We start from the raw sequence: 72089 nt of genomic DNA on the forward strand, positions 1-72089 counted from the left end.
TTCAGAGTCTCTATTAACTCACACCCGCTTATTTATGGAGTCTGGGATTTCTTTTGCAAGGCTATTCATTAGTAAACCAAAACAAAGGAAGATCTCAGTTGAGTCCAGCACTCTTTTCACTGCTCTGGTTTACTGGGGCTTCATTTGGCTGAGAGATATTAATAGATTCAGTACTGAAAGAATATTTGACAACATTTTTAATTTTTTAGGAACATTTTCTTCACCCTGTGGAAAGTATTTCTCAAAAACTCATGATTTGTTCTTACAGATGGTATTCATTCCCAAATGCAACTTTTTTGTTATCTACTATTAGTGTGTGTGTGGGAGGCATGTGTGCTATACATACATGTGTGGAGGTCAGAGGACAATGCTAAATGGATTTCAGGAGGTATTGGACACCTTTACCCACTCACTGGCTCCCAAATGCACTTTCATATCAAATTTTGAAATTTTGATTCATTTTAAGATCTAACATTTAAGATTATGTATCCTTCTGTTTACTGGTGTCTGTTTTCTCTATTGTTGTCAAATTCAACCTTTTTCCCCCTCTTTTAAATTTAAATTAGAAACAAGCTTGCTTTACATGTCAATCCCAGTTCCCTCTCCCTCCCCTCCTCCCCTGCTCCCCAAATTCTACTTTTTGTTATAGTATTTGAAACAAAACAAGGCATGTGAGAAGTAGGCAAAAGGTATTTTTAACAATGTTATTTTGTTAGTGTAAATACAATTAAAGTAAATACAATTTAGTAGGTACAGTAATATTAAAACTACTCTGTGTTTGTGGAACATACTGGTTTGAACTGCTTTTAAGAAGTAAATGAATGTGTTTGTAATTAGCCTTTCACATTATATTTTAAAACCATACCTGAATTTAAAGAAGTATATGTTATAAACTGCAAATATATCAAGTAGAATGTAAACAGATATGATTTTGATGTTGACAAATTATTCAAATGTAGAGCTGATTCTTTTAACCAAAAATCTACCTTTAGCTTCTACTGATTGCTTGAATTGGCTCTCTCTCAACTTTAATTTTGCCATTCTACTCTGTATAGAAGACAAAAAGTGATACATTGTTGACTTTCTTGCAGCTAAAGCAATGAGGATTAGATTAGTCAACTGATGAACTTTCATGGTATCTGAAAGATAAAAGGACATTGGGTTCATCTCTCATCAGAGTGCAGATAGATAACTAGGGTCCAATAAAATGTATTTTCAGCAATGACTAGATTACACATGCCACTCTGGTCATAGCGACCAGAGTGACCACATTGGCTTTGTGTTTTGAAGTGGTTTTTAAAGTGACCAAAACAGTGATGGCTGCAATAACTGCTCAACTCTGTATTGTCTTTGCAGTGGAGGAAAGCTCCCTCAACTCTTAAATCAGTTTTGTGAGCATTCAGTCTTCTCTTCTATCCAAGAAATGTCCTTTTCGCTGATGGGCAAACAAAAAATCATACGCTCATCACAAGTACAATTGGGTGCTCTGTCCTTCATTCATTGCTCCTACCCCATGATCTAACATGGATGGGACTTAGCCAGTCATTTAAAATATAGTGAAGGGTTAATAAAGGTGTTGCTTATGGAGTTCATTGGCCATGCCCTACTATCTGCCTGTGTGGACTGATAAGACCCAGACCTTTAACCTGTTATTTTACTCACTTTGCACAAACTTCCTCAGTGCTTTATACCTTATTGGTGTTATTCAAAAGTTGATAATAAAGTGGTGAAAGGTAACATCCTTTGGCTTCATAAATCTTTTACTCTCATAGCAGGACATGGTGAGTGAATACTGCAACTGACTGAGAATAAGAATGATGACGACAAGAACCCTCAGGAGATTCTGATGCAGATGGTTTATACAGCGCTTAACACATATCCAAGTTCCCACGTAATTAATTAGCTCCGTATGATCACCAATCTGCTGGCCAGAGTAGATATAGGACAAGAAGACACTAACAAGCATCCTCCACGCTAAGATCTGCAGTTGAGAAATAGCATATGGCTGGGGCTTTTGCTGGAGGTCAAGGATTTTTTTTTGAGACAGAGTTTCTCTGTGTAACAGCCGTGGCTATCTTGGAACTCACTTTGTAGACCAGGCTGGTCTTGAACTCACAGAGAGCCACATGCCTCTGCCTCCCTGAGTGCTGGGATCAAAGGTGTGTACTATCATGCCTGGCAAGGAATTTCTTTTAATTATAACATTTTCTAGTATGTGTTTCAAAATACTGTGTCCTTAGACCCCTTGGTGCAAGTTTGTTGTAACAGTTTTCAAGGAATCATTTCATAGTATTAAAAAATATCCAACTTTTAGTTTGAAGCATAGTTAGAGAATAGTATGTTTCATGTCTAACAATTTTGATGTTTATATTTAATAACAACAGTCGATAAATGGGGTTAAAAAAGAAAAAAATTGTGGGGTAATCAAAGTAAAATGTATACCTGATTCTCATACTAAATACTAACAAAGGTTGATATGTTCTTGCTTGTTATTTATTTTTTATTTGTTTGTTTTTGCTTTACTGATGATTAAACATGTTGTCTCATGGATACTAAGCAAGTACTCTGCCATTGAGCATAGCTCTTCTTTCTACTTTTTTTCAAGACAGGGTCCAATTGAGCTGTTAAGGTTAGCTTTGAACTCACATTATAATGTAGGCTTGTGATATTCCCATCTCAGGTTCCTGAGTAATTAGTATTATAAGCCTGTACCAACAAGCTTGGCTGTGTGTCTTATATCTCAATATAAAATATATAAGTGGAGGTTCTGAGTTTTTAAACTTAAAATTGTTTCATGCATACCTTTAGTATCCCCTATTTTTAGAAACCCATGTCTTAAAGTAAGACTTTGATGACCTGTCAACTGACCCTGTACATAATAATTTACAACTTTAAGTCACTTTGAATATTCCAGTTAGGTACTATACACATACTATTTCACATATTTATTCATTTAATAAATAAATATTGATAACAACAGTTGAAGGTTTGAAGGTTTCATGACTAAAGGTGACAAAGCTAATTCAGGTCTCAGAGTTTGCACACTAGTCCTTTGGGAATAGACGGCAGTTGAATACACAGAAGGGCTGTGGCATCAGGCAAGTGCTACGCGAAAAATGCTACAGGACTGAAAGAAGTGCTAGGTATCCGGTCAGCTGAGGCCTTTGCACTGTGCTTTGGAGACAAATGTGCACCCCTCTTTCTGTCTGCAAAAATGATGCCATATTGGTCACATAGCAGGTTGAGCCTGGCCATAGTGAAGACCCTTTACAGTGCGAAAATGAACAAATGCCATAAACGGGAATATATTTCATTCAAGAAAGCCAATACTTAAACATCTACCAGCATGTTTCTGGGTGAGAGTGAGCCGTTCTATGTTGGGGAAGCCTCATTTTGAGAACTATGAAAAAAGTAACAGTGTGAACCACATGGACACCAAAGATCAGGAGTAGCATCCTTCAAAGTGGATACAAGACTCTTGACAGTGTAATCAAAGAGGAACACAGCGTAACAGAAGCAGTGTGGAACAGGAAAACTGTAGGGAGGAAGTGGAGGAGGTTGGTAGGGGGCATTGCAGGCAATGAGGAGGAATCTGATGCTTTGTCTCAACCACTGCAGAAGGCTGAGTAGCAAGATCTGCTTTCAGAAGGGGACCATTTTGCAGTGGTCTTCATAATGTCTCACTAAGCCCATCTTCCTTCACTGTGAAGTTTCCCATTTGCCTCTTAGGGATTAGAGTCACCTTATTCAATAGCAATTTGCTTCAGCCTTGTGTAGTGGACTCTGTCCTCTGTCTCTGTGTTTCTTTGAATCAGTGCGACCTATTTACTAACTAAAATAAGATATAAAAATTACCTTTTAAAATGTCTCTTTGGTGGAGTACACTTGGCAAATAAATATTGGGGGTATGGCATGCTACTTTGCATATATTATAAAGTGATTACCACTATCAGGCCCATAGTTGTTAGGGGAGGGGCTGGGATTGGGAGGCAGACAACTTTGGGACACTTGAACCAGTCAGTCACAATCAAGCAGTATGGAAGCATCTCAATATTTGAGGAACCCACGTGACCATACCCCTGAGTCCTGGGCCTGGCCATTACTCTGATGATTATTCTGGCAGACAAGCGTTCTTCTGGAGGCAAGAATTTGCTTATCACATTAGATAAGTTCCTTATGCTGACGATACAAATTTATATCTGCAGGCGCCTTCTGCTCCACTGCTTTCTCAACATCTCCACTTGCATCTCTGACTGGCGTACTGAGATGAACACCTCCAACGCAGAATTCCTGATATCTTCCCTGAGGCCCTGTCCTTCTGGTCCTAGCGGTTCAGATGCATATGGCATATTGCTTTCTCTCTGGATGAGCGGGCCGTGAAAGGTAATAGTTGATATGTGGTGCCTCACCACAAACGTAGCATCGGATACAGCCTTCTGGGGCCTACTGTCACTTTCTGGAAGTGGCCTTGAGTAGGTCATCGGAATTTCACGGCCATGTCACTTCCCTGTTTGATGCAAATATCACAGATGACTGTATACACTCAAAGTGGTATTCAGGAAGGAGTCAGCACACAGTAGGCACACAAATGGCATTCTCGCATTTGTTGGAACTATGTTGTTAGAGTTACTTAGATTTAAAAAGCCAGACAACTGTAGGATGGGCCAGGGAGCCAGAAATAAGAACTCTCCTGTGTTTTCTTCTTCAGAAACGCATCTTCTCTAGTTTGACTGGCTCACATAGCCCTTAATTGTGCTCATAGCATCCCTCCTCCTGTGTCCTCAGAATTGCTTCTAGTGTCTTAATTTACTCACCTTCATATAGAAGCAGATAATGTTTTTTTTATTTATAAGGCTTAAATATTTGGAGAGTTAGCAGGAAAAAAAGGATCCCAAACTTGAAAATAGACTAAAGAAAATACTGGACTGTTTTTATCTCCCTCAAATCTTTCTGTTGCATTCTTAAGCCTCAGTATGATGGTATTTAGAGATGGGGCCTTTGGGAGGTAATCAAGACTAGATGAGGTCATAGATTTCTCACGATGGCCTTTGTGACTTAGAGGGAGAGACCCCCATGAGGTTGTCTGGCACACAGAGATATGGCTGCTGCCTATAGACTAAGAGAAGAGACCTCAGGGTGATCTGTCCCCTAGATCTTGGACTTACCGCCACTCAGAACATTGAATAATGCATTTTTATAATGTGAGCCACCCATTCTCTGTATGTGGTAGTCCACATGAACAAGGACACAGTACAGGTGTCATCTTATGCAGATGCAGTGTTATATGCTTCCAGAGGCCCTGCCATCCCGAGGCTATCCTATTTTTCTGAGGGTTAAATTATCTCCCTACTAACAAATGATTTACGAGTTTCATGACTCTGAAAAAGAAGGAGTCAGAATTTGAGAAAGCTGACAGTGGGCCAGAGAGATGGCTCAGTGGCTAAAAGCTCCTGACACACAAGCCTAATGACCTGAGTTGCACACCCAGTAACTCATGTGAAAAAGAAACTGCTGTGGTGACATTATCTGGAACAGCAGCACTCCAGTGTCAAGATGGGATTCGGGAATGGTCTAAAAGTTCCTTGGTCAAGTTATCCTGGACCTGTGCAGTATGGCTCAGGAGAAACAAGAGAGACATCTTACCTCTGTGGGGTGTATGGGGGAGAAAGAGTTCCTGAAAGTTGTCCTGACTTCCATATGCACATGGTGGTATGTGCTCCACCACACACACACACACACACACACACACACACACACACACACACACACACACACGCACACACACTCACAAGTGATGATGGTGATGGTGATGGTGATGACAAGCACAATTTAAAAAGAAAGCTGCTGGCAATGTGTGTTACACTTGTCCGTTTGGACAGATCATCCTCAAAGTCACAATCACTGCCTAGTAGGGCAGTCACCAATACCATAGCTATTAATAAGCTTAGTCCAGCCTCCTATTGCTTGTCTATGTCAATTATTCTTTGAACCAGTAATAATATTTTACTGGTTCCCACATTGATCAAGAAGAGAATTTGACTATTTCCACGTGTTTGATTTGCATTTATTTATCTGAGAATTGTGCTTTAAACTTTTTGGAAGTCCTATTTTAATGGGAGTACTAAAGAGTGTTTGGAGAACAAGAAGTCCATGTTTACAGTATGGTTGTCTAGTGTTAAGAGAGAATTTGTCACTTTCAAGATGGGAGATGGAGATAGAAGAATTTCTCAGAAGTTCCTGGTCAATTATTTGGGATATGCATGGCACCCCTCCTAATTAGTCTCCCCCTTTCAGGTTGTACTCTTGTTGTCATTGACATTTCTAACCACTCTGGATGTGTTTTCTTTTCTTTTCTTTTTTTTTTTTTTGAGTAGTATCACATGAAAATCTGACTGACTGATGTATATTTTTCAGCAAGCAATGATATGGATCAGTTGGTTCTCGACTTCTGTAAAGTAACTTTTCCTTCAATCCCTGAGTAAATGAACTGATGAGTACTGGAATGGGATGTGCTCTTCACTGCAATATGCTCAAATGTGTAAAGACAGATGAAATGTCACCAGAGTCATTTGTGGCTGTGACATTTCTAATTTCTCTGTCCCGAAAATTAATGGAAACAAATCAGATGTCGGTTACCCATAAAACATTCATTCCAGCCTAACCAAGCCATGGGTGAAAGTCAGGCTGCAATAGCTTCTTTGCTCTTATGATAATTTTAGTGTTTTGTCCTCATTCTTATCTCAAGACTGGACTGACTTACCCATTTCTCCTAAGGGTCAAAGAAGAAACAAATTCACCAATTTAAACGGAATCATCCCAAGTCCCTAGTGCTGAGTTTTAGGTCAGGGTCACTAAAAGCCTCTGGAGCAGAACTGTTGACAGAGGGCAATTTATTAACCCCGCACAAACAACCATCCTGATCTTTGGAATTTAAAGCAGACAAAGTCCATTTAATATCCAAGAATGTCTACAGCTAGGGGGAATTTTCAAATAACCAGGAGGAAATAAGGCTATTTCCTTAGTAGATCAAAGAGCACAGACTGGAAGTGATGTATGATAAGCCTAGAGATCTATATCAATACCAGGGAAATGATAGTGTATATTGTAAGCTTTCCATGAGAGAATAAATCTGATGTGCTTTAAACACACACACACACACACACACACACACACCCCCCCCACAAATATGGATGATAGTGAATAGGTTAAATCATCAGTATTAGGCCTATAAACATGCCCATATACAACGAAAATCTTGTTGTATGCCTCAAGTTTATGAATAATTAAAAGCCCTTAAAGGACCAAATACAGAGGTATATACTGGCTAAAGAACTCAGTCAAAGGAGTGTGTTACTTATACATTAGACTGGGGAGAACCATGGTGTGCTGAAGGTAGGTCATGAACCAGGCAGGGTGAGATGGAGAGAGGGAAGTTATTAGCTGTCATCCAGTGGTAGAGTTATATGTAGTTAACAAATGCTTCTAGAATGCTTGTAATACACTGAGAGAAGTTCTGAGAGCTTTAGAAATGCAACTCTTTTAATACTTATAGCAATGCCATGAGGTTGATACTAGCATCATTACGTTCATTTCTACAGGAGCACATAGAAGGCTGAGCAACCTGTTGAGATTCCAAAGTGTCAGGAAGTTGTGAACCACAACTTACCCTGGGCTGACACCTCTGTAAGAAACCACAGTGCTTTCAACCACTTCCAAGGCTGCTGCCCTTAGCATCATCTAAGGCAAGGCACTGGAAAAGGACCAGAGCTATAGGGAGTCAGCTAGTGTGCATGGCACATCAGAGCGGCCAAGCAGACAACCTCTGGAGCGAGTGTGGAGAACTGTGGCTGAAGACACCAACTTACAAGGCAGTGATATTCTGAGAAGCACAGATGAAACCAGGGATGTTTTCGTAAAGAGCAAACCAGAACTGTTCCCAAACTGGGATGCAATCCTTACACAGAAAGGAATATTTTCATTGTCTCCCAATAGTATGTCACAAAGTAAGAGAATGTAAGGCTGAGATTAGAACATGCAAACATATGTGCAACATGCCAGTCCCTACTGTCTCCCTGAGCCCAAAGTCACTAACAGGAACTGGAAAGGGGGAAAGGCTCCCAGGATGTCTGGAAGTTGCTGGTTTCCTTTAGAGACTGGAGACTGAAGTTATGGAAGGAACTCCTCTCAACTTTCAGATGATTTTCTTTCCTCATTTTTTTCCAAACTCATTGCAAATCAAACTGAATGGCCAAAGAGAGCTTCAACTGCCATGATTCTTCTGATTAACAATTCAAAGCCAGAGTTTGAATTATTCATGGTATTTAAATAACATCAATGTGAGTAAAAGTGATGGGAAGCTGTTGCAATTAGAAAAGCTCACTTAAAGTCCGTAGACAAATACCCCTAATTAAGTAATATTGCCCACTGGAGACAGAATTTCTGGGAACCAAAGAAGAATTGGAGAAATGGAGTCCAGGAGTGACAGGAAAACAAAAGGATACAAAGCTTATGATTGAGTGGGCCCTTTATGTACACAGATGTCATTAAATCCCCTGAGAAGTCATTAAGCAGGGATCCTCAGAGGTCTGAGAAAAGTCTAGAAAATAAATGTTTTAAAGGAAAAAAAGACGAATGTTGGGGGGGGCCACTGGGAGGAGTGGGGGAGGGTAAAGTGTGGTCGGGATGTAATGTATGAGAGAAGAATAAATAAATAAAATAGATGGATGTGATGACATCAACTTTTAATACCTTTCTTGAAGAAAGAAAGGGTCAATACTTATACATAAGTAATCAAAGTAGCAAAAAAAAAAGTCACCTAGAATCAGTAAAGCTCACCAAGGAGTCCCAGGCCTTTTTGAACATGTGGTCTCTGAGTACCTGGCAAGTAGTGACTGTGTTACTCCCTGGTTTTCTTTGAGCACTGGCCCTTTTTCTCAAGATTATGAAGATTTAAAAAAAGAAAATGTTATGGACAGATGTGGTACTGAAGCTGGCTCTGAAACCAAGGCAAAAAAATAAAAATAAAAAACCTAGTTGCTACTTCTTGTATAGAGGTGCAGTAGAGGCATCTTGGGGTCTGGAAGCAGGGCAGAGGACCCTTGCTCTTTAAGATGCAGGTAGAATCCAAGTCTGAAGAGACTCAAGGTCACTGGGATTAGGGGCTCACAAGATCCAAATGAAAAAAAACCATACAATTCCAATACCATTCTTGAGTTCAAACAGAAAATGAAACCCTGATAAGTAAGCAGCAGTCAGTGGAAGGGGCTGTCAGACCATTGAGGACTAGAGACGTGGGTTTCAAAATATGTAGAAGTAGGGAGCTTGGAGGAGAAGATCAAGGCAGGCTCACCAAGCCATCTAGCTGATGTGGATAGTAGACATTTTTCAGACACTTGTTACGATGCCACTGCATTCTTCACTCTTTTTGATAACCTCTACCTGTCTATGTTATATTCAAACCCTCTGCAAGATGTAGAGTTTGGTGTGAGAGTGTCTGATTGGCTGGGCCTCAGTCATACACCACAAGCTCAAGTTTGAGAAATGCTTCATTCTCTTTGTTTTACAAAGTGTAGGTAGTTGGCACATAACTCTGTACCCATGGATTAGTACGTCTCTCAGTCCTTGACTTAGGGTTTCTACTGATGCAATGAAATGCCATAAAGTAGAGGGCTTATTTGGTTTATACTTCCATAACACTGTTTGCCATCAAAGGAAGTCAGAACAGGAATTCAAACAGGACAGGAATCAAGAGGCAGGATCTGATGCAGAGAGCATAGCGTGGTGCTGTCTTGCTCTTCATGACTTGCTCAGCCTGCTTTCTTATAGAACCCAGGACCACCTTCCCAGTGGTAGCACCACCCACAATGGGCTGGGCCTTCCCCCATCAATCACTAATTAAGAAAATGCCTCACAGGTCTGCTTCTAACCCAATCTTAGGAGGCATTTTGACTGAGGTTACCTTTTCTCAGATAGCTTGTATCAAAGCGACATAAAACTATCAAGCACAGGCCTCATCATAGAGGCTCCTTTCCACGGTGGATAGTGATTAATGCTGGCACTCACAACTCATCAAAGAGAATAAACATTTGTGGAGTTCTCGGCCATGCATGAGACATCTAGACCACACCACTGTCCCAAGGCTTAGGGAACAATGCAGACGATGGGGCAAGAAGATTGTAAGGGCCAGGGCTTGGGGAAGATGGATGAAATGGTGTCTTCTGAATGTGACAAGACCTTTGCACTTATGAATTCACAGCAGCTGTGGTTGCCTGCACAAGTCCTGCATCGGATCAAGCCAATCAGCATTCTAGCATGGAGTGGAGAGGGGAGTCACAAGCCTCCACTTTATAACTGAGTACCTGTTGTCAGCTGATGACTTCTGGAGGAGGAGTGGGTGGCCCCATACCCGTGAATATATGACCAACATCAACTGGACTTGGTGGGTTATAAAAAATAAAGATTAATTGAAGTTAGAAAAGGTATGAGGGGGTGAATGAGGGAGTCACAAGGATGAATGGAAGACAAGTAGTATGATCAAATATACTGTATGGAAGAATGAAATCATCAAAGAATTAATAAAAATGTTATATTAAGGAAACAATCAATGAACAAAAAAGTGTAGCTTTTTTCCCAAGTTTGCATCTCAAAGTAAGGGTGGATATTTGGTTGCTATGGCATGTCTCTTCACTAGCCCCTATCTCTAGTTCCTTTAGCTCATTTAGGGAGATAGGCTCTCACATACTTCAGGTGAACTTCCTGATCCTTCTATCTCTGCTTTAAGCAACTTGGATAAACTCACAGAGACATAATGAATGGATAAAATACAGGTAATATCACACTGGGCAGAGCAGTACCTGACCTTGGGAGGTGAAGGCAAGAGGATCAGAAGTTCAAGTTCATTTTATTCTACATGGCTACGTAGCAAGTACTGGACAGCAGACAGCTGCCACTACATTTAGTGTAGTGTAAGAATATAGAAATAATGAAATTGCTATTATTTTTAAGTATTATAACTATACACATAAAACAACCCAACAAGTACATCATTTAAACTATTCAGATTAATCAAGTGTTCAGTGTTTAAGGTTTTAGGCTTGAACTCCAGTGACAGCAGAGTTTTTAGATCAGTTTTAGACCAGCAAGTATAATGAAGTTAAGATATCATCCACAATAGAAACAAAATCCATAAGGTAATTAGGAATTAATTTATGCAAAAGGCATAAATTTTCAAGCCTTAATTAAGAACATTTAAAATTCTATAAATAAATGAAGAGGCACTTATGTTAATGTTGATGACTTAATATTGTAAAGATATCAATTCTCAGGAAATTAATCGTTAAATGCAATGGAATGTTGTTCATCACCCTAGTGTGTTTTAAACAGAGCTTCTAAACCTCTGTAAGGTTGGTTTAGCAAGAAAGAAGACCCAAGAAGCCTAAGTTTATCTTAAAAGCATTCAGTACACACTTTTTTTGATGGAAATTGATGCATATTATAAAAACCATTATAATAAAAACATGACTTGTGTTCAAGGAACAGATAGATTATCTAGAATAGGAACTAGCAATAGGGAGACTGGTGATAACCCATGAATGTACAGAACTCTGCATCCAATAGATGTGGCACCAGAAGCAACCAGGAAGTTGACAGCCTAGTAGTTGGGATAAGAAAACCTAATTAGTCTATGGATTTCTACAATTGCTACTACTACTACTACTGCAATGGTGGGTTTGAAAAGGATTATTAAGAAATACAGACTCTCACTCTGGATCATGATGGTATATGCCTTTAATCCCAGCACTTGAGAGGCAGAGGCAGGAGAATCTCTGAGTTTGGTCTACAGAGTTCCAGGGTGACAGGGCTACATGGAGAAACCCTGTCTCAAAAACAACAACATCAACAAGAAGTAGATTTTCTTCTTGCACAGGAATATGGGAAATACTTTTACACAAAACTTTCAGTGAATACTTTAGTATAAAAAGGATAAATATAGCATGTAAATGAAACATTTCTTGCAAAGATAGTATACATGAAATTGATAGGTGGCATAATGAGATAAAATAAGTTCAATTTTTAGAACTGACATGGGGTCGCTGGTTCTACAATACTCAAGTAGCAAACATAAGATAACAAAAGGTGAAGGGAATAAATAAGACAAATTACCTGGAGTAGGAAGCTCAAACCTATGGAGAGTTTTTGAGATGCATTAGTAATCAAACAGATGCAGATTCAAATAACAAAACATCACTTTACATGTTTAAGTTTGACAAAAGGTAGGAGGTTGGAAAATGCCACCAGTTGGCAAGAATGGGGATTTGAGAAAGAACACTTGAGAGCTTCTGGGGAACAGTTTGGCACTTAGAAAGGCAGGAATGTGTGCAGATATCAGGGAGTCTGCAGAGATGCTTCTGCAACACTGAAGAGATGCAAGGCTGAGATCAGCTGTTGAGTCTGTCACTGGACGAGTAGCTCAGTGAGGTCTGCAGTATTCACACCATTCCATGCAAATCTGATCCACATTATACAACTTGGGTAAACCACAGGGACATAATGTTGACTGGACAAAGCACAGGGAATGTGACACTGAACAATGCAGCAAATGTCTTTAATGCCAGCACTAGGGAGGTAGAGGTAGGAGAATCAGAAATTCAAATTTATTCTTGCGAACCTGGGATGCATGAGGCCCTGTCTTAAATAAAGGAGAAAACAAAACATGGAAGGGAAATTTATCATAACAAGATTAGGTAAATTAAAAATGTGTATTAGGAAACAATGAAGTCCATTTTACAAGACTATGAGCAAAATATGCAGGTTAAATTAAGTATGCTTGCCTATCAGTGGTGGTTAAGTAGTAAAATAGGGCTATGAAGCAATTTTTATAAACTTGCCTTCCAGGAGAAGCAAGCAACTTAATTGGATTTGGAGGAAAGAATATTTGATATGATTCTCTCAGTCTGTCAATTAGGAAACACCAGGCGAGGTGTTTGGATGCGTCACCTCCTGGAGCTCAGCATCAGCATCCCTGAGGCTAGAAATAGAATCCAGGAGCACCAGAGACTGCCGCCCACTGATGGGGTCAGAGGTGCTGGATGCTGGGTTTCTAATTGGATATGCTGTGTCAGAGTGCAGGGCAGGGCTTCTTGCACAACACAGGAAGTATGTTTAGCCTCTATGACGCATTTTAAAGGTTATAAGAAAAGGAACAATGACACACATGAATCTTATGATTAAGCCTTGGGAGTAGCCAGGAGACTGTTACTCTACAGCTTGGACTACACCAACCATCAATGGGATTACACTCCTAACTGCCCTTGAGGTTTGGTGGATACATTTCCTGAAGAAGGAAAAAGCTTAAGAGTTTTCTAAGAACACAGAGGTCTCCTTTCACACAAATATTTGTAGCCCTGGCTACTATTTGTGACTTCCTCTTTCGAAAGAAGCACTATAATTTCTTTGTTTCTTAAAGATTTGTTTTCTTTTTAATTGTGCGTGCGTGTGTGTGTGTGTGTGTGTGTGTGTGTGTGTGTGTGTGTGTGTGTGTGTGTGTGTGGTTGGTGGCAGTATGTACACCCAAGTGCAGATTCGCTTGAAGGCCAGAAGAGGGTGTCAGATATACTGAAGTTGGAGTTAAAAGCTGTTGTGAGCTGTGTGATGTGGGTGCTGGGAAACAAATTTGGTACTTTGGAAGAGCAGCAAGTTGTCTTAGGCCCATGGAACTCTTCTTTCTTTCTTTTTTCTCAATATTATGTTTTTATTTAAATTAGAAACGTGAATGTTTCACATGTCAGTCCCAGCTCCCTCTCCCACCCCTCCTACCTTGTTCCTCCACCAGTCCCCCAGCCCGCCACCCAATCCCCACGGAGGGTGAGACCCTCCTTGGGGGCATCTCTAAAGTCTGTCATTTCATCCTGGGCAGGACCTAGGGCCTTCACCATGTGTCCAGGCTGCGAGAGCATTCCTCTATGTGGAATGGGCCCCCAAAGCTCATTCATAAACCATGGTTAACACTGATCTATTACCCAAGGCCCCAGTGATTACTGTGGCCTCCTCCCTGGCACTACATTCATAGAGTCTGGATCAGTCCCCTGTTGACCTCTCAGCCATCAGTCTGGGATTTAAGAGCTCCCCCTTATCCAGTCAGGTGTCTTTGTGGGTTTCACCAGCATGGTCTTGACCCCTTTGCTCATCACTCCTCCATCTCTGTCACTAGGGAACTCTTATTTCTTTCAGATCCTTTCTGAATCAGGTATCATTTCAGCATTTCCATTTTAGCCATGTTAGTAAAGATGTACAGATACAATGAATGGCCTGTTGAGGCTTCCTTCCTCAAGGTGAGGCATACTAAAATGCTGGTTCATTCCCTGGCTAGAGCAGCCACATTTCCTCAAGTTCCCCAGACCTGTCAACTAGTCATGGTTGCTCTTTACCTGCAAGTGAATTGTGTGGGCTTCTCCTTGGGATGAGGGTGTATAGTTCAGAACTGGATTCCCTAGCCATCCTTTTCCATCTTTGAGGTATAGTGGATCCCTACTCACTTATTAAGCCCTTATACACACACATTTCCAATCCACCACAGTGGGGTTCTTGGTGTGATACATTTAGTCCTTCTTGTGGGACCAGGCATGTTTATTCTTTGGTAGAGCATCTCACACACGCTACACAATAGGATAAGAAGGTTGGCATAGGCAGGCATGGAAACTTCTCCCAGGAAACTTCCAGTCTACTTAAGGAGACATAGAATCAAATCATGGGAATGACTAAGAAAAGTCTTATGAGAGCGAATGGGTGAAAATGTGCCCCAGCCTTATTTTAGTCAGTATGGTAAGAGTGTGAAGAACAAGAAATGGCAGATGTGAAGAAGTTTCTATGTGGGGGCCTCAATGTCTGTGAGTGCTGACATGTTCCTCATGGATGCAACTAGGCACCTAGTCAGTCTTAGGGGAAAGAATCCTATCTGAGCTAGCATGTGCAAACAGAATCTCTGCTCACTATTCCATAAGCGGTACAGTGTAAAGACTATTTATACAACTTTTACATTGCATTTGCTGTTATAAGTCACTAGAGATGATTTGTAGTATAAGGGGGCAGGGATTGTATATGTTATATACAACACTAAAAACTTTCATTTTATTACATTTTAATTAATTTGTGTGTGGGGTGGGCGGGTTTGACAACTCTGGAAGTCACTTCTTTCTTCTACCATGTGGGATTGAACCCAGGACTTCAGGCTTGTTAGGAGGTACCTTCACCTTGGCTCCCTCTCACCAGCTCTATGTTGTTTTATATAAGATACTCGAGAATCCTCATATTTTGAACTACTTGCAGTGGGTTCTGGAATCAATAATCCCAAGTATTGAGAGATGGTGTTCTTACAGGTCTCTTGAAATGGGAGGTATAGCACAGCATGCAGAGTCACATACAGAAGTCCCAGAATTGGCCAGGAAGTAGGGAATAGGAGAGAGCAGAGAAGACCCAGAACCTTTATTGGGGGTTATAAAAAGAAAGAATGGTCAAGACAGGGTAGATACAAGGAGTGAGTTTAGGATTGGGTAGTCACTAATTCTGGTGATCTCTAGCCTATTGAAATGCTCTATAGTAGCCTGGGATTTGGCCCTTGGATATTTAGATGAAGGGAATATGGACTGATTCACATGTGTTTGATAAAAAAGAGATGTAGGCTCTGGATCAGTTGTTCGTGGAGTCATTTCCTATCTGTAAGAATTAACTGTTTTTTTGGGGGGGCATCTAGGCTCTGTATTTAGAGCACCAAGCACATCAAAAAAGAAAATGTAGCAAATCTAGTAAGAAAGTGGGTCAAAAGTCCATGAAAAAGGAACCTGCTTTAACCTGGAAAGTCAGGGATGGCTATCTTTAGGAGTTCATGAATAAGAAGAGGACTAGGGGCTGTACATAGAAGCTAAGGAGGGGTGTGGTGCTATCTTCCATGTAGAGGACATAGCATATGAAAGGTCCTAGAACAGCAGGAAGCCTTGAACACACGAGGAACACAGAGCAAAGACTCCAGTGGAAAGAGGTTAGGAGGGATACACTTCTGTGGACTGGCAGGCAGTGCAGAGGACTGGGGCATTTATCGGAGAACTGTGGTCATTCCTTAAAAAGTTTTAAACTATAGCCGTTCAAGGCTCACCAGGTTGGGTTTTCCCACCTGATCTGGCTGTGAACAGTCCCCTCTGGGGAGCTGTGAGCTGTTGTTATTTCTCTAGCCACTAGGGCCACTAGCAATTTGCCAGATTTCTGAGATTTCATGCCACTAGGCGCACTGCTTCTCAGTCATGCTGGCGCTTGCTTCTCTGGCTAACTCTGTGGCGCAGCTTGAGCCAGGGCTTCCCATGATCCCCTCTCCTTTGGCTCTTTCCCTTCCATCTCAGCTCCTGTGACTGTTGTCTCATCTAAGGTAGTGCGGACTGTGGTTCTTGAAGCCTCACATACACTGAACTCTTCCTTCCTTCCTTCCTTCCTTCCTTCCTTCCTTCCTTCCTTCCTTCCTTCCTTCCTTCCTTCCTTCCTTCCTCTGTCTCTCTTTCTGCCTATAGTTTGACAGTTTCATACATGTATATAATAAACCAGTTGTTTCCATACACCTTTCCCCTCTCTCATCCTCTTCTCTCTCTGTCTCCTGAAACCTTCCTTCCCACTACCTTAGGGTTTCTATTGCTGTGAAAAGATACCATGGCCACGGCAACTCTTATAAAAGAAAACATTTAATTGTGAGTACTTACAGTTTCAGAGGTTTGGTCCATTATCATCTCCATGGGAAGCATGACTGCAGGCAGGCAGACATGGTTCTAGAGAAGTAGCTGAGAATTCTACATCTTGATCCTAAGGCAACAGAAAGTGAACTGACATTGGACATAGCTTGAATGTAAAAGACCTCAAAGGCCTATCCCATAGTGACACATCCTCCAACAAGGCCACACCTACTTCAACAAAGCCACACCTCCGAAGTGTCACTACCTGTGAGCTTATGGGGGCCAATTACATTCAAACAATTGCTCACTGAGTTTAGTTATTTTCTTGCCCAAGCATGGGTGGAAGGTGATTTACTGAAACAAGAACAACTTATCAGTGGCTACACCACTAAAGAAATTGACTTCCTTAACTGTAAAATGACAATAATCCCTACACTGAACATTTTATAGAGGCTCGTTGACTTGATTAGAACTCAGGAATTGTGGGAAGATTGGAATATTGTAGGTCTAGAGCCAAATATCTTAGCCTAACTTATCCCTGTAAATAGTCATTTGTCATTCACCTCTGTTTTGTGTCTTAATGTCTGTGGCTATTAGATAAATCCTTGGAATGTATAAACAGACTCCTCACTTCCAACACCACAGAATCTAAGAATGTCATCAGAGAGGGTCAGAGGTCCGAAGCAGAGACTGGCCCACTTTGTTGCAACCCCTTTGCTTGATGTTTCCATTAATGTATTCAAAAAGTGTCTTCATTAATTTTCTTTTTTTGGTTACAAAAAACCCCTTCTTGAAACTGTTTCCATGTTGGAGTAAGGTATTTGGGGTGATCTAAATCTAGACCATGGTCACTCATATTTTCTGCAGGATAAAACTCCCATATTCCTTTTGAAGTGAGACCTGTGGTTCTCTTTTTACGTCAGCAGGCAGATTCTCCTGGGGTTTCCAAATTGTCCAAACTTGCAGGAAGTTGAATGATTTGCAGAGAAGCAGTTGGAGGGAGGGAGGGCTCTGTCCTCAGGGGACCAACCAGCTCAGAAATGAGGTTTGCTATGCAAAGGAGTCTGACACTCAAATGAGGCAGACTTTCCCCCATTAAAAATGCATAGATAACAAGTCAGCAAGGCTTTAATGCAATTAGAGGCAAACCCTAATCTGGAACAATTAGATATAAGGCAAATAGCTCCATGTGACTAATTGTGAAGCTGGAGGAGCCAAAGTTCCATCCTCATCCTGGAGTCCCGTGCTTAAGGCCAGAGAAAGAACGTGACCTTCTGCCCATGCTCCTGGGGCCTTCCCAACCTGAACTGTTTCATTTAACTCTCTTCTGGGTAACTCCAGGTTATTTAATCTGAGCTTTGAGTGAAAGCAGAGAACAAGGTTGCGGGGAAGGGAGCTACAGGGGGGTAAGGGTTGTGTTAGAGTGCTCTTCTTGGTAGCTGGAACCTCCCTTCTGCACATCTCTCCCCACTGCTGTTTGCCCTGGTCAGAAGTCTAGTTGCAGATGGAAGTCAGCAGCCTGGGAATGTGCTTCTGCTGTGTTAAATATCAGACTAAAGATGTAGCTGGGGTGTGCTTGCCTAACATGTATGATGCCCAGGGTTTGATTTCCAGCATTGTATAAACCAGGCATGGACCAAGGTTGGGGCTAGGGGGTTACACATATAATCTTAGCATTGAAGAAGCAGGGGGATCAGAGAGAGAGACAGAGACAGAGACAGACAGAGAGACAGACAGAGAGAGAGAATGAGAAATTGGGATTTAGTAGTGTTGGGTGTATAGGAGATAAATTGGATTGGAAGGAATGCATTTGGACTTGACTTAAATACATTATATGAGCACACACATACATTAAGCTCTTAGGCAATAAAAATTTTCTGGGATTTTATAAAAAGAAGCAGCAAGATCAGAATTTCAAGGTCATCTTTGGCTATATAAGGAGTTGGAGACTGGCTTGAAGTTAGAACAAGACCCTGTCTTTAAAAGACAATGGAAAAACACACCCCATCAAATGTCTCCTGAGCTATAGAGGGACAGGGATCCAGAATTGGCTAGAGCATGGACACTGTGTCTCTCTTCTCTGACACACCACCCTGGGACTTCAGGCCAAACATCTGACATATCTTTTGTTATCGGTAGAGATAGGGATTCATTTGGAAGGACTGGAGAAGATCCCTTTCCAGCTGTCTTCCCTAGGAGGTTGGTCATGAAGCTGATGTCATCCCACCCAACTTGATCTCATATCTCTAATGTTTCAAGCTGCTTGAAAGTCTGAACTTACAGCTTAGTTAAAAGTTCTGGCTTGAGGCATTAAATGTTCTCATTAAAATGCAAATTCATTCTGCACACAGCTGCCCCAGTTGTTTTCCTCTTGTTGTCATTTATTTCCTTTCTCTCCTCAGAATGTTTGACAATAATGAAGCCTGCTCTACTCCATGATGCATACTCAGCCCTCTGGTATGTACCGACACTCCAGCCTCTGCCCTTTTATCACCCACTGAATATATCCACTCAGTCCCAGCCACTTGGTGAAATCTTAACAGATAGACACGTAGCATGGCGTCTTCCTGAATAATTTAAACAGCAGGCAAATGGATGAACGAGAGCATGCGTGAGTGGAAGGTCACCTAAATGGCCTGTCTCGTCACTCTTACAATGTAAGCTTCCATGTAGTTGGTACTGAAGGTGGCTGAAGTCTGAGGTCTAAGATGCAAGCATAGATGAACTAGCCCACATGGGTCAAGATAGGTGTAGCCCCTGTCTCCCAGCACACACACACACACACACACACACACACACACACACACACACACACACACAGAGCGACCTGTAGTCTTGGTTGGAGTTGATAGCACAATTAAATGAGAAATGGTAGTCCCCAAACAATGCAAATCTGATTGTAGCAAAGCCAGTGGCTGTCTTGTCGTATTTTGTATCCACTCTCAGTAATGGGGCTTAAAGAGAGAAGTGTTTCTTGCAGAGATTCCTGGGGTGTGTGGGAAAGTTGTAGGGATAATATTCATCACATAGGTTATATAAAACCCACTGGTATGGAAGTGTGGCCCAGCAATCTCTAGTTAGATATAGGTTTATTCCTTGAGAATCCACTTATTTAAAACATGACCACCAAATTCTCAAGGTTAATGTCACCAATCAATCACATTTTCAAGTTGAATAAAATAATGACACTGGAGGTTAGTGACATAATTTCAACAGTGCTAAGGTTTCCTGTTGATGTCCAGTACAAATAACATGATGCTCAATTCTCTGCAGCTGGAGCAGGGCATTCAAGAGAAGACAGTACCAGAGCAATGTCTTGGAAAACAACCCTATCTCCATGCCTTCTGGGAAATAGCTGTCAGTGACCCATGAGCTGCTCTTGACATTAGTTTTTACTTGCTGTTTTTCTTGTCCTTTGTGTTGGAGATTTTTGTCAACTTCTCAGTGGTCACTTTCAGCAAACCCGACAGGCTTGCTCCAGATGTGTAGAAAGCCAACAAGGAATCCCATGGGCTTGGTGGCGTAGACCTTTTATGCTTCCTCATGAGATAGAAGAATCTTGGGTTTGGCGTCAGTCTGGGCTGTGTAGCAAGAATGGGGGTGGTGGGATGGAGGGAGAAAAGCAGTAACTGAGGGAAAGCATGCTCTGTCCTGTAACTCAGTGTCCCTCCCTCCCAGCTTCTTCTTTTCATGGACTCCTGGTTTGCACAGTCTGTTCATCTAGATTCTTGCTCAGCCTCTCCCTCCTGTCCACCTCCCTGAGCAATCATGACTGATTTAGGTTGACTCTCTTGGCTCCAATCTTGCTTTTTGCTGAATTGCTACTGAAGATGCTTCCTTGTTTCTAACTTTTGGGAAAGAGCCAGATCTGGTGTTCTGCCTGGGATACCTACCATGAGGCCCAGTTCCTGGTTCTCCAACCCCTTGATTACCTAGAAGGAGGGATCAGCTTGATTATTCTATTTTCCATCTCTAGGAGCTAGTTGCTACAGACAAAAGAACATTGTAACCTCCTAAGGTGCGGGGCTCCAATACCCTTATAGGTATAGGAAATATCAAGTGATATTTCCAAAAATAAAAACCAGATAATTTAACCCTCGATTGTCTCTGTTTGTTCACGACCCACTTTGACGTCAGTTACCTCATCAGCACGGTTATACTGGCATTTGTATGAGTTACGGAAAACTGTCAATCAATTTTAAGTCTCAAAATGGTAAGTTAATATAACTTATTACATAATATCCCCAATAGAATATCTGTAAAAATATAGTAATCACAAAAGAGGTAGTACTTATTAAAATTAACAAACATGTGCTGTAATTACAGCACACATTTCACTTCTCTCATCTAAGAATTTCTGAGAAGCAGTATCTCATTATGGCTACTTGGCAAAAACTCTAGAAGAAAATTCTGAGGCCCAGTCACTGGGATATATTTACAAAATATGGTGTGTTGGGGAAGTCTCTTTGAAATGGTGGCCCCTCTGTCAAAGTCTAGTCACTTAAAAAAAACTCTGGCTTGATATGTTTGGGCTCAGGGAACCAGGTTGCTCTTGGAACATGCAATGTCAGTGGAGGAGCAAAGGTGTAGACCCCAGAGGAGGCTTCGGAATTCCTATGTACTGAGGGGGCCCAGACCCAGGCTGGTGAGGGAAGCTGAGATGAAATGCACAGTTCTATCCTCCAGGGAGCTTCTGGCTAGCTTTGACAGCTGGAGTCAAAGGTTCCCTGGCATCTCCATCCCTCCTAGGTAACACCAATCCTGGTGTCCCTCTACTCAGTGCTTCTGTATACACGTTTGCCCTAGACCCCTGTGTTTAACAGCCTTGCATTCTTCCCACCTTGTATCCTAACACGAGGCAGAGAAGATCGTCATTAACCGTGCTTCTGTAATAATCATGCTGTATTTACCAAATGCTTGCTGTGCTGTTGAAGCCATACAAAACCCCACGAACTCCTATTCTGATGATTACTGTTTCATAGAAAAGGGAACAGAGGTACGGAGAGCATTATGAAATAGCTCAGGGCTCCTCACTGCTTAAAAGATTGAAGCAGGGTTCCAACCCAGGCAGGCTGGCACCGAAGTCTGCCCATAAACTGTTTCGTTCCTTCGATTAGATGGATTGTTCTTGGCTTCTGGAAAAGATGGAGATTAATGAAGCAGAGTCCAGGGAGAAGAACTTCACTGCTCCAATAGGAAAATAGGACTTTATCTCTGGCTTTGGGTTGCTATTTCGAAAAGACCTGTCTCCACGTTCAACGATGGATACTAGCCAGCCAGACACAGGTAATTTGGAGATTGTATTTCTAGGGTCAGGAAACAGACACCAAACAAAAAAGGGGGGTACTTTGAAGGGACTCATCCACCCAGACCCCTTTAATTGGCTGAGCAGTCAACATGGCTGGCAGTCTTTGATATGGCTGTCATCCCCATGGTGGTGTGCAAGGTCTCTTCCCGGTTACCTAGCATGTCTGCGTCATCAGCATCCTGTATCTCTCCCTTCAGAAAAAGATGCATAAGCGTCATGACATTTAAGCCTTGCTCCGGAGCCTCATTAGGACAGAGCCAGGGGAGAAATGTAATGAATGGCTGTGTCTCTGTGAATGTGTAATGAGCAAATTGCTTCCACCCAGCCAGGCTATACAGAGACCGATGATTAAAGTCGTGAACCCAGCCTTGAGCTGAGGGGTCTGAATGAGGGGCTCGCTTTCATTCATATCTGCCTCGGATTCCTCAGAGCTGCACAGCCCCAGCGGAGCGTGACTCACTTAGCCTTCCGTTTTCACTTAAAATCCACCCTTCTGACGCCAAACCTGGCTGAACTCAAGGCACATTGTACCCTCAGCAGCCTTCCCAAGACACACCACCTCCGCTTGCCTTCAGCAATCATGCAGACATCTCTCTCTTTCCTCCTTGTAATTGAGGAGAAGTTGCCGATGGCTCGCCTGGCAACGAGTCCGGAAATCGATTCTAATCACATCAGTACCGAGGAAATGATTTTTTAGGTTGGTTACAGTTTTAACATTCAGGTACAGCAGGCCCCGTTTCAGTGAATTTTCTGCGACTGGGGGGTGAATGATAATCAGGCGGGAAGCAGAGTGCCTGGAACTTTCTTTCCAAAGCCTCCCTACCTTGCTTGCATAATTGAATCTTTTAACTGTCCTCTGAGGCCCTTAGTCTTGCTAGCACTTCCTTCGTTTGGGAAATGAAGAAAGCAGCGAGGCCCAGGGAGGTTGAGGAAGGAGCTTAAGAACACACAGCTAGACAGAAATCCAGAATTCTACCTCCAGTCCTGTAAATCTGGCACATAATAAATTTGTTTCCAGTTTGCTGTTCTTTTGAAGATTTGTTTTTGAGCCATGGAACATAAACACCCTTGGATACAAGAAGAAGAATGAAGGGACAATACACAATTGATATATTTAAATACAAAATGGACTTTTAACTGGATCCAAGGTTAAGCTACCATAGAAGATAATTTTCCACAAAATCAGACACTTGAAACATTACTTTATATCTGAGCACTTTCTGCACTGTTAACATTTTTCCATGTCAAACGTGTTGTGAAACCTAAATAAAAGGTTTCTGTCAATGCCTTAACCTCACACCGGCTCAAACCATAAAGCCAACACAATGTAAAAGAGCTAATAAATGTCTGGTTAGATCCTGTAAGCTGTGGGAAATTCAGAGCCCAGGGCCAAGATAGCGGATTTTCAAGCATCAAAAGATGCTGAAGATGTACTAACCCCCAACTGAGTTTCTCTATATACATCCAAGAGGATTGTATAAGGAAATAGTTACAGATTGAATAAACTGATGTTTCTTAATGCAATGTCTACACCAGGCAAAAAGTTGTTTGCAATAGCTCTGTGGATGTGATGTCTATCCTCTGGAAACCATTAAGGTACCCTAGAATATCAGAACCTCCATGAGAAAGCAAAGTAAGAGCCTGGCTTCTCTGTGCTGCTCTGAGTGAGACTGGGCCTCGAGGAGGGAGCCATAGTGTTACAGTCAGGAAAGACTAGATGATATGCAGTGAAAAACAATCCATGGAGATTAACTGCTTAAACAGTTGTATTTCTTATTCACTTTCTGGAAGGCATCTATCCCTGGCAAACTCAGGGACCAAGTCATGTGAACTAGTCAGCACTTCAAACCTTGCCTACCTCTATGGTGAAGGAAAGTGAGTGTTGTGATATGTCATTCTACACTAAGTTCATTGGCTAGAACTTGATCCCAGAGGGTAAGAAGAGAGAGTTGATCAAATACCTCTAAGCAAGGAGAAACACAAATGTCTGGTGGTCAGTACTGAGAGCTACAGCATCTTTAATCCTAAAACTGACATAAACATCTCTTTGTATGTCTTTGAAGCTGTTCCTGTGGGGGGCGTTCTGGGGAAGAATACTGTCATATTCACATAAACATGGGGAATTATATGCTTGGGTTGGATACTAATTAAGGAAGATTTCTTTAAGGAGATGAACCAGGAAAAACATTTTAAATGAATCAAAATAAGAGAGAAGAGGAGGTAGAATGTATTCCGGGAAAAGGATAAAGAGAAGGTGAATGTGAGGAAATGGAGAGGATGAAGAACCAGAAAGACATGGGAAGCAAAAACCCACAGACAAAACCCCCATAAACAAAACAAAAATGAAACAAAATAGAAAAAAAAAACAAACAGACAACAACAACAAAATAGTGGAAGACTTTGAATTGTGGGAAGTTATCCCAGTAAATGCCAGTAAAGCAGGTGAGACTCATGATGGAAAAATATTAAATATAATTTGCTGTTATGTGTTTAGGAATTGACTCCCTTTCTTGTATGTAACAGTCAACTGGTATAAACTGCATTATTGATTTTTAAAATATTATTATTGAACATCTCAGTCACCTATTCAATAGCACTTGAGTCCTGATTCAGGTTAGAAGTAGATATTACTTCTCTTAAAGTATCAACATCTAATTTCCTGGACTAAAAGACATGCATGAAAGGAGATAAGAGAAAGACACTGAAGAGGCAGAGAAGAAAATGTTGAACTGAATATAAGGATATATAAAAGAATGGATATATCAGAAATGTGCAGCTGGGAAGAATTAGCAAAAATTGAGGACTAAGTCATTTGTGAGAGAGTAGAAAGAGTGGGAAGGGATACAGGAATGTTCTGGGAGATAATGATCTCATGGTTGAAACTGAGGGTCAGCTATTTTAATTGGTCATGTAAGGACATTGAGAAGAAGATAAGGGACTTGCCTACAGGATATTGTGGAAGCACTTTCTCAGTTTAGGCTTCCTCCTCTCAGATGACTTCAGTTTTTGACAAGTTGACATAAAACTAGCTGGCACAACTGACTTAGTCAAGGAAGGCTCTCTTTAGGAACTAGTTTCCTTTGGAGTACAAAGTTGGCCAAAGAGATGTAGGCAATGTGTATTCAAGGAGCACAGAGATGGGAGGAAGGATGTTCATTGGGAGTAAGATGGAATCCTAGTCTTCTATTGGATTAAACCAAAAAGAATGTACCTTTGGGCAAGGACCCAGTGCTGTGACTCCTGAAGAAAATTTAATAGAACCATTTCACTTAGGGAAAGCAATTAGGGGAGGTATGTGCGTCTGATCGCAGAAAACAAGGTTGAAACTTGTTGAATATAACTTTGAGTTCAGAACTAGAATCCACAGTGGGAGGGTACTTACTACTTAACAGTGATATCTAAAATTTATATAGGAAGCGCTTGGAGGCAATGGGTTATTGCCCATTGTGGCCCTCTTGTTCAAATGTCCTTTTTCAGTAGATACACTCATGTTGGACATGCATAAACTTTCTTTTCTTGTCATCATTTCCTAGCAATACATTAGAACAGCTCTTTACAACGTGATTATATAGGAGGATGTGCAGAGGCAAAAAAAACAAAAAAAAAAGCCTGTAACAACCCATAGTGTCTGGGTTTGGGGTGGGGGGGAGAAAGCTTTGGGGCCAGGAACTGTTATTCGTCTCCCACTTCCTTATCTATATGCAAATGTGCCACATCTAGAAGTCATGTACTCCTTTCTTGGAGGGAGTAAACATCTGCACTCTCAGCAAAGGTTGAGTGAACTGTGAAAAGTCATCTGGAGAATCTGTGGGAGCCCTGGACACAGAATGCTGAACTTAACTCCAAAGATGCTGCTCTGTAATAATGAATGCTCTTATGTCCCCCAGGGCTGCTGATTAAAAGGAGGGGTAGGAGAGTAAACAGGTGACTTCCTTTTTCCAACAGAAAACATCTCTACTGAAATATTTGCATGTAAATGATGAAAATATTGATTCATAAAAACAATTATGCCAGAAGAATATGAAAGATTGAGACATTCTGTGTGATTTTAATCGAAGTAATTAGCTTCCAGGACACAAACTTCCCCCCTGAAATCCACTGAGGGAGCAGATGCCCAAATATTCAGGGTATCATTCTGAGAGAATGATACTTGCCTTTCCTCCAAGCACCAGATGGCTCCGGAATCCAAAGTCAATGGAGAGGAAAGCCTGGCTTTTGTCTGGCTTTCAAAGTTGTCATTGATGGTGTATGTGAGAGACACATTTTAGTACCTAAGTAGACAAATACAAGGTCTTTGTACCACAGATTTGTATCGCACAAAGAAAAACAGTCAGGAGGAGGAGGAAGCTGGACATGATGCTGACTTTAACTAGAGCCACCCATAAGGTGGTAAACTGACAAGTGAGTACCAAAATTTACAAAAAGAAATGCTAAAAAGGGACTCATTTGATGTGTATGTTCAATTCCCAACTCAACTACTAGGAAAACATTTTGCCAAATAAGGAGAAGTACAGACAAACGTAGTTTAGTGAGAAGAATTTCCTTTTAAGAAAAAAAAATAGCCTAAATTTTACTAGCCTCACTTGCAGCTCAGATGAATAAAGACAGTTCATTTGCATAAAGACACTTTAAGAGCATTAAAAACTTCCAAGAGGAATTGCATGAAACTTTGGCAGAAAGAATGAGAAAATCTGACGTCAACTAAACACGCTCTACTTTTGGCCAGCATTTATATCCAAGGCTCAGGCCTAGGCACAGGGATACAGTAGTAGACAGAGATCCCATCTCTCAGAAGCATTTGGATTTTATCTGTGGAATTTCTGTAGAGTAATTAAATTAAATAAAAACATACTGTGTTTCTGGTTTTATATACTCTCCAAATATAAATTTGATGGACCATGACTTTTCAATGGAGATAGAAAAACACTTCACTGTTATTTTTAAAATTTTTGTCTTTAATTATGGCCATGTGTCTCTATGTGGGTGTATGCACATGAGCTCATAAGCCCACAGAGGCTGGAAGAGGGTGTCAGTTTCTCTGGAGTTGGAGTTACAGGCACTTGTGAACCATCTGATGTGAGTATTGGGAACCAAACATGGGTCTTCCTCGAGAATAATATTCACTCTTAACTGCTGAGCCATCTCTCCAGCTCCTTGCCATTCATTTATACTGAGTTATTTTTTATGACAGGAACATTTGCTTAAAAAAATAAATGCAAAGTTCCCAAACAAAGTTCAGACAAATTCTGGATGCAAAGCATATGAGGAGAACACAAGTGGTTCCATAGGTGGAAAAACAAAGACATCAGAGGGAGCCAGAGAGGTGAGACTAAGCTGAGGTCTGAAGGCTCAGTCCTCTTCTACCATTCATAGCCTGGAAACTGTAGGAGGACCCTTACTCACAGGTATTATCAATGGAACTCTAGTCCCAGAGGCATCTCTTTTAAGAGACAGATGGTCAAGTAAGGAAATAGAATAGGGAAGAAGATGAGAGAATGAGGGCTTAGAAGACACATTGGCTTCCAGGATCTTAATTGCTTTCATATAAATTGAAATGAAATGAGAAATGCAATGAAGTGGAAGAAAGGTCCTATGCTGAATGATTACTAAGGTAGGGGACTGCTAGCAAAAATAATAGGAAAACCAAAATCTTGGCCTAGATGAATATGGAATTCAATATCAAAATAAAGTGAACAAGAGTTAGAGAAATTCTGTTGATAGAAATAAATTGGTGTATTCTAATTAGCTAAATTGTGAATGATTAGCTTAAACTTAGTGGCACCATGGTGAGCTAATTTAGTAAAAACCATTATCTTACATAGTGCATAATTATGTTAAAAATATTTATGATACAGAGACTCATTCTTGAAGGTTATGATAGTTGGAAACTCAGACTGAACTGGAAATTAAATTTTTGTAAGAAATGTTTGGAATGTTCTTCTCTCAGGCTCAGTGATATAAGATATGTCGAGGTTATTTTTAGTGCATTGCATGTGCTCAAATATTTCACATTCATAAAAGGGTTGCTTTCCACATATTATTCCATTTTAACTCTTTCTCTAAAGATATTTCTCATGGGGAATGGCTCCATTTAGAAACCAATAAGTACTGGCGAAAATTTCATGACTTAGAGGAGGTTAAATGTAACACACTGAAGAAACAATTAAAAAAGAAACCTAGCTGGCAAACAGCATTTCCGAAAAATTCGCAAGTATCCTGTTTAGGAGACAGCATTTTTTTTATCACATCAGAGAGATAATCCAATGTTAATTATTGCATTGACTTTGGGCTCCTCTGGATAGCAGTTCAGCTATGTCACCTCAGCAGTGACCAGATAGTCCTTGAGATATTTCCTTCAAGTAAGTACATTTTAATCTTGGGTCTTTAATGCCATATTCATTCCTCTGCTGATATCATCTAGCCTAGTGTCCAAATCATAATCTTTATTGAGGACACACTTATGGAAAGATGTAGGTTTAAATCTTACTTTTACCAGTTATGAGCTGGGAACTCATGGTTCATTTATTTATTTATTTATGAACCTTCATTTCCTACTTTGTAAAATAGATACCAAAATATTTATTTGTTGTCATATTTAAGGAAGATTAATGTAGGTGCAAAGTATGGTGCATAGAATGCAATGGGTTCCAGCTAAAAAGGAATCTATAGAGTGCTTGAAAGATGGCTCAGTGGTAAGAGCACTGGCTATTCTTCTATAGGACCCTGGTTCAATTCCCAGCACCCACATGGCAGCTCACAACAGTCTATGACTCTAGTTCCAGGGCATCTGATGCCCTCTTGTGGATTCCTCAGGCACTGCATAGACATACTGCACAGCAGCAGAACACCTACACCCATAAAATTAAAAAAAATTAAAAAGGGAATCTATCCTTAGCAGAAGTTAGGGGAGCTCACTTACCTATCCAGTGGCTCTCCCTGGATCTTAACCCCAGTGGAACTAGTCCATCTCAATGACCTACATCTGACATGACATCTCCCTTCTTGAGCACTTGGACAAAGTTTTGCATGCATTGTAGATTGTTTTCCTGTGCACACACATGTATGCTCTTGTGCTTGCATATGTATTCATGTCAGACGTCAGAGGATCACACTGGGTCCCTTTCCCAATTGTGCTCCACTTCTTTTTGCCCCACTGAATATGGAACTTGATGACCTAGCACGCTGGCTGGCCACCAAATCCCAGGAATCTATTTGTTTCTGCCTTCCCAGTTCTGGGGATAGAAGTCTTACGCCTTGCATCTGACTCTTACATGGATGCAAGAGATTGAACTCAGGTCTTCACACTTGAGTAGCAAGAATTTTACTGAGCCACCTCAACTGAACCTGTTTTTGATTATTGAAGACATTTGTAGTTAAGTGGCTGTCTCTGAAAGAGTATGAGTTTTGATCTTTACCCAACAAGTTCAGAAGTTGTGAGTGAATTAATCTGGACAAAAGGGATGGATTTTTAGACCTATACTGAATCAACTCAACCTTTAAGAATAACTAACCATGTGGAATTCTCTAAGGCTGTGCTGATACTGGTGAATTCAACTAATCATAGAGAACTTCCAGGCAAAAATTAGGTAAGACCCATATTGACTGTCCAGGTCTTTGTTAAAACGTGGAGAATATCATATGTGTATAAAGCTAAGATAAAAGCAAATGATCAGATGTCATTGAAATGTTGCCTTGATAAGCAAGCCCTGTGTACTCACTCTCTTCAACCTAGCACTTGACCATGCTCTACAACTCATTGTGAAGCAGAAATACATCAGTATATTGACCGTGTAACTCTAGAATGTACTGGTGAGTTCCTTGTGAACCCATATGTGATGGTCTCTCATCAGAGAGGAAAAGCTAAACATCTTTCCTGGAGCAAATAGGAATCAGTGAATACCAACTTCTGTGAGATATTTTGAGTTGTAGTATTTATTTTAAATTCACAAGATTTTAACAATCCAACAGTGTTTTGATTTATCTAGTATAGTAAGAAGTCTTACAAACCCAAAACTAAGAGATCAGCTTAGGTCTATTTCCCTGGAGGTCTTCTCTCATCCAACTTCACCAAACTGAGCCAGTTAGTAAACCACAAAACTTTGAAGTCTTCTGGATAAACTTCTCCTTGAACTTTGCCATGCACATTTAAACAATCTTTCATTCTCCCCATTGACTACGGTCTTCTTAAAGCCAGAAAGTTATATTCATTTTTCTATCCCCAGTAGTTCACAATGTATCTGGCAGGCACCTCATAAGCAAAAGTTAGCTAGTGGGTAGATAAAATCAGAATGTGATTGTTCAGCCAGCAGAGACTTTTAAAGGACCTCACACAACAAGATTCTCTCATGTTCTCAAAATATATTTCAATATGTACAGGCTTGGAGGACTCACATCTTTAGTAAAATAAAGTTAAAAATGTAGATCTGTATAAATTATTAAAGTACATATCCAGGTTTTATGGAAAAGCACAACCATAGTTGTGAATTTGAAATCCAAAAGGTTGTGAGTTAATTCCTATATTGTTCTTTGGATTGGTCTCATTCGTTAAAGGTATTCAGCTCTACTTATTCAAACAAAAACCAAAAATGCTTTTGTGGTACTATGTTCTCTAGATGACAAGAGGGTTCTAGTCATATGCTTGTCAATTTGTTTCCCTTTAACAGTGAACAAAAATGCCTTTCCTCCTTCCTGGTAAGCAGACACATTTTCTTGAGCACACAATTTCTTAGCCACTGCACGTAACACCAGGTATTGCTAAAGAGTTGCATGGACTCATACCAAAGTATCAGCTGCTGAACTTGACCATCTATGAATGCACCTTTCAAACACTGTGCTGAAGGTATTTGAACTGATTCTCATATAAAAAGTAAGCGTCTCACCTTTTTTTTTTGTTCAAACAAACAAGAGTTTTAAAAGAATGCTGCCTGGAGTCATGACATGAAATATGGTTTTTCATATTCTCACTGTTCTGTTCATCGTGGCTGCACCAGGAAATGAGAATGCATTTCTTTATGGGGAAGAATAAAAGGATAGTCATTATCTGTAAAACTCTTATGACAATAACATGGCAACAATCACAAGAAACCTTTCTAAACAAGGCGTGAAAGCAGAAACGAAATGGCTTTGCAATTAGTCATGTCTAGCTGACAGATTTCTTCTATCTAAGGCAATTTGTGCTGAACATTTTATTTTGAGCCTCGAAGCTGATAAAAGAAGAAAAAAAGGAGTGTAGTTTTTGCTACATAAGACAGGTGGCGTAAGCATGCAAGGCTTAAAAAAATATATCTAAAGTGATTATTTTCTCTCGGATTCTTTGAAAAAGCTTGCCTGCGCTGGGGCTTGAGGCTGAGCCGGTGACGTCAGCGTGGAATGCGGAGTCAGGCGCCGAGGCTCGCTATAAGCAGAGGAGCTGTCCGGTGCTGAAACTGCTCGAGACCTCACCCAGCTGTAGAGGAGAGCACTTGGAGCCATCCACACCTTCTAAGACTGAGGTAAGACTGCTTTCTATTCGATTTTCTGGAAAGTTCTCAATTGCGTGTCCTCTTTTGGTTTCCCAGATGGGAGCAAAAAGACAATTTGGAAAGCTTATATTGGTAGAATGCCTGAAGGGCAACCTGCTGCTTTTCAGCCAAGGATACTCTATATGAATGCATAAATGAGAGTCTGTGATTTACAGGATTGCCAGGGAAATATTCACTAACTATAATGCTATCGAGAAAAACTGTATGGAAGGAGAGTGGAAAAGTTAAGGATTTTAGTGTCAACACGCCGATTAATGTAAAGTTAACCAAGCCTGATGTTTTGATTATTTTCCTAACGTGTTGTTTTCCTCCCAAGAGTCAGATACAGAACCAGGAATATAATTTATATGCTTAATATTCTTCATGGTTAGTTTATAAGGATCCAGATGCCATTAACCAATAAGTATTAGAGGCAAACAATTTGGATTCATAATTTTCTTTGATATTCACCTTATGGGAACTCTGAATTAACTATTAATTATTTTATGAACTGGTATATTCCAGAAGGGCTTATGTTATTATGCACCAATTTTAGTCCTGAGAAAGTAGCTTAGAATTATTTTGAGCATTGATTTCTTCCATTTTCAAAGGTGAATTATTATCTTGGAGGAAAGATTCTGTGAATACACAGAGCTGATAAGTTTGAATCCAGGAAAGAAAACATATAGAGCTGTATAGATTGCTATTGTAATTACTATGCCTTGGTTGGTAAAGCTGATGCTACTTGGCCGAAGAAGTTGATTGAAACAAATTGATTCTTGTTTATCCTAACTGGTTGAATTGTTTGGATTAGATATATTCACATGTATTGGTGCTCAGTGTCAATGTTCCCAGCTAATTTCATCAGAAAGACATTTTTACTGTGAGAGGATTCAATAACAGCTGTTCAGGGAGAGAGAATTAAAATCTAAATCAAACACTATATATGATATTAGCACTATTAAATCCATCTTTGCTTTTTGCAAGAGATACTTCTGGGGAAATGAAGTCACTTGAGTTTTAAAGGAAATCACTGTCATCCAAAGTAAGCCTGAATTCAGTGATGCAATGACCATGCTTGTCAGGCCAACATTCTGTGCTAATTCCACAGAAAAACCGTCCTCCAAAGTAAAGGTTTTACAGATAATCATATAATCTGAATGTTAAGATGTGTTATGGATATGTCAAGATAATGCTTTCAAAGCAAATCTACTTAATATGGTTTTCAAGATTACATTTAAAATGACAGTGGTGAAAATTGATTGTCAAAGCTAAATCAATCTGAAATATATATAGTACCTTCATTTAAAGTTCATTATATTACTCAGAATTTTATGAATAAATTTGCTTGAAGTAAGCATTTATTTACTTTGAAAGAATTCTCTGTATGCTTAAATAACCCACTTAGTGGTCATTTTAATCAGTCTATATAACTATGCCAAGGAAGTTTCTATATTTTCAACCACTTGATAGGTATAAAGAATTTATAAAATTCATTATCAGTAAGACCAGCTAAGTGATATTTTGATGTCTAATCTAACAGATAATTGTGTTCATATAACTTTGCTTATATATCACAAAGCACAATACACTGAAGTCATGAATAAGCTTGTAAACTTATTTACATACATTTATTTACAAGAGAATTCATTCATAAGGATTGAAATAGCTTCTCCAATATTAGCATTGCCAAACAGGAAACATATAAGTGATTCCTCTTACTAATCCATCTGTGAGATTTTTACAGTATTGGAGAAAAAAAATGAATGAAGATTTTTTTTAAGTAGGAAGAATTCAACACATTGTCTGTGTTTATCTAAATTGGGAGTTACACAGTGGTTATTTTAAGATTTTTTTTCTAACAGTGTGAGTCACTTAAGATTTCACAGGTCCCTACAAAAATAGACATAGACATAAGACAAACTGAATCTGAACACTCACGAGCTTAGAAATAGACTAGTTAAGTAAACTTATGTTCTCTCTGTAGCATCTGTTTATTTACTATACACTAGAGGGAAGATGAAAAATATAACCATAATTGCATTTTGCAAGTCAGCCATAATACAATTATTAGAAGATTGGAGCATAGAAAAAATTAAAACAGTATAGGTAATTATTTTAGCAGGCTTCCACAAAAAGGTTCCTTGGTTTAGCATACTAGCTGAGACCAGGGAGGACCCAGGTTTTAGGGATTTTTTAACTAACTGCTGGAGATATTGTTTGGTGAGTTGACCAGGACTCACATACAGGGTACTCAGTGTTATTGACACTAACATATTGTATTACATCATAATATATAGCTGCTGCACTTCTAAAACAAAACTGGATGGCTAATTCAAAGAGCAAATCAAAAGAGCTATCATTTTGACACAATCTTATGGGCATAATTGTATGTATATGTGCATGTATCACAAGAAATTATTTTGTCTGAAGTAATTACAACATTTTAAAAAGTCTCATTTTATTGAACAGAAGCATGGTTTTAAAAAGCCAGACTACTAGTTTGTAAATGAGGGACACAAAATTTGAGAACCCCACCATGTCAGTGTTTTTCCTCTCTTAAGCCAAGAGAATACCAGACAAGTCTGATGCAAGTGACTAACAATTTTCCTATAGATTCCTGTGGTCAGCTTGTGAGGATCATATAGGACATGTACATGAATTTTAAATAGTTCTCCTAGGCATACTATGGAATTACTTCTTTCTTCCCCCTTGTGCCTGATGTTTACCTTTCCTTCTCATCATGTCTTCCAGCTTGTATCACTTGTGCTAACTCGTGATTTTCTCTGCTTTAGGGAAACCTTTGCGGCATGGCAGAAGCTAAGACCCACCAGTTTGGAGCACTTCTGCTTCTTGCCCACTTCATTTTCCTCATCTCTGGAGCCCAAGCAGCCTCCTTCCAGCGAAACCAGCTGCTTCAGAAGGAACCAGACCTCAGATTGGAGAATGTCCAAAAGTTCCCTAGCCCTGAAATGATCAGGGCTTTGGAGTACATAGAGAAGCTCAGGCAACAGGCTCACAGAGAAGAAAGCAGCCCAGACTACAACCCCTACCAAAGCATCTCTGTGCCCCTTCAACTCAAAGAAAACAGTGAAGAAAGTCACTTGGCTGAGAGCTCAAGAGACACACTGAGTGAAGACGAGTGGATGAGGATAATACTGGAGGCTCTGAGGCAGGCTGAAAACGAACCTCAGTCTACCCCCAAAGAAAATAAGCCCTTTGCATTGAATCTGGAGAAGAACTTCCCAGTGGACATGGTGGAAGACTATGAGTCTCAGCAGTGGCCAGAGAGGAAACTCAAGCACATGAGGTTCCCTCTTATGTATGAAGAGAATTCCAGAGAAAACCCCTTCAAACGCACAAATGAAATAGTAGAAGAACAATACACACCCCAAAGTCTTGCTACCCTGGAGTCTGTGTTCCAAGAGCTGGGGAAACTGACAGGGCCAAACAACCAGAAGCGTGAGAGGGTCGATGAGGAGCAAAAGCTCTACACCGATGATGAAGATGATGTGTACAAGACCAACAACATTGCCTATGAAGATGTGGTGGGGGGAGAAGACTGGAGCCCCATAGAGGAGAAAATAGAGACTCAAACCCAGGAGGAGGTGAGAGACAGCAAGGAGAACACAGAAAAAAATGAACAGATCAATGAAGAAATGAAGCGTTCAGGGCAGTTGGGGCTCCAGGATGAAGATAACCAGAAAGAGAGTAAAGACCAACTCTCAGAGGATGCCTCCAAAGTCATCACCTACTTGCGAAGGTTAGTGAATGCTGTGGGCAGTGGGAGGTCACAGAATGGGCAAAATGGGGATAGGGCAGCCAGGCTTCTTGAGAAACCACTTGATGCTCAGTCTATTTACCAGCTGATTGAAATCTCCAGGAATTTGCAGATACCCCCTGAAGACTTAATTGAGATGCTCAGAGCTGGAGAGAAGCCAAATGGGTTGGTGGAGCCGGAGCAGGATCTGGAGCTTCCTGTTGACCTAGATGACATCCCAGAGGCTGACATAGACCAACCCGACATGTTTCAGAGTAAGCTGCTCTCCAAGGGTGGGTATCCCAAGACACCTGGTCGTGGTATGATAGAGGCATTGCCTGAGGGGCTCAGTGTTGAGGACATTATAAATCTTTTAGGCATGGAAAATGCAGCAAATCAGAAGCCCCCATATTTCCCCAATCAATATAGCCGAGACAAAGCTCTGCTGAGGCTCCCCTATGGTCCTGGGAAAGCTAGAGCTAACCAGATTCCCAAAGCAGCCTGGATGCCAGATGTTGAAAGCAGACAGGCACCCTATGAAAACATGATAAATGATAAGGACCAAGAACTTGGAGAGTACTTGGCCAGAATGCTAGTTAAGTACCCTGAGCTCATGAATTCCAACCAGCTGAAGAGAGTGCCCAGCCCAGGCTCCTCAGAAGATGACCTCCAGGAAGATGAGCAACTGGAACAGGCCATCAAGGAACATCTGGGTCAAGGGAGCTCCCAGGAAACTGAGAAACTGGCCACGGTGAACAAACGGCTTCCCGCAGGATCCCTGAAGAATGATGATGCCCCAAACAGACAGTACTTGGATGAAGATATGCTCATGAAAGTGCTGGAGTACCTCACCCAAGAAAAGGCTGAGCAGGGGAGGGAGCATCTCGCCAAACGGGCCATGGAAAACATGTAAACAGCTTCAACTATTTCCCAATTTTCCTTCTTTCCGCTAAGTGAACTCCCTACATTTCTCTTCAGTGTGTTGATCTCTATCTTGTTAACACTGTAATATCTTTAAGTGATGTACAGGCAGATGACTCCAGGTCATTTTGGGATCTGATTCACTTCCTCTGAGTTGTTATCTTGTGTATGGATATGTGTAAATGTTATGATTCCCAGATTAAAGATGTATGTCCTTTATTCAAGAAAGGTATCTATGGTAGTGTTGAAAGTGTATTTAATGGTCACAACACTGATGATGCTTACATATGATAAAGAACGTCCTATAATTATCTTGGACGTTTTTAACATTTATTGAATTATTTTGTTACTGTCTGTAGTGTTTTGTGGAGTTCTGGAGAAAAACCAATAAAGCATTATAAATATATAGTTTTACTTATAAGGCCTTTTCTATTGTGTGTTTTATTGTTTATGAATAAATGTTATTTATGGATACCCTTGGACTCTTCATTCTGGAAAACCAGAGACAAGTATTTTGGACCAAGCAGCATGAAGCCAAAGAAGAAAATTATTACTGTTGTGGGCAATCCAGGTAAGAAATTGTGAACATCATATGTATCATACTTTCTCCCTGCAGGATGATGTGACCATTCCCCAACAGTCTTATGCCTTTTCATGTTTTGTCCACATACCTCATTAACAAAATAAGTCCCTGGGTATAATCTTTACACTTTATCTTAATTTACATAAATAAAAGACATTAAACTTTCCACATCCATATACAACATCAAAATGAAAGAAAAGGGGTAAGAGAGGAAAAAAGAGAGAAAGGGAGGAGGGAGATGGTATGGAAGAGAAGGAAAGAACAAAGACTGGAAGGGAGGGAGGGAAGGAGAGAGGAATGGAGGGAGGGAGGGAAGGAGGGGAGATGGAGAAAGATGGAAGGGAGGGAGGGAAGAAGAAAGGAAGAGAGGGAGAGAGGGGGAACAACAATCAGTTGCTGTGTACATGACAATCAGAAAGGACTATAGATTTGGAAGCAGTCTGCATATCCTCAGGTCACATTGATTCCCCAAAGATGAAGCTGATTGTAAAAGAAGTAAACCATCACAGGGAAAGTCAGACCATATGCTCTGTGTCTCCTGCTTTGGTGAATCAGGCCATGGCACATAACTGTTTAACATCACCACAGTGCATGACATCAGCATGCTGATGTGTCAATGCAGGGTCAACAATAACAGCCAAATCAACAGCTGTAAGAGAATATGGGCAACCAAATAGTACTGTTTATAAACAATTAGTCAATAGTAGTTATATGTCAAGTTTGTGCTGTGTGTCAGGTACTGTACAAGTATTTCACTTACTTTATCTTACTTGGGTCACCCTGCCTTACTGTCAAAGATGGATTTTAATCTCCTTTTAATCATATTTGAAAAAAAACTAGAGAAATTTAGCGATATTCCAAAACCAGCATTATGAGTTGTGAAAATCTGTATTTTTAGCCATTTCCTTACTTGCCAGTCTTGAAATACTGGCTGAAGGATGGGAAGTAGAACAGTGATTGGCTCATGAAATTTGAATATAGGTCACTTCAGGAGGATGGTATATGTGCATGTGTATACGTGTGTGTGTGTGTGTGTGTGTGTTGTAAATGCATGTATATGTGTGTGTATATGTGTATGTGTACTTTTGTTTGTGTCTCAGGAGTTCCCCGAGCTGTCAAAAGGTAATGGGGGAGTCAGGAAAAAACACTTACAATTTTCCTGCTATTTTTCCAGATTCTTGGTCCAGTTATCTCTCAATTTCATGATGGCTGTAATATGTAGGTAGAAAGATACTTAGGTTTTCAGCACAGAGTATCTAACCCATGGTCTTTATCCTCAAATATGGTTCAAGATAAAAACTTTAGTTACTAGAAGGCAGCCTTATGAATGGTGGAATGGGGATTTAACCCATCACTAACCATAGCCCTCATGCACTTGTACTTCTATATGGTTATGGGGATTTATGATGTTTGGAGGCAGAAGCAAACAGACATCCAGGAACAAACTGAAGCTACCACAAGTGGAGGATTCCTGGACATCTGTGTGGTCTAAAACTAAAAATGATTCTATATGTTACAGACACTACTCACACAGTATACACTCTCCAAACACACACACACACACACACACACACACACACACACACACACACACACTGTGCATTAACTTGATTATTGGACCCTGAGTTAATTACATGACTTTTTAACACAAGTCTTGGGCAGAAACATGAATGTAACACCTTCGTTTGGCCAAGTAGATTTTTCCCTTTACCATAATGTTTAAAAACCTACCAAGATGTTGGACAGTGAGAACAAGCTAACAGGCACAATCAATCAGGCTCCAAGATGGAGTAGCATATAGGTGGGTGGGGTGTGATGTCATACTTCTGCTATACCATGTTGCATTTCTTTTAAAACCTCAGTTAGACTTGATGCTTCTTGAATCTTTAATGGAGACATTACAGGCATTAAGACTGGCATTTGTGGTGATACTTTAATTTGGAATATATATTCTTTGCCTGATCACCCCCAGACATTAGTCAGCAAACATCTTTGCCTTTTTTGCAGTACTACCATATCCTCAGCTATTGACTCATCAGACCTACTTATTTCTGATTCATTTTTTTCATAAGTACTTCAGTGCATTGCTCTTTAGCATAGGAAATGAGGCTCCAAGTACCATTCAAGGATGTAGATGGTAAATTATTTGGAATTAGGGCAATATTGTCCCTCTCTCAGCCAGAAGTCCCCTTCATCAGCAATCAAGCTCTTTAAGTATATGCCCTCCAAAGGTTAACTTTGGGAGGAGAAACTGACTCCACCCTTCGGAGGAGTGGATGCCTCTACCAGTGAAAGACAGATGGAAGTCTAGCATTCTGTCTCCTCTCAGTCTGTCAACAATCCAGAACTTCACTAGTTTCAGTACTTATAGCCTATCCACTTAGCTGCCGTGGTAGTTTGAGTGAGAAAAGTCATGCATGGGGGCTCAGGTATTCCAACACTTGGCTCCCAGTGAGTGATGCTTTTTGGGCCGGCTTAGCCACGTGGTATTCTGACTGTGGTGTATCTCTGGGAGAAGGGCTTTGAGAATATTTAGCCTTGTCTTACTTTCAGCCCACTCTCTTTGCTCTGTGTTTGCCTTGGAAGATAATATCTCTCAACTGTCTGTTCCTGGTGCCATGCCTGCCTCTTGCTGCCACGCTTACCTGATATGATGGGCTCCTATCCCTCTGGAGTCACAAGTCAAAATAAAGTCTCCCTTCCTTCAGTTGCTTTTGGCCATGGTCTTTTATCATTGTGACAGAAAAGTAACTAAAACAAGCAGCCTTGGGGACTATGAGCACTAATCTTATTTTTGTGCTCTTCCTAACAAGACTTCAAGTCATCCTCATCTCTCACGCCCTAACCCTCTAAACTTGGATTTCACTTTTCTGAATCTCAACTCCTCATATTCTATAATCATCCATTTTGTGCTCTTTGATGCTCAAGCCAGTCATAAACAGAACACCCAGTACCAACTTGTGGGAACACTCCTCCCACTTCTTCCTCCAGGAGAACATAATTAACCTTTAAAGTTCCTGTTTCCTTGTAGCTCTCTTCCTCATTTCCCTTTCACTGCCTGCCCTGCATTCCCCCACAACAAACTGCAAACCTCACATAAGCGCACATTATATCTTCTTGCTGTGGTCACTTATTGCCCCAAGTTACTTCCCTCACCTATGAAAGAGAGTAGTTTTATTGTTAGTTTTAATAATTAACACAAACTAGGATCACCTTGGAAAAAAGTTTTGAAGGATTTTCTAGATCATACTGGCCTGTGGGGGGTTTGTTTTCTTAATTGGGTAATTGGGAAAGACCTGGTCTATTGTGGGTAGCACCATTCCTTGGGCTTGGGCCCAGAGCTTTGTAAAATTTCAAAGCTGAGCAAGCAGACATATGTGTTCATTATCCCTCTATGATTTATTGTAGCTGTGAGTAGTTACATCAAGTTCCTGTCCTGACTTTCCCACAATGATGGGCCTAACCTGGAATTGCAAGCCAAATAAAACCCTTTCTCCCTCAAGTTGATTTTTGTCAGATTATTCTTTTTAATTGAAGCAACAGAAATGAAACTAGGGCAATAGTTTGCTCAGATTGTGGATCTGCTTCTGTAGGAGCACCTTCTGACTGCATCATCCGTGAAGATGACTGATTCACCTGTCCAGTCACCATAGTTTCAGCTGTCTAGTCTCCATCCTTCACTTTCCTTGGTAGACTCATGATCTTTTCCTTATTAGTCACTGAAACATATCCTAAGTTAAAAATTCCAACACATTATTCAAACATTTTTAGCTACAGATTTTCAGTCTTCACCCAATTCCAATAATACTTGCAACTACCACCTCCCAGTGTAATCAACTTATCATCTTCTAGGCTGTCTTCTTCCCATTATTCTTCACCACCCACCTTATCAAGTGTACATTGACTGGTTAGTCATTATAATCATTCCCTTGCAAGCATTTTTAACTGTCTTCTGTCTATGTCTCATTGTAATTTCTTTGATAAACAACAACTTTAGTTAAATCCAATTCTCTACCCACTCATCTCTCTTCCCCAACAACGGAATATAGCAAGAGCAAGACACATAATCACACTGACGTATTTAATTTTACATCCTTCCCCATAGACCCCAAGTGACCCACAGTGCTGTCCTGCAATGCTCATATATCTCTACTCTGTTCAGTCTCCCACTCCTTAGATGCTAATACATTTTTCTTTCTGAGAATAGTTAACACTGTCTCCATAGTCTTTGTTGCCAGATGGTTGTCCGACTTCCCAATTCACTGAGAAAAGATGAATCAACATAAAAAAGAAGGTCAACAGCTTCCTACTTTCATCTCTGTTTTCTCATTTTTAATTTTGTTATTTTAAATGTCTGGTCTATCCTCTTCCCTTTGGTAAACTCCCAACTTGTGTGCTGGATCTGTTCTCATCTTTACTAGGGAAATTGATTCAACAGTTCTCTCCATCCTTATTGCCGCTATTTGATCATGTTTGTCAGTAAGCAAATATACTGTTTTTTTAAATAAATCTTTTCAGAGTTATGTGCCAAGTACAACCTTTACTCATTTACCCTTCAATTAGACATTAGCTACCATCTCTCCACAACAATGGCTTACTAAAATAAGCAGCAACCTTGGTTCAATTTCTTGTCGTCGAAATATTTGAATTAGTGACTATGATGGTTAATTCTGATTACCAACTTGATTTGGATTTATAAGCACCCATGGCATAAATGAGTTACATCTCTGAGTGTATCTGTAAGGTCATTTCCTTGAGGTTAAACTCAGGCAGACTTATCCTGAATGTGGGTCACAACTCCTGATAGGCTGGGGTTCCAGACTGAATATAAGGTGAAATGGAGAAAACCAGAATTCTTATATTCCCCGTTTGCTGTTTCATAGCTGATACCACAGATCAAGTCAATCCTACCACTATGTCTTCTCATCACCATGTACTACATCCCCTAAATCAGGAGCCAAATAATCTTTATTCCTTAAGTTATTTTTCATCAGACACTTGCTCAATGCAGAAAAGTGGTACTGAGATGTGAAACTGTTGTTGCAGTAAGCATGGTCACATGGTGCATAGATTTGGGTACTGATTTTCAGGAAGGATATGGAAGACTTTGGCAGTATGGGTTAAAGAAGCTATAGAATTTCACAAAGCAGACCATACAGTAAAGACTGCAATAAACTTCACTATGAGAGTTATATGTCTTTGGAACTGGTTTGTGGGAGGATTGGGGGGGAATTTGAAGAAACGGGCAGGAAAAGCCCTAAAGTAATTTAAAAAGAGCTCAGTGGACCACCCTGGTTGGTGTTTGAAGGACCAGAATGACTGTATAACTGTGAGTAGTAGAGGCTGTGCTCATGAGATTTCAAATAATAAGAATTCCATCAACAATTCATACTATTCCAAAAAACCCAAAAATAACAACAACAAAACAACTGCCTATGCTCTTCCTGTGTCCTGAAAATTTGAGTGGACCCAAATTCACATATAATGAAATAATCATTCTTGGACTATGACATGGCTGCTGCTTACTATGTATAGTTGGGTTTATAGTAAGCATGCAAAGCATGGAGGAGAGCATAAAGGTGTTTTTAATGCGAAGTTTGGAGAGGAAATGAGAGGCAGCTAAAGCTCTAGACAGGGCATACAAGGCAGATGCAGACAAAGTGGTTGTCATTGTTAAAAGACTGACAAATATAGAAGGAATGTTTTCATTCTTCACTAGGGCAATATCAAAGGTGCCTTGAGGGCAAGACTCCCCTCATTAGAAGCTCCAGTTCATAAAAATGCAAGTTCATTTGAAAGGATAGTGTCCCAAAGGGGCGTGCACGAGATGATAGAGAGTTCTTGGCATCTTGTTGCACACAGTAATTCAGATTCAGCTCACAGGTGCAGTTGTGATTGTGTTTTCTCCCTTCACGGTATCAGTTTTCTGTGTTAGTTGCTTCTCGTTGTCGTGATAAACACAGCAGTTTAAGGGTAGAAAGATCTATTTTGGAGCACACTTCGATAGTACAGATAGTTATCATGGGAGGGAAAGCATGGTGTAAGAGAGGCTCACTGCTGTGACACGGGTAGTGTGAGACTGTTGCTCACATCTGAGTGGATCATGAAGCAGATGTGGGACAGGAAGCCGAGTCAGACGATGCTCACTCCCAATAACCTACTTCCTCCAATTATGCTTCACCTTCCAGAGGTCCCATAACCTTCCAACAGTACCAATCTTTGGAACTAGTATTCAAACAGATGAGCCTGTGTATAGTATGCTATACTACAGCACTAATACATCAATAACTAAGCTTATTGTATCTAAACAGATTTGGTAATACCTATTTATACATGGTCACAGAATAAAATAAATGGGAGAACACAACTTTTGTTCTAGATTTAAATATTATTCGATGTCAACTCTTCCATTTGTATTTCAAGAAGGCGTAGAGACTTTAGGGGGGAGCTTTAGTATGTCTGTAGTTTTTTAGGGTTTTTTTTTTGGTTTTAGGAGACAGGGTTTCTCTGTGACTTTGGAGGCTGTCCTGGAACTAGGTCTTGTAGACCAGGCTGGTCTTGAACTCACAAAAATCTTCCTGCTTCTGCCTCCCGAGTGCTGGGATTAAAGGCGTACAACACCTTAGTAGTTTAATAGGGAGGGAGAAGACAGAGACCCCAGCTCATGAAAACCAGGTACACATATTTACAGGGTAACATCAAGAGTTCCTGTTATGATTAGGTAATTTGTTCAAATGTAAGAGCTTTCTAGCACAACAAAAATTTCACCTACTTATTTTTTAAATCAACATAGGTAAAAATTATAGTTGTTTTGCCAATAGAAGAATAATAGTTACTGTTATAATAATGGTGTGGGCCTTAGCCACATGTTTATGAAAGATGTCAGTTAGACTGTGTAGCTACTGAAGCTGATATTTTTTTATTCGGAAGCTATTATCTCTGACCATTGGAAGGCTAGGATGCCCTGGGGCTTTGATCTCAGAACTTCTGGTGGGTGAAGAGAAACAAGGATGGAGAACCGTAGCTGGCTTTACTCCCTTTGATCTGGAACACTGTGACAGCTTGTCTCCAAGTGTATTTCACTAGTACTTACCCTCTAGATGGTTCATCATAGCAACTACCAGTAATTGTTTTTTGTGGAAGACCAAAGCCACACATGTATTTGTATCTAATTTCCAAATGCCTGTAGCCACTCTTTTCTAATCCTAGGACATTTTTCACATACAAATGTATTACTGATGCCTTGAGGTTTGTTATTTTATCAGACTCTTTCTCTTTCTTTCTTAGTTTTCTTTTGTGCCATTTTATTTGATCAGTATCATTGATGTGGATTCTGGATGGTCCAGAGATGTGATGGGTAGGAAGCAGGAGTATTAGTGAGTGACAGGTCAGGGTCTATGCAAAACCTAGTGATGGAACAGCTGTTGCGTTTCTTCCTGTTGCTGTTGTTTTTGGTTATATCACGACATATTGGTCCCTCAGCCTGTTTATTTCAGCCCCCTATGCTGTAACCACTTGGAGAAAGTCTTTTTTTTTATGAAACTACCAATTCTGAATCTAACTGTCATGGGGGTCCAACATAATTCAGTCAATTTCCTGATAATGGTGAGAAGTTTGTGGTGGTGGGAACCAATAATTCAGGTTTATATGCCATGGTTTACAGTTCCATTTTATTCCAAACTTAGCCCATGTGGGCAAGGAAAACTGATGAGATGCAGTTTCCACATGATATGGTTACCTTTTCTACTATTGTTGCCTAAATCCCTTCATTTTCTGTAAGAAAAACAAGTGAAAATAAAGACTTATTACTATTTGTGAAGATGAGAAGCTCATGGAAGTTAATTTCTACAGACTTCAGAATATTTGATAATGAGGTTTTGGTTTGTTTGTTTGTTTGAATGTCATTTAGGAACTGCTAAGATGACTACACATACAAGGGTGTTTGCTGCCAAGCTCGACAATCCCAGGACCGACAGGTACAAGGAAACTGTTCTCTGAGCTTGACACTTGTGCCATAGGATGCACTCTCTTTTACACACACACACACACACACACACACACACACACACACTAAATGAAATGTAATTTTAATTAAAAATAGCTAATCATTCTTCCTTGATTTTTCCCATCTGTGGGAATTACATTGAAAGAACTAAAGAGCAAATAAAATAGCTGCCTCTTCCCTTCCTCCTCAGTGATAATCCCATAATTTAATTCATTCTGAGCCAACAGGTTGCTATGGCAGCAGGAGAGTCAGGGTTGCAGCTTTGCCCCATTCTGCAATGTGGAATCAGCTCTGTACAGGGTGAACTTCAGGGGAAGCACTGTCTGCCTTGACCTACAAACCTCCTGCATCTTTAAAAATACAACACTAAGCTAGTGGCAGTACCAGGGCAAGACTCCTGAGTAGGTCAGTGGCCCTTCCAGGGTGTTGAGTGGAGCAAGCCATGATCTCTATATCTTTATTTAGCTTAGGATTTGATCCTCAAAAGGTTCATTATGTAAAGACAATTTATGATCAACAACAACAACAACAACAAAAATGTTTGAGAAGAATTTGTGATTTTATGTTGTATGTTTTGGCTCCCTTCCCCTCTAAGCTCTGTTAAAGGTTTAATTCCTAAAACCATGTTTGCTCATACATCCAGAAATCATATTAGAAATGGGACTCTTGCAGCACAGAATTCAGTATAAAATCTTGATTGTGAAATCTACCTATTATGTGAAAACTGCCTTCCTAAGACAAATATATTACTGTTATATATGTGAAATTACATATTAATCACATATTAACATATGTGATATGTAATATGCATAGAAAATATACACACATGTCATATGATGTTCTCTACTTATGTAAAATGTACATGTGTGTATGCAAATATGCATGGACATAAATATAATTTAATTTATATATCCAAGTACTAAAGTCAACAGTTATTATTGTCCTCTGACAGTCCCTCCCCACAATGTTTCCATGTAGATTTATTGTCTTCTTTTTGTCCAGAGGAAAGCTTAAGTTTTTTGTGGATGCACATGTAACATTAAAGCAAAATGTTCATAAAAGGCAAGTTAGTGATAAATTAGATTTTGGAAATGCTATTTATTCTTAATTGCCATGAAATAAAATGTCTTTGGGAATGGGAGCACATTAGGGATAGAGATACATAGGTTCTAATCCAGTGATTCTCAACCTCCCTAATGCTGTGATCCCTTAATACATGTTCCCCATGTTATGGTGAACTCCCCAACCAGAAAATTATTTTTGTGATTAGTACAAATTTTACTACCTCATAACTTTAATTTTGATATGATATGAATAATAATATAAATATCTTTAATAGCTGTGTAAATATGCAAGATATCTGATATGTAATCCTCAAAGGGGAAGGAGTCGAAATCCACAGGTTAAGAACTCAAACCTTTCTGAAATTAAGCACATACCCATGCAAAGAAATTAGGGGGAGGCAAGACAACCTTCCAGGGGGTTTTATGGGCCAATGACTCAACATACTCCATTTCTTTCCTTATGCCACTCAACTTTCTGCCAGGCTTCTTTTTTTCTTCTACTTTTAAAAAAATAAAAAAAATCTCATTTTACATACCAATCCCAGTTCCCCCCTTCCTGTCATTCCACTCCCCCTACTATCTCCCCATCCCCCCCCATTCACTGCTCATAGAGGGTGAAGCTTTCCATAGGGAATCATCAAAGTCTGTCACATCATTTGGGGAAGGGCTGAGGCCCCCCCTGTGTCCAGGCTGAGCAAGGTATCCATACATAGGGAATAGGCTCCAAAAAGACAATTCATGCACTAGGGACAAATACTGGTTTTTATTGCTAGGGGCTCCACAGACTGCCCAGGCCCTCCAACTGACACCCACGTTCAGGGGAACCTAGTTCTGTCTTACGCAGGTTCCCCAGATGTCAGTCTGTAGTCTGTGGGTTCCACTTGCTCAGGTCACCTGTTTCTGTGGATTGCTCCAACATGGTCTTGACCCCTTTGCTCATCAGTCTTCCCTCTCTACAACTGGACTACAGGAGTTCAGCCCAGTGCTCACCTGTGACTCTCAACTTGTGTTTCCTTCAGCTACTGGATGAAGGCTCTATGATTCTGCCAGGCTTCTTGTTCAGCCATTAAGATCCAACTTGATCAGCACCTGTTGGGTGTTATTGTCTCTTGCTTCCTGTTGTATGTACTCCGCCTTCACATCCTTCCAGATGTTGTGTTTCCCTTCTTAGTGGTTACTTCTCCAACAGTGTTTACAAAATTCTACTGAAACAGAAGACAAAAAAGGAAGCAGGATTGAGGATGGAGCATTGTGAAAATCAGAGAGATACAGACCCAGAAGTCACTAGGGACACTAACGGAACCCTCCAGAAGCTCAAAGTCCACTGTGGTGGGCAGGGGTGTGAGACCCCATCCCACCTTACTCAGACTTCTGTACACAGCCTCTGAAAGAAGAAGAGCCAGGTAGGGGCATCTGCTTCTTCACTTGTGTTTCAGGGCTACCCAATCAGAGTGGGACTCCAGCTTGGACTTCAAGGTAGCCCTCAAAGGAGCTAACCACTGCAGGCTTCTCTGAGAGTTGGTTTTTGAATTGAAATATGAGAGACCACGGTGAGATTATGACATTACAGCAGAGGACCCCAGCACCTTATGGGCCTCTCATTACATGTAACTCTTCTGTTTGCCCTCCACCATACAAAGCAGGCACCATTATAAAGGAAATAGGACATTAGAGAACTTCATGGGTTTAATAAATTGAAGGCTTTCTCCTAAGGGAAGTAGATGGTTTTTGGTATTTGACATTGGGTTAATTTGTTTCTCTGATCATTTGGTGGTTACGGCTGAAGAGAAAGGATGGGCTAGCTACAGGGAAAATAAAGATAACTTAATTTTTTCTTAATCTGTAAAAAGTATTTATTTTTGGACCCTGTGATATATTTTATTATTAGTTTAAGATTCATAATGTGGATCCCACAAATAGCTACAGAAAAGAACAGTTCTTTTTTATTGTGTATTTGTTTTCTGCAAAGTTTGTGTAAAGCACTCCCAAGAAATAGTGATTTTTAACACTTGCATGTATTTTACAATATATTTCCTTTTCCAAGTTAGACGGTGGGAGGAAAGAAAGCAATTCTCTTTCATCTCTATTTCCTCTGATAATGTTTCTTACCTTGCATCTATATCATCAGAGAAATATGTGTGAAGAAAAATTGGATTCTTGCAGTGAAGGTGTGTTGGGTGCCACATCAAACCTGAGGACTCCAAAAAGATGTGAGTTATTGATTGCAAGTTATAGTGAACAATCCTCACGAATTCTCACTGCATTCCAGGACCCAGAAACAATCAGACAGTCTGGCTGACTTCCCTGTAATGGATGAAAAACTCAAAGCCAACTGTGTCATGTGACTAGGGCAAGCTACAAGAAAAACAGCAGTAGCACACTGGAGCAAAAGCTGGAAGGGAACTCAGCTCTTCCCGAAAGTCCTTCATCACCCACTCATCCATTCATCTTCACTTCGCTGCTTAAGTCATTCACGATTCATTGCTCACAAAATTTAGGGGACTAATGGGTGATATGAGGAAGATAAACAAAAGAAATCGAATTTCACCTTCTAGTTGCTCACAGTCTAGTTAGGGAGATGGCTTTATCAATGTGTGCATTTGGAAAAAAAATCTATGCAATAAAGCTATACAAGTCAAAAGGGTAACGCAAACCCTGAGATATTTAGGGGTAACTAGTAGAGAGACTTTGACTTCACTGTTCTCTCTGCATTTGAAGACAGATACCTGAGATTGACAGACAAAACACACCATCACATCAAGTAAGAAAATAACAAAACCATGCAAAGCAGAACTAGGCTGTGATCCATTACTCAGGCTGTTCAGGCAGTGTGTGCTCCCTCCCCTCTGTCTCTTGTGCCATAATGTTTACCCATCCTCTTTAAGGTTGTTTGGATGATGTGACAAGTCCTAGAACCAGGATCTGAAGTACTATGCATGATGTTGTGTCAGATAGATGCTGGCTGTGATTTTGATAGGTCTCTGCGGAAAGCAGAGAGGGTTTGCGGGTAGGAGGTCTCATCTGGTTCCATGAGCCTTACTTGTGACCTTTCCCTGTGCTTCATGTACTTTAGAGTTCATGTGAGTCACATGAGGATCTTGTTGTTTTTTTTTAAATAGAAATCCCCTTTTCTTTTTGGTGCTGGGGATTGAACCCAGGGTCTTGTGTTCTGCTATTGCCCAACATGGCAGTCCAAGGAATAGGTGTTAGATAGGTGTTGAGTCTGAGATTCTTGGTGTAGGAGATGAGGCTGGACTGTGTTTGAGAAGCAAAGTTCCAGGGCAGAATGTTTCTGGGTGAAAGAAGCAGGGACAGGCCATGCAACTCTATTTCTCCTCCAGACATTGTAATTAGTTTGTGTGAAATTGAGATGTAAATGACAAATTTGTACCTTAACTGATTCTCCTAATTAAAAAATTCCTTCTCCCCGGGACCACTTTATAGCTCCCATTGGCCTACAATTTCCATTCAATTTTCACCTTTATCTTCTTTCTCTAAATATGACAGGGATCAGAAGAGCCAGGTTCTTGGGCTGGTCACATTAACTATATAGACTCAGTACTTTTTCTTTGTTCTACTTGCATTTCCATATTTCCAGAGTTCACCCACATCAACACCAATCTTTATGAGCTAAAAACACTTTGCCCATGAAGTCATCAGTGTCGTTTTAGACTGTGGCATCAATCCTTCACCAGGAGGACTGCACTGGATTTGTACTTTCCTCTCTTGGTGGAGAGAAAAGTTTAGATCTTTGATAACAGACTGACACAAATAGCAAACAGGCAGTGCAAAAGGAAGGCCATTCCTCCTAAGGTCCTGATGCTTTTGGTATAGAGATGGCCTTTCCCTCCAAAGGTCCAACTTTTGTTCTAGGTGAGAATAAGGATAGAGGTTAAGATTTCACCATTTATTGAGGAACAGCATTATTGAGCCCTCTTTCACAGTAATGAGAAGGCCATGAGTCGAAAGGAGAGATGTGGAGCACAATCATGCATCCGTAGCCACATCCTGGCCTTGTAATCACATCTATTAGTTCTAAAAGGAACAAACAGGTGACTCAGGAGATCTTCCATAGGTCACTGGGTAGCAGGAACACACAGTTTCTGCTGTAAAGCTAATGGAATTGATTTATCTAATCACATACACTGCAAGTTAAGCATGTTCTCTGTCTCCAGTGTTCTGTTCATGATTTTGATGAGCAACTTCCTTAGATTGCTAAGAACAAATAATTCTCCTAGAAATGAGAAAAGTGAGAAGAAACAGGGCCACCCAATTTGGGTGGACATTAATATAAAAAGGAACTAGAACAAACATTTTATTTATTTCCTGTCTTAAGCATACATATTGCCTCTATAACACTGGGGGTTGGTCCTAGGACCGTGACAGTACTGTATACATATCTTTGGGTACCTTGCAGTCTCATTTTATCTGTAAGGGTGAATTAATTGAGATGTATTGATACTGAAGGCTTATAACCCAGGTAACTAAGGCACTAGACTTCAAAGTGAAGGTTACTATAGCTTCTGGGATGAGGAGCCGGATCTGAATTCCAACAGTGATTCTTCTTAGTATTTTATGCACTTAATGCCTGATTTTGTTTCCTACATCCTTTGTCTATGAGTTGTGACTCATGGGTGGACCACAGGGAGCTACAAATAGAAGATCCTACATTTCAATTTGCCAAGAGCCATACAGATTTGGTCCTGTTGCTCTGGTGCTCCATCTGTTTAACATTTTCTTGGAGTTTTTCATTAAGTATGACAATTAGAAGGTACATATAAATAAATTGAGGAGGACTTTTTGTAAACATCTCCTGTGTGTGTCTGGCTTCTGTCATGATTAGATACCTGTGCAGAGAACAGTGTTTTGTTTTGCTTTATTTTTTAATTAAATCAGAAAGATGTTAGTAGTGGTCTAGTTCTTTCTCCAGTACCTTTGAGAGCCGTAGCACAGATACTAACAAAGCACACCCAAACAGACGTTGAGATGTTGACTCTTCCCAAGTCTCAGTGGTGGTAGAAAAATAGAAGCTGTTAGATTCAGTTGGGAGGACATGCTAGGCCAAGATTTCTCATTTGACCTGGGAGACACAGAAGCTCATCAAACTGTCAATTGGTGGAGGCTGGGACTAGTAGGAAGCTTCGGAAATGACTGGCTAGTTGAATGTGATACATATGGCAGCAAAGACTAAGCCTTACTGTCAGGGAATGTTTAGTTACTGGGACTTCTTTGCTATAGTGGTTTTATAGTTTATTGGGTGATGCAAATCAATAGACAGATATTTACTCTCTGGTAATTAAAAAAACTCCCAATAAGCCTTTCAACAAGAAATGAGCTTGGAACTAAGAACAGCCTTTGGTTAATAATTACTAAATGAAGCTGATAACAAACTTGTAACTTGTTTAGAATGCTTCGCTTATTACTGTTGACTGTGAGAACTCTAGGGGTAAAACTGACAATAACAAAGATAGGATCTTCAGGTGTCCTAAGATGACACCAGCAACTCTATTGAAGGCCAGTAGTAGTATTGTGGAAAATTGTGCTCAAAGGCAAAGTCTTAATGTATGTAACTACAGAAGATTCTGTTATGTAGCATAACTTTTCAGTTACATCAAATTACCACATTTCCAAGGCAATTTAACTTGATTTCAATTTCAGGAAATAGCTGTTAATAGCATGTTGCCTTCATGAGCAAATGGACTTTGAAAATTAAGTATGCCAGTTTATTATCATTATTCTAGATATTTTGATAGAAGATCAGCTAATTCAGTTCCAATATTTTGATGCATCTGATGCCCTCCTCCAGAGCCTTAGGTACTTAAACCCATTTATACTATTTTCCTCACTGCTGTTTTAGTGAATTTTCAGAGGGTAACAGAGTGAAACACATTAGCCTTTTGATAGAGGAGGCCAAGGTTTGGAAGTGACTATCCTGTCTACCTCATTTTCTTTGCCAAATAAGGTATGGAACAAGCTAGATCGAAGAGGGTGGTGAAGAGGCGCCTTACTTCATGAAATGAGCTATGGGTCATATTAAAGTCTCTTAGTTGTAGACCAGTGGTTCTCAACCTTCATAGTGCTGTCACCCTCTAATACAGTTCCTTAGGTTGTGATGATCCCCAACCATTAAATTATTCTGCTGCTACTGCATAACTGCAATTTTACTACTCTTATGAATCATAATATAAATATCTGATATGCTGGATATCTACTATGTGATCCCCCCAAAGGGCTCAGGACCCACAGGTTAAGAATCACTGCTACAGACAGCCAGGTAACATTGGATATATTGACAATCTGTGACAAAAATCTGCTCTTAAAACTTGTGTCCATGCCGGGCGTTGGTGGTGCACGCCTTTAATCCCAGCACTCGGGAGGCAGAGGCAGGCAGATCTCTGTGAGTTCGAGGCCGGACTGGACCGACAGCTTCCAAAACAATACAGAGAAACCCTGTCTCATAAAACCAAACCAAACCAAACCAAAACAAAAAGCAAACAAACTTGTGTCCACATTGTTAAACATTCTGGGTCCTAAGTACGCCTTTAATACAATATTCTCCACTCCCATAGAATTTGGTAGATTATGGAAGTCTCAATATCTCTTGATTGGTCAGATTCCTATTGTTTACATTGCCATCCATTGGAGCCCATCCTAGAATGATCTCCTTATGTTATATCTGATCTGAGTATGTCACCAGGGCTTAAGAGTTTGTCATAGTTCCTTCCAATCCAGTAGACTCTAGGACCATGATCTTGCATTGGAAGGTGTCTCATAGCCAAGCAAGAATCTCTTTAAATATATCTTCTGCCACTCTGTAAAATATGTTTTTGGGACCATGATAGATTTTCTTACCTGTGCCTCTCCACATATGGCCTGACTTCTTACTCTAAGACTTTATACATGCTGTTCTTCAGTCTGAAAAAGAATCCCTCATTACTTACCTCCCTCTTCACTCTGCTAGCTTTTCTGTTTGGCCAGAAATTCTACTTTGAGTTATGTATGTCATGTCATTTCTCCCAGGAGGCTTTCTTGGAAGAATGGGAGACTCCCTTCTCTATGTGTTGATTCTTTTCTCAAGGTATTCAGTGAGTGATTTCTTCATTAGCAATACCTGCTACACAGGGGCCAGGAGTATTGTTTGAGACTCCTGGTTATTCAGCTTTAGAAATAGGGCCTAGAAGATGGGAAGTAGCTCAGTTGGTAAAGTGCCTGCTGAATAAGTGTGAGAACAAGAGTTTGGATCTCCAAGATCCAAGGAAAAGCCAGGCATGGTAGTGCATATCATAATCCTAGTGTTGGAGAGGTAGGGACAAGCTGATCAATGGAAATCAATGGCCAGTCAGTCCAGCCAATCAACAATCTCCAGGTTTAGAGAAAGGCACTACCTTGTTTCAAAAAAAATAAGGTGATTAACTGAGGAAAACAATGATACTGACTTCTGGCATATAGGTGCATCTGCATGTGCATGTGTGTATGCACATGCAAACACATACATACACACACAGAGTATCTTGATGGTGGTATATTCATTTCCCTCTATAAGGAAATTAAAACAAATGCAATTACAGAAAGAGCAGACAGGTTAAATTAACTCTGCTCAGAAGTATACCTGTTCTATGCATAATTGATTACATCTCCTATAAATTAATTTAAAATTTATCAAATGAAGTGACAATGCAATTTTAAAGTAAGAGGCTCCTATTTGTGTAACAAGAATTAGCTGCTCAACTGTTCAAGTTTTATTATATAATATTTAAAATTCAGGTCAGTTCCTTGAGTTGTATACTGGGCACCTTTTTTCACAGATGAAAATGAAATCTCTAAAGAGGTTTTTATATTAATGGGAAAGAGTTGGTGGTGATTCTTTTACATCTAATGTAAGAAAGCTATGGTAAACATATATTCAGATGTCTAATTTAAAATCATGTAATATTAAAGAAACCTAATAAAACATATCACCTAGACTTACTATTATTTTATTATGTGTGAATCATAATTACTACATAAAGAAATGCTACATATGTACCTAAATGCCCCCATTATATTCTCATTTCTATTCTTTCATGTAATCATTCACTTGATGATTTAAAGAGAACTGAGTACCTGGTATTTTACAGATACTACATATGAAGTGGAAGCATGTATAAATATGTCCTTACCTCATGAACTATGTGGTAATTTCTTACTATAATCTCCATTTCCCAATTGTTGGTTATCATATTAACATATGATCTTACATATCAATAGCACATAAGTATTATCAAATGATACTCTTATATTATTATATGATTTGAAAGTTGTTGACAGGACTACTGCTTTCACGAACTCACAGTAGCCATGGTTACTGACACAAGACCTGTGTAAGATCAAACCAGTCTACATTTAGTGCTGTTTACTGCCCTTCTCTGTATTGCCCTCCCTTTCAGAGCTCAGCCAGTCTCCAGTCCTTGCTTTTTCCATTTACTCCTTCATAGCACCTCTATCCTTAAAGAAAAATGAAATCATGGTTTTATTTTAATACTATGTAGCCAGGTATGGACCTGATATCTTTCACACATAGACAGCTACTTATCTCATCTTTCCCCTTCTTTATTTTTATCAATGCCATATTGAATTTTTAAGGTTTCGTCTCCCTTTTGCATGTATGCTAGCTAACTTAGTTCTATTTTTGTTCCTGGAGACCTACTAGACTATAATCGACAATGTCTTAACTTGTTTGAAACTTTTGTTCTTTTGATTTCTTCTATTGACATAGACCATTTATGTTTTCTCTTATGTCATCTTCCTGCTAAATTTCATTTTCAAGTTCTTCCCTCTATCTGTTTAGTTTTACTACTGGCTTGAAATGTTTACACAGCACCCTGTCTCCATGGAATGGGCTAGTCCCCTGATGTACCCACAAGTCATCTGACAGCCTCTGTACTGGACTGGGAACAAGCACCCCTGAGGTCTGGAGGTCAGGGTTCTTCTACCTTCTTTCTGCCTAGTTTAGTGGTCTCTGTCTGAATTCTTAAAACAGTGATTTTTTTCCTAGAAAAATCTCATTACATGTATAAAATAACCAGTAAGAATGTGTTTTTTAAAGTTACTAATTTGTATAGCTAAGAATTGTTTCCATTCAAATGACTAGTTTTTGTTTGTTTGTTTGTTTGGTTGGTTTTTCAAGACAGGGTTCCTCTGTGGCTTTGGAAGCTGTCCTGGAACTAGCTCTTGTAGACCAGGCTGGCCTCAAACTCACAGAGATCTGCCAGCCTCTCCCTCCCAAGTCCTGGGATTAAAGACGTGAGCCACCACCGCCTGGACTAGTTTGTTTTTTAGATACAACTATTTGAATAGAAAAACCAATATCCATTTTTTTTAATTTTATGGTTTTGCATAACAAAGTACTACATATTGAGTGGATTACGGCAGCATTCAATGATTCCATCATCCCTCTCAGGATGGGCATTCTGGCATGACCTAGCTGGCTTATTTGCCCAGGGTCTTACAGGCAGATCTGAAGGCGTCAGTTCATCTGCAGACCAAGGTGCTATTCCCAGACATCTCAGGTTATGACATAAAGTCACCTCTATGTAGTTTATAGCTAAAGTTTTGAGGGTAGGGAGTTGGCTTTTTTTGGTAGAGCGCTTGCTCTGCATGATTGTAATTCCAGCATTGCACTGAAAGTAAACACTTAGGCCAGTGTGTACAGAAACAAAACATCTTTGCCATTGACTAAACCAATGACAAGGAATGCCACTCCGTGATAAAAATCACATGGGTGTACCTCTGCTCACCTCTTTTAGACTTCCAGGCTATTCAAGTGCAAGTTTAAATTTATAAAGAATGCTTCACACTGGTCCAGAGAAGAGGAGGAGAATGGTCAAATGCCACAGTTGACCCTTTGATAGGTTACCTCTGTCTGCCATCGCTAGTTTTTGTCAACTTGCTGCAATGCTAGATATGCCTGGAAAGAAGGAATCACAATTGAGGAACTGCCTGCATCTGGTTGGCTTGTGGGCATGTCTATGGGGCATTTTCTTAATTGCTGATTGAGAGGAGATGGGAGGGCTCATCCCACTGTGGGAGTACCATTCTTGGGCAGGTGGATCTGGATTGTATAAGAAAAGTAGGTGAGCAAGCCAGGGAAGCAAGCCAGTAAGCATAAGCAGTGTCATCACCCCCATGGTCTCTGTCTCAGTTCTGCCTCCAGTTTTCGTCCACTCCCAACCCCATGATGTAGAAGTATAAGTTAAAAACACCCCTTTCCTCTCTTTTTGGTCCCTGTTTTGTCACAGCAACCAAAGGCAAGCTAGATGAGAATTGGGTACCAGAGAGTGAGATATTGCCATGATGGATTTAAACATATTGGTTTGGGGAAGATTGTGGAAGGAATTTTAGAGCTTTGGATTAGAAAATAATAACAACAATAGCAACAACAACGATGACGACGGCTATAGGGAGAGATTTTAGATACCTGTGCTTCTGACCACGTCCACGTTGGGCGTGGCTAGAGGCGCATACAGATATGGAAATAAAAGGTTGTGCAGGAGAGAAGCACTTATGGTCCGGTCTGTGAAAGCTGCTGACTCGCCAGAGTTGCCAGCTTCTTTTCTAAGTACTTGCCACAATAAATAGTTACCTATACCCTCATCAAGCGTAAGGTTTATTTTACAGTGACAGATGACGATGATGATATGATGATAAAAACAAAACCCCTTTTCCTCTCTTCCCAATTGAGCATCAGGAATAAACAACATGATGTTATGGCAAAGCTCCCAGAAAAATGTTTAAATCAGAGGATGTGAAGTCCCACCTAAGAATGAGTGATCAGTAATGTGTGACATCTGCCTAGGACATACTACAGCACAGTGGGATCTCTGAGGCAGGGCTCACACATGGGCCCTGGGTAGTTGCAGTTCAGTGCAGGTATCTGAGACAGAGCAAACCATCACTTCATTCTTTTTATTCTCCCATCTCTGAGCAAAAGAAACAATTTTATCACCATAGAAATCCAGTCCCCATGGAAAAGACCTCAGCTTGTCACTAAACTGAATTAAAATGATCTTGGCAAAATGTGGTGGATATTGTTCTCTACCACACTGTTAAGCAGAGGGAGAATACACGGAAAACATTTGCATGGTTCGGGTCCACCCCTGTCATCCTTCTTTATCCATGACTTAGAAAAAACTAATTCATATTCTTCCTCAGGCTCATTGTAGTGATGGAGTTAATAAAAAAACCCTGATAAAAAGAGCACACAATTAGAGTTTATCATTCATGATTCCTTATGTAAGAGAAATTGTCATATGTTTTCATAAGGCATTGATAATTGAACACACATCAATCCTATAAAACATTGATTTCAATAATTTTTAACCTCCACTTGACAAAGTGTAACTTTTTTCCCCCTTAATTGAAAATGATGTGTATTTCTCTCTCTCTCTCTCTCTCTCTCTCTCTCTCTCTCTCTCTCTCTCTCTCTCTCTCTCTCTCTCTCTCTCTCTGTCTCTGTCTTTCTGTGTGTGTGTGTGTGTGTGCGTGCATGCGTGTGTGTGTGTGTGTGTGTGTGTGTGTGTGTATTCTAACCACACCACAGTGTGTATTTCTTTATGGCCTTCTTCCTTTAGTTTTAGGAATACATACTGCACTTGTCTGCCTGACACAGTCTTCCAAGTCTAAGAGACTTTAAATGTTTTCATTTTAAGCCTGACATTCCAGGTAATGGAGCAGCAAAGGCAACATGGACCTGAGAGATCCCAGAGGACTCATGTTTTAGAGTAAGAGGAAATCTGTTTGCAGTGCTCGCATTGGTGCTAATGCCCATGTCTTCTTTGTAGTTTAGGTGAAGTGGCTATTACTCTTTTCCTCTATCAGTTTTTAAAAGTCAGATGCATATTCCTTAAAGGACCATTTTCTGGGATGACTGATCATCTTCACTTTGCCATCTTTTGAACTCTGGAGATTTCTGGTATGTCAACCGAGTTCAATAATCTTTGATTAGATTAATATTTCCTGAGCATTTCAGGAAAACCAAGGGAAGGGCGAAAGTATTATTTGCACAGCAAACACACCATGGTGTTTGCAGGACAATCTCACAAAGAGAGATAAACAAAATGGCATCTGGGGCTTTAGGTTTCCCCATGGCCTTTGGAATCCCAGAGGAAATACCAAAGCATTGATCCTCTCATCACTCTAGAGTAGACCAGAGGCCTGTCCATGCTCCCTGCCCAAATCACTGCACAGCAAAGGTCTGTCCGTGTGACCTGCCCATATCACTTTAAGGAAGAGGCCTGTCTGTACTACCTGCCTACATTACTGCAACGCAGCTGGATGGGGATAAAGGAGTAAAAAGTGTAACCAAGACCCTGTATCTTTCTTTATAAGACATGCAAAGTCACAGAAATAATTTTAGAAAAAACTTCACCACAACCAATTGGTTGTCCAGTTAAATGAAAAGAGTGCGTCAAGAGTGAGAACACAGCCGGGCGGTGGTGGTGCACGCCTTTAATCTCAGCACTCAGGAGGCAGAGGCAGGCGGATCTCTGTGAGTTCGAGGCCAGGCTGGACCAACAGCCTCCAAAACAATACAGAGAAACCCTGCCTTGTTAAAAAAAAAAAAAAAGAGTGAGAACACTTGCTTAATCATTTCCAAAGTAAGGTCTGAAGTTTATCTCACCTTGCTCAGTTTTCTTTTGGGTTTCATGGAAGAAATATGCAAAATTATTGAAGACCAACTGTCAGAAGTAACCTGAACAGTGACTCCAACACCAAGAGAGCCTTCTGGGTGAACTTAATGCAGATGTCACAGGGACTGAACAAGGAGACTTGTGTACATCCAGCTCACCTCCCCATTAGGTCTATCTATTATTCAAAGCAGTCTGAGATGAAGTGGCCTCCAAAGTTTCTAGTCTGTGGAAAAACTAAAAATAGAACATATAAGTTCTAGCCTTGTTGGAATAGTTGCTTACCCCAAATTGAACCTCTGTAGACAATATGAAGCTACAAAATATTCACTTCTTAATTATTTTAATAACCCATTTCCTTTTCACAGAGGGGTGCCCAGATTAGAGTGCTGAGGAAGAATTGATCTGGGTTGAGTTATTATCCCAGGGGTCAAGGCAAAGGACAAGGACTTTGGCAGAGCCCACATGGAGAAATGAGACACCGAGAGCCTGGTTACCACCATCTGTTTTCCCTTTCTACTTAGTCACCACATTTCCAGCCTATTTTTAAGCCTTTGGTTCTACAGAGGCTATTTTTTTTCTGATAAAATTAGTCCCCATTCTTCACTGTGTGACTACCTAATAAAACAGAACTCTAGGAAGGTGATTAATCAAAGCCACAGTGGGCACCTGGAGCGTCCCAGCTGTGGTTACAAAGTGGAAGGAGTCTTTCCAGTAAGGTTTGTGTGGACTGTGTGTGCTCTTACACATTACTCAGTGTTTGTTTTTTAGCAATCAAACAAAACAAAACAAAATACAACAAATTGTTTTCTCTGCATTACTCTCAAATTTTTTCCTCTAGCTTTGGTTTTTTTTGTACCTTTCCATTTTATTGAAATGTTTGATTGTTTCTCCAAGTTGTCTGGAGGAATATTTGGTTTCTCTTTTGTATATCACATCTTTTATGATATCATTTTAAAATATGAATTCTTTTTTTAATAATTTTTAAATTTAGATTAGAAAGAAGCTTGTTTCACATGTCAATCCCAGCTCCCTCTCGCTCCCCTCCTCCCCCGCCCACCCCACCAGGTCCCCCAGCCCCCCACTCAATCTCCTCTCTGATCCCCAGGGAGGGTGAGGTCCTCCATGGTGGATCTCCAGTGACTGTCATTTCATCCAGGGCAGGGCCTAGGCCCTTCCCCAAGAGTCCTGGCTGTGACAGCCTCCCATATTATTTTAATTGTGCCATTTCTTTTTAATCTATTATTTTTGAAAAAGACCTGAGGTGTGAATGAACTTCTTTTAAAAACCTCTTCAAGGTTTTCATGTGACCTCAGAGATCACTCCAGTTTTAACTGTGCAAGTACTTATCCATTGTTTCATTAGTGTATGCATATATTAATATATATGTATATATACACATATACATTAATGTTTATACATATGCAATTATATATACATACAAACACACACACACCACACTTATTCTCTATAGAACATCAGTATCTAGTCTAATACCCAGAAAGTAGTTTATTTTCACATGTGTTAGCAAATGGCCCAAAAGTACCAGAATCACGTAGCCTGACTCTATTGACATCTAGAGTTTAAAAAGAGGCCATTCCAGGAAAGCTCTTGTGGTGAGCTTTCTTATTAATTCATTTTTCCAACATTTCAAGTTATGTTTATATATTGCAGAAAAAACTTAGCTGGTACAAATTGTTAATTACTTAAACAGAAGGTCAGAGTGTTTAGATTAGAGGCACTGGGATTCTAGGCTTATCATCTTGCGTCACAGTTCTTGGTAGTACTCTATGGTTTTGGGTAACTGAACATGCCTTTAACATTGGTAGCAATTCACTTATAACCTCCAAAGTTCAGGGCCTCTGAGTGCATTAAAATAATGCAGTTGCTCCCTCCAGTTCTTTCCTCCAGATTAAAACCAGAAAAGAAGAGTGGGGACAGGCTGTCTCTAGATTGTTGATGGGAGGTTGTTGAGCCTGGTCCTTTGTGTTGGATCCTCTGGTTCTTGGAACTAACAGATGAGTCATTCTTCTCCACATAATGGGGAGCAAAGAGTCACGAATAAACAGTTTGGGCTCCATCCAATGTGCCACCTGCAGGGAGGAGAGAGGAGACTTCCACATCATTTCATCCATAGAAAAGGAGTAAAGACATCAACCTTTCACTTCTAGAAGATACAGGGTTTTGTTTCACCTAGATGGTGAAGCAAAAGTCACCATCCCTACCTCCTCTCACTGAGTCAGGAAACAGATTACTGTTAACTGAAAGTGTACACAGCAAACCCATGGCAGATATGTACCCAAGGTAGTTTTATCAAACTGTGAGTTGAGCTCTGTTTGAATAGAATGAAGTTGTTTATTGTCTAATTGCCGAATCCCAGTGGGATGTTCCAGAATTCTCCAGTTTTGTCTCTCTGCTAGCTGTGACTTGCGTAAGGCATATATATAGAAATCTCATAATAGAAGAATTAATAATAACTGTAATTAATAACATAAAATTATTAATAGCAATTAATAATTAGGCAAAGTTGTGGTAGCATGAGATGAAAAGAAAGGTTGAATTAAGATCTAAGATTGCACTCAGTCACAGGCAGAACAGGACTTGCCTGGAAATATGATTTTACAGCTTGTCAAACAGATTCCCTGTGCCCTAAATTCTATCTCCATCATCTCACTGACATTGTATTAGCAACAAAGGAACATCAGGCACTCACAATGCTTGCTTTTCAAAGGCGTTATCTTAACAGCACACATACATATGTAACTAGATCCAGTCAGTGATCCTACCTGACCTTGTGCACAGTTATTGCTATTCTCATCCTACGTGAGACAACTGGGGCACTAATGGGGTGTCACCCATGAATGGTCACATGAGTAAGAAGAATTAGCATTTAATTGTAAGACTGGTGCATGTGTAGGTTCTTGCTGCCTTGTCATATTGGAATGGAATTGTCCCCAACAAGCTCACTGTTGTACATGTTGTGTCTGTTATGCATAGTGTCCCGCATATGCTCCCAGTGCAAGAAGCAGATAGGGGATCCCTGGCTAGTGAGTTGGTGAACTCTGGGTTCATGCAGAAACCCCGTCTTAATTTATAATGTGGACAGTGACTAAGCATCCACTTGACGAACTACATCAAGCATCACTCTCAGGTCTTCATATGCATGGACTATGCCCATGTGCATTGGAGTACACCTGTGCACATATACACATGTGATCATGCATATGCACACATGTACTAATGCCACATATACATACGCACACAAACCTTCATTTGACATTGATTTGGGAGATATATTTCAAACTTTATTTTCTGGGAGGATGCTCTGTTGCCTTTATTGACACTTGAGTTATTACCTAAGTCATAATGTGTTTTATTCTCAGCTTATTTGGTGCAGAGTTCCATGCATTTCTGTTAGATCAAGCTTCCTGGTTGTGCTATGTTAATTGGGTGTTATAGATAACACATGCATATTAATGCTCATCATTTTGGAAGATATGCAGTAGTTGCTTCTGTCTGCTCTCAGTAGGAACTTTGGGGATTCTTTCTCCTTTTATGCTGAGAGATGGAATTTCATGTAGAATGATTATCTAAAAAGACTATACTTGAATGATTTTTGTCACAGCAATAAATTTTTACTTATTTTTATTCAGGCTAGGTATACTGTCAATCTAATCATTCATTTTTCTATCAATTCCATACAAGCCTGTGAGCTCCTGTGGAAGTCATCTCTGAGTAAGACACATCTTCCAGAGTGTACATTTTGAGTTAAGATCCAGAAAAATGTTGTTTCATCTATTTATTTTATAATCTATGTGTCTCTGTGTATGTGCGGTCTGTGGTGAATGCATGCATATATTTGCAGGTTCATGTGTCCATGTGGAGGCCAGAGACAGAAACTGATACTAATGGCTTCCTCCATCACTCTCCACTTTATATTTGAGAAAACATCTTTCTTACAGAACCCAGGACTCACCATTTTGGATAAATTGGCTGGCTCGGGAACTCCAGAGAACCCCCTGCCTCTGACCTTTCAGTGCACTGCCTCACTAGGATTAAAGAAATCTAAAACTTGTTCTATGACAATTTCATGCATGTATGTAACATGCTCTTTTGTTTCCTTCCCACCGTTTCCAGCCCCACTTCTTCCTTGCAAATTTCTTTATCATATTCATGACTTTTGTTCTGTTTTCTGCCCCACAGAATTTAACTAGGATTATCTATATGATCAAGGATTTTTGAACTATTTCCTACAGCCTGGTAGTCTCACCAGTAGACTAACAACTGGATACTATGCCTCACCTCTCATTAGTGACTCAGAGCCTCATGAATCCTTTCCCTGCTCAAAGCTGACTATGACACAGAGTGGACTTGTGTGCTCCCAGTACCATTAGGTGCAGGTGCCATGAGTTAACGATCATCATGCTCATGACATACTTAGAACATGGCGTTTCACAGTGCATCTCGCTAATTCCCTATGGAAACATTCTTTCTATGACCTCTTCTACCATTTTTTCATGAGCTAACTCCATGAGGAGGTAACTTTCTTGTTTAGGGATTAGCCCTCAGCGTTGCTGGAGTTTCTTGTCCTGCCAGGCCCACTGCCCTTCAGCCCCAAATAAACACACGGATGCTATATTAATTGTTAAACTGTTGGCCAATGGATACGACTTCTTATTGGCTAGTTTTGCCTTAATTATTAACCCATTTCTATAAATCTATATATTTCCATGTGGTCTTGGCTTTGGCTTACCTGAGAATGCCCAGATCTATTACTCCTTTAGTGACTACATGGCATCTCTTCTCAGTCTCTCTGCCTACGTTTTCCAAAATTTTCCTTGTCTCCAAGCCCTACCTATCTTCCTACCTCTATTGGCCAAACAGCGTTTTGTTCATCAACCAATAAGAGAAACATCTATCCAGAAGGATAGACCCACCACCTCAGCTTCCCTTTATTTTCATCATGTGGTACAGCCATGGGTTTCTGTTAACTGTAAAGTGTCTCTGATTAAGGCTGAGAGTAGCCTTTATCTGTGAGTATAAAAATAGATAACTAGAAGGAAATTTGATGGTATGTCAATTTAGCTGAGAAGCAGTAGTGGATTTCCCTTGGCTTTTGTGTGGCTCCTGGGGTTCCAAAGTGAGAACTTCAAGCTTGTGTGGCAACTCTTTACAGAGTTATTCCATGCCTACTGTTGTGTAACAGTTTGCTAAGAGATTGAAACATTCTATCCTTCAGGAAAGCCCTTAAACAAGAAGGTAAATCATTCAAAATGGCATGAGGAAGTTCCTGAAACTGATCAGATTCACTAGGCTCCTCCTTGCCAGAGTAAGCAATAAAAGCTTCTCTCTCTCGCAGAAAGAATGTGGAGCTTCAAGAAGACTCTCATACTAACAAAGCTACAAAGAGGACTCTAGGTCCAGACCAGCTACTTGGAGGAGGCAGGAACCACCTGAGGTGCCTGGAAGAGGTTTAGGCCAACTGAGGCACCAGGAAAAGGACACTCTCCAACCTATTGAGCTGCCTGCAGGTTGAGCAGTGTATTCCAGGCCCCCAGCACTGCAAGTTGTCACACATGTTGGTGGAAGACTTTGGTGATGAAGCTGTCTTTGAGTCATTTCTGCTTCTGTAAGTAAACCCTTATCCACACTCCTGTGTGTAACCTTAGTAAAAGTCATTGGTTCACCTACCTGAACTTTGGTGGTCTCTATACTTTGATGTCATGGGTTCCTCCTCTGGAGTAAGAAGACATGTGTGTCTCCCCAGGAAAATATAGCCTTGAACAGTCTTAAAACCAAGACATCAACTTGGCCTGTGGCTCTAAGGCAGTAGGATCATAAACTTGGGATCTGTCTGGGGATCTTAGTTAGTCTGCTTCAAAATATAAAATAAAAGGGACCCAGGGCTGCAGCTTACTGGTAAATTTGTTATCCAGCATGTGTGAGATCTTAGATTCAATCCTTAGCATGACCAAACAAAAGCAGCCACAGATATAAAAGGAAGAGGAATATGCAATCAAAAGATGTTCAAGGGATCACATTATTTCCTGATTTTCTCATTTTAGTGATGTCTCTCCCAGAGTTTGTGTTGTCTCCGAAATTCTCTTCTGCTCCACTGTCCTTTCTTATGTCCTGGATCTATTTTCATAGAGAAAAATTAGTGATCCCATGGCCCAGCAATTGTTTTATTTATGGCCAAGCTCCAACTGATTTACAGAAACCCAGCTGAAGCCACTGCCACTTGCAATCCCCGATACACATACCATTAGCACTGCCTTGTTTTCTGTGAGGCTTTTGGCCATGCCTCATTGAATGTTTTTGTCATGCCATTTCAATTAATGGAACCACTGATATTCTTCCTTTGGCAACTCGGGGTCAGCTTTAAAGCAAACCACCCACATGGGTAGTCTAGTGTGACAGCTTCCCCGGGGAGAAGGCTCTCCTGTGGATGTTGTATAACCCTAAGCAAATGAGTAATGGGGTAAATGAGCTGGAATGCTTCTAGGATTCACTGTTGTTTAAGCCTCTGCAGAGGACTGAGTGGGAGGTAATGTGCTAGCGTGGAAAAACAGCTGGAGCAGGAGAGTCAGAGTTTGAATCCCGTTCTTCCCCTAAGTGGTGTCAGTCCTCAGGGAAATTGATTATATAATTTAACCACACTTAGCTCTCCTTGCTGTAAAATGCAAATGTCTCCCAGGCTTCAAATGGAGAATAAACAAGAAAATACAGAGGAAAGAACTTGGATTTTTATTAGGGTCTTAAGTAAGGTGAACACATTTTCTTTTCAAAACTTTAAAAAATTCAACTGACTAATTCTGTATATTTGTATGTATTGTGTATGTATGGTACACACACACACACACACACACATACACACACACACATGTGTATACCTTGGTGCTTGTACACATTGTGATCTTGTGCTTGTAAGAGGAGGATACTGGGTGTTTATCATTCTTCCCCTTAATTCCTAAGACAGCATGCTCACTGAACCCAGAACTAGGTTGGCAGGTAGGGAGTCCTAGTGATTTCCTACTTTCTAAAATTCTGGGATTATAGATTTCAGATGTTCATATGACTACACTCAGTTCTCTCCCTCAGCGCCCCTAGTGGGTCTTATTGTGTAGCTCTGATGGCCTGGAACTGACAGTATAGACCAGACTGGCCTTGAACTCATGGAGATCTGCCTATTTCTGACTCCTGAGTCTAAATATTGATTAAAGGTCAGGACCAACATGGAAGGCTCACACACAGCTTCTCACACGAGTATGGGTGTGCCTGACAATAGTCCTCTTGTAGTGTTTCATGTAGTCTCTGTTTTCTTTTTAGATTGCCTTGGGACTTCTGCTTTGTCTAAATCAGTGAACTGGGTTTATTGTTTCCCAAATGCATACCTTACCCACAGCATTTTTATTTATCCTCTGGTTTTCATCATGTTTCAGTTTTTTTCTGACTTTGTTTTTGTGTATGGAAGGTGTGTGTATGGGTGCACAGACCCACCAGTCTATGTGTGGAGGCCAGGTGTTGACAGGGGAAAGTCTCTCTCTCTCTCTCTCTCTCTCTCTCTCTCTCTCTCTCTCTCTCTCTCTCTCTCTCTCTCCTTACTTTTTGATTCACAGTCTATTCACTGAATAGGAAGCACTGTGTCATGACTCGACTGGCTTGTTGGCCAGTAAGATCCCCTGGTCCACACATGTCTGATCTCTTCAGCACTGGGAGTAATGTCAAGCTTTTATGTGGGTCCGGGGATTCACACTCAGGTGCTCACATTTGCGCAGTAAACACTTTACCAGCTGAACCCCTTCTGCAGCTCCAGTTACCAGTAGTTCAAGTAAAAGGTGCTCATTTTTTATTAGGCAATATTTACAAAATAGGAATAATCTTGTCATTACTTATTGGCTAATACCTTAAAAGAAAAAAAGAACAGTAAAGAGAAATTAAATTTTATCAAAAGCTAATTGGTATTTTTAAAGATAATTTACAATTTATATTGTAATATACTAAAAAGTCTTAGAACTTATTAATGAATGCAATGTGATTGACTGTATATTTCTTCTTTGTTTTTCCTATTCCTCCATGGTTTTAGTTATAGTTATAGTTATAATTATAGTTATATAAAACCCATAGAAACAGCTGACCTGAGCAAGTGGGAGCTCACAGACCCCAGTCAGACAGCTGGAGAACCAGCATAGGACCGGACTAGGCCCCCTGCATGTGGGTGTCAGTTAGGAGGACTGGGAAGTCTACAGGGCCTCTGGCAGTGGAAACAATCTTTATCCCTATTGCACAAATGGACTTGGAATCCCATTCCCCATGGAGGGATACTCTTTCAGCCTAGATACATGGGGGATGGCCTACGCCCTGTCCCAAATGATGTGAAAGATTTTGATGATCCCCCATGGAAGGTCTCACCTTCCCTAGGGAGTAGATGTGGGGTGGGATGGGTGATCACTGAGGGACATGGAAGGATGGGAGGGATAGGGAACTGGGACTGATATGTAAAATAAGATCGGTTCTAATTTAAATAAAAAATTATACAAAAATAAAATAAAAAAGGATTAAGATGATTTCTTTTTCCAACTTGATGCCAACTTCTGACACTTCTCTACATGTTTTGATCAGAAGGGTCTGTGCTTTTATAGTTGTCTGGTGACTGTGATGGGATTGGGGATACAGGTATGGGTGTTTGGCAAGCTGTCTTGGAGGGGCAGTCTAAGAGCATCAAGGATTCATGTGTCCTGTGGCTGCATGTGTACTTAATGTGTCATCAACACAATGCCAATGGCATGTTCTCTTGGGTGATATTTGTCTCTTCTTTTTCATTTATTCTTTCTCTTTATAAGTCTTGGTCATATAAGATAACTGCCTATTTAATGTCTTTGTCTGTAGCCCTAGCCGTTTTAGACTCTTGTGATAACACAACTTTTACTTCTTTGCAGTAGAACTCTGTCATTCTCTGTGGGGGTTTTATTTCTCTTTTTCTTTTCAAGCTTCTCCTATCATTTCACACTCATTTCTTCGCATGCCACACCCTGTTGATGGTATGATCAGATCTGGACTCTATACTGAAAAGTGCCTGCTATTGGCTAGGTCTTCTTTTAGTGCTATGCTGATTATGATAAAAGTGAAAATTCCCAAGTTAGGTGAATAGGATACTTGTATTAGTCAGGTTCACATCACTATGACAAAATACCCAACAGAGGCAACTTATGAAGTAGTATAGAGTAAGTAAGTTTATTTGAGCTCATGGTTCTTGAGACTCAAGCATGAATTCATATCTGGTGACACTATTGGGCAAATGGAGCACACAATGGCTGGTTCTTACAGCTGAGTAAACTGCCCTCATTGTTGACTAGGAAGCAGAGGAAATGGGGGAAGGAAAGATGAAGAGATCAAGGTGGAACATATGAAGAGTGAGGGATGAGAGACAGAACAAGGAAGGGAGAGAATATCTAAGTCAACCCTTTAATCCAAAGTCCCCTACTGGGTTCTACCATTTACAAATAGAACTCAGCTTCATCAAGAAGGTGAACTGGAATGTGCTTCCCATGTCTACCCTGAGCCAGCCAAGATGTATAAACATAAAGAATACTATCACAAAGGACAGAGGAAGGGATGGAGTCAGCTACTGGCTGCTGGGTGTCTTTATATTCTATGACTGTCCCACATCCAGTCCCTGCATGCAGAAGGGGGGTTGCATCAGACACATACCTCCTTAGGGGTCCAGCGCAACAGAGAAATTAAATAAAATATCTATAGCTACTGCACTAAAATGAACAATGTAATCTCCTTGCAGCTCGAGAAGCAAAGAAAAATGAAATGGGGCCAAGGTCACAGGGGTCCGAAGAAAACCAAGTGAATGGGGGCAGCGAGATGCTGGGTGCCACAGGAGCAATGTGAAGGAAATCGGGTTAGCCAGACACACTCTGAAACGTCAGCAGCAGATGCCTTCTTCTGAACAAAGGAAGCTGTGGGTTGTGGTTCAGGGGTCACCTCAGCAGAGGTCTAGAGCAGAGGAGAGAAAAATAGGTAAGTGGACTGGCAGCAAACCCAGGAAGTTTGGTGTTCCCACCACCCCAAATGAATCTGCCATTTAAAATCCATCACAGGAGGAGGACTGACTTTGGGGTCAGTGGTAAATGTCACAAACTGGGCTCTCTTCTCCCAGAGATGCTCAGCTTCCACGGCACACCTCGGGATGGGAATGTGAAGCCAGGCTAGATTGAGGGAGGTCTGCAAAATGAATGTGAAGAGAGGGCACTTGAGTAGTGCTAATGCCTAAATGCACAGGTGAAACCGACATTCCCATGACCATAAGAAGATGACAGGTACTGGCGTCTTTCAAGGCTGAGCTGAACCACCTGTCCCCCTGTCATTCACACCGAAGCTTGAGGGCTATTCTGGGGACAGCAAAGAAACAGAGCCATGTTCAGCTCTGTATACCTGGAATTTTTACCTACTTATTGCTTCTAAGCTTCCCAGGTACCAACTGTGGGGCCCAGGCTGGCTTTCAGGTACTCAGCTTTCTAGAGAAATTCTGGTTCTAGATAGACACACAAAATGCTAATGTGCTACCTAAGGTTTTATTTCTCCCTCTTCAAAAAGACTATCCACCATCATCCATGAACTTTCTTCTTTACAGCAAAGGCAGTTGTAACAGGACTTGAAGAAGAGTAACCATGGTGGGAACCTCACTTGAGGAAACAAAATAAAGCCTGGCAGATAGAAGTCTTTCTTTTTCACAGGTTATTTTTGGAATCTGGTTGCTGCAGGGCAAGAATTATTACATCCCTCATCTAGGTAGACTTTTCAAATGCCCCATAAACCTATTCTTCAACATTCAACACAAGGAAGTGAATAGCTAAGTAGACAGCCATGATGCTCTCACGCGTTCATGGACTTGACGATGATGACATCCTGACACAGCTTGGTTACTGCTGGTCTCTGTACCCAGTAGGGATGTGCAGAGTAGGTACTTAGGGAATAGGTAAGAAATGAGCAGACATGGAAACATACCCAGCTCTACTCTGGCAACCTTTTCCCTTATGATAGAGGAAAAGTATAAAAGTTGGTTTCTTTGATATTATGAACTGTACCATGGTGGTCTCCTTGGAATTGAATACCTTTCACACAACATCTAAGACTAATACAGCAGCAGCGTCATGGAACCCTGCTATATGGCATAATAAGAATTTGCACTTCTTTGATATGGGTAGGCTGAACATTTTAAATTGTTGATCACCTTTGTGTGTTTGCATACATGTGTGTATAACGACCATCTTTTCACATGTGTGATTAAATTTTGTGTTGACTTTCACTTACTGATTTGTAAAAGTTCTTTGTGTATGAAAGAATATGTTCATTGTTTTATGCCTGGAAGGGAGGACTTTGTTTTATTCATGTATCTCCAAGCATGTAATAAGTACTACATAAGTAAATGAACAAACTAATTTGTATTGTAAATAATTTTGACAGGAAGATTTTCATGTATAATTTTCTCTGTTACTGACATCTTGAAATGGGATAGCAGGGCTTCAGGCAATTTGAAAATAGAGATAAAGCTTGTGTGTACACTTGAGTAAATAACCATTTCCAATAAACATAAGGCAAACACAGACCTTCTGCTTATAGACAGCGTCAATAAAAGAAATTCAATTGGCCTATAAATAATGAGGTTTCTGCTGATCGGGCCTAGTTTGAAGAGCTTGGAGAATGAGCTCTTTTCTTTGAATAGATATGAGTGTTAGTTATTGGAACTAGCTGATGAATTAATATCATGTTCTGAAGCCGAGTGGTGGTAGCTCACACTTTTAATCCCAGCAGTCAGGAGGCAGAGGCAGGAGGATCTCTGTGAGTTCAAGGCCAGCCTGGTCTACAGAGCAAGTTCCAGGATAGACTCCAAAGCAATACAGAGAACTGCTGTCTCAAAAAAACAAACAAACAAAAAAGACCATGCTCTATGCCAAGAATAATTCTGAACACTTTCCACAAATAAACTTGACTGTACAATCCCTGAATAGTACAGTCTTTTCTTGTTCCCAGTGAGCTTCCTGGCTCCAGAGAGTTAGGTGAACTGGTGACCATTATGGGGATCCAACAATGTAACAAATCTCCCAGGCCAAGAAAACAAGCCAATGAATGTTTTGATGTTTGTTTATTGTCCAATGTTCTAGGGTAGGCAGAGTGAGAACAGTATTATGCAGAATGACACATGAAAATGGCTTCCACTATCAGTACAGGAACATCATTACTGCTGACTGAAAGAAGGGATGCTTACAGTTATTCAAGAGCAGAGCTTCTAGAGACATGAATGGAAGACTGACAATCATAGGTGTCATAGGAAATCTACATATTGAAGTAGCGCCAAGTGATCAAGACAAACCTATACAGAGACAAATAAGTAGACTATAAATGTGTCATTGTTGAATGAAAGTGGGCAGTAGTAGGATGATCATTCCTAGTGGGTCCACCATCTCACTTGTATCTCCATGTCAGGACCAGCCACTCTACAGGACAGATCAGTGAGGGCCAGAGAAGATATCTGGTGTTGGACCCTCTTTTGGTTACCATGTCTCCCTAGGAATCTGGTTTGTGGAAAACGGCAAGATTTGACAACCTGGCTGTTTTTGTAAACACACTATGTCACCTAAAAGAGACCCTTAGACAGAAAGAACTGGAAGCTTTTAAGTATCACAATTCAGTGGTTTGTTTTATGTAATTTTTCCTTGTCCTGCTCATTCATGTTGTATGGAAGTATGTTTCTTAGGGAGATGTTTATCAGCTGTAAAATAAGAGCTAGCTTTTCTCCTTTGCATATATACCTCTCTCTCTCTCTGTGTCTGTCTGTCTCTCTCTCTCTGTGTGTGTGTGAGTGTGTGTGTGTGTGTGTGTGTGTGTGTGTGTGTGTGTGTGTGTGTCTGGTATCTACATCCAGAGGTTGATGTCACATATCTCCCTCACTCTCCACCTTATCTTTTGAGACAGGCTCTCTCACTGGATGAGACAGGATTTCTCACTGACTGTGGAGCTTGCTATTTGAGCTCCTCTGACTGGCAGACAAGTTCCAGGGATCCTTCCATCTCTGTTGAAATTACAGCATTTCTGTATTTTTCACAAGGATGCCAGAGAAAGAACTCCAGACCTTAAGTTCATACAGCAAGCATTCTACTACACAAGTCATGCCCTTAGCCCCAAGAGCTAACATTTCTCAGCAGATTCAACCAGACTGGAATGCATTCCAGCAATTTGAGTATATTTTAATTCTTACCAAACCATGGTAGAATGAATGTTTCTGCAGCATGAGCATGCATAAGGTGCTCCATTTTATTCCCAGCATCAAAAAAAAAATAAAAAAGAAAAAAAGAAAAAAACCCTAAGATATTACCAAATGTCTCTCATTTAGGTATTTTACAAATTTACAAATGTAACCATTAAAACGTGGACTAAATTACTTTGCTACTCAAGAACCCAAATGGCAAAAGCTACTTTCAAATAAAAATTGAAATTTAGAGTATTTTTTCTTTAGGATTTTGTTTGTGTAGATGAGGCATTGCAGCAGCCGAGAAGCTCAGTAT

General features: G+C 40.4%; 1 protein-coding gene across 2 annotated transcripts; it reads left to right on the forward strand.

Annotated features, from left to right (window-relative positions):
- Positions 1 to 31351: 31351 nt before the first annotated feature.
- Positions 31352 to 36604, forward strand: Scg2 (secretogranin II). Of its 2 annotated transcripts, XM_013122341.3 has the most exons (3): positions 31352 to 31508; positions 34313 to 35280; positions 35401 to 36604. In XM_013122341.3, exons 2-3 carry the CDS (start codon positions 34328 to 34330, stop codon positions 36188 to 36190), a joined length of 1743 nt encoding a protein of 580 aa, XP_012977795.1. In that variant the 5' UTR covers positions 31352 to 31508; positions 34313 to 34327; the 3' UTR covers positions 36191 to 36604. The 2 variants fall into 2 exon arrangements, with proteins under 2 accessions (XP_012977795.1, XP_005082561.1); XM_005082504.4 differs by having other exon boundaries at positions 34313 to 36604.
- The last annotated feature ends 35485 nt before the right edge of the window (positions 36605 to 72089 follow it).

This window comes from Mesocricetus auratus, unplaced genomic scaffold, assembly GCF_017639785.1.
Source record: "Mesocricetus auratus isolate SY011 unplaced genomic scaffold, BCM_Maur_2.0 Super-Scaffold_100010, whole genome shotgun sequence".
Classification (NCBI taxonomy): domain Eukaryota; kingdom Metazoa; phylum Chordata; class Mammalia; order Rodentia; family Cricetidae; genus Mesocricetus; species Mesocricetus auratus.

Coding starts and splice junctions, on each gene's coding strand:
- Scg2 (XM_005082504.4), top strand. CDS start 34,328: ATGGCAGAAGCTAAGACCCACCAGTTTGGAGCACTTCTGCTTCTTGCC.